General features: G+C 39.1%; 1 protein-coding gene across 7 annotated transcripts; it reads left to right on the top strand.

Annotated features, from left to right (window-relative positions):
- Nucleotides 1–23,274: 23,274 nt before the first annotated feature.
- Cd47 (CD47 molecule) lies at nt 23,275–71,632 on the top strand. 7 transcript variants are annotated; one of them, XR_012447931.1, is made up of 12 exons: nt 23,275–23,484; nt 34,414–34,761; nt 43,892–43,981; nt 54,098–54,205; nt 55,381–55,473; nt 56,564–56,656; nt 58,091–58,183; nt 60,258–60,304; nt 63,991–64,022; nt 65,316–65,340; nt 65,955–65,987; nt 67,735–71,632. XR_012447931.1 is itself a non-coding variant. In XM_020170958.2 (11 exons), exons 1-11 carry the CDS (start codon nt 23,439–23,441, stop codon nt 67,737–67,739), a joined length of 966 nt encoding a protein of 321 aa, XP_020026547.1. In that variant the 5' UTR covers nt 23,275–23,438; the 3' UTR covers nt 67,740–71,632. The 7 variants fall into 7 exon arrangements, 4 of the variants coding, with proteins under 4 accessions (XP_020026547.1, XP_073929154.1, XP_020026549.1 ...); XR_012447932.1 differs by lacking the exon at nt 65,955–65,987; XM_020170958.2 differs by lacking the exon at nt 60,258–60,304.
- The last annotated feature ends 457 nt before the right edge of the window (nt 71,633–72,089 follow it).

Here is a 72,089-nt window from a genome sequence, read left to right as displayed (position 1 = left end):
TTAGCCAAATAATTTGACCTCAACAAGCTTCAGTTTCCACATTTTTGAATTTTCTTTCTAGAACTGTTGTAAAAATGGGGTGAAATAAAATAGTTCAAAATTATGGACAAAAACATGGCCCCTAACGCTTAATGAAGAATACCTAATTATATTGTTCATGAAGTTTGACACATTTAAATTTGAGAATGAGGACACCAGGCCTGTGAACCTACAGGACCACCTCAAACTCTCTACTATGCAAATGTCTATAAACTGGGGACACAGCAAAGACAGAAGTCTGGTGTGTACATGTTATAATGCAAGTGATTGGGGGAGAAAGATAATAGAGTGAAACTAAGAAGTAGGAAATTCATTCCAGCTGTGTTTTTTACCCACCATCACCCAAATGGTCATATTGCTTAATGCTTTTTCTGTAATAAAATAGTAAGTACTGCCCTTTCTCTTCTTACTCTAACTCCTGAGTTAGACAACCATGGATTTGGGATTATACATGTTCCTCCTCTTGAAAATCCATGAGAATTTCCCAAATGAGCATATTTATATGAATGATTTCTGTGATAGTGAAACACAATATACTCCTAACAAAGGTTCTCACATTAGTTCAACTGAATATCATTCCGATTGTTCATAGATCAGGCATCTTGAATTCATACTTCAGGAAGTCAGTTTCTCTGAACTTTGTCCCCACACTTGATTTCCTCCACCAACAGTATCATTCCACAGCCTGAGCGCAAGCCAGGAATTTATAAGTCATCCTTGATCCTCCACCTCCACACCCCCTCAGTCAATTAATCACCCTCAGGGAATCTAACTAGAAGACCATTCTCTTCCTTTCACTGCTACTGTGGCTTCCTCAGTTCAGGGCCTCATGGTTTCTTGGCAAAATAGTTGTGGAAGCATCCTCACTAGATGCCCTGCACCCAGCAGAGCAATCCCACATGGTGCAGCTAATACTATATAGCTCTGTTCAAAACCTTTCAGGGTATATCACTGTCTACAAAATGAAGGCCAAACACAGCAGACAAATTCCTGCATGCTCTAATTCCACCTTCCTCTTTAGCCTCACCTCCCACCACATAGCCCTCAGCCTTTTGTGCTCTGATGCTACCAAGTTATATCTTGTTTCCCAGAAAAGCTCTTCAAAAGCCTCCACACTTTTAACCCATGTTTCTTTCTGCAAAGCATAGTCCACACACCAGCAGCATCAATGTTACCTGGGGCTTGTTAGAAATGCAGACTCTCAGGCCTCACCCCAGAACCACCAAATCAGCAGCCACATTTGAACAAGATTCCCAGATGATTCTTGTACACATTAGACTTTAGAAGGAATGCCTAGAATGTTCTTTCTCCCTTCTGTGCCCTCTTCACTGTCAGTCTCATAGTCCAGTTCTCCCTTTTCATGTGTCAAAAAAGAAATCTGGTCTTTATTACCTTGAAATAAATGTTATGGATGGCATACACGATCTGAACTTGTGAATTTTTAAAGTTCCATCTAATACTTTAACCATAGTATAAAAAGGCAAGTAAGATGAAACAAAATATGTATTTCTGTATATAAATGCTTAGGCACAGCTATACTCAAAGACCTAACAAAGTAATGCAATGTTTTCCTCGAACCTTTGGGGATTAAGAAGTAAAAATGAGGACCTGTACAGGTGTATTATGTTGGTGACACAAGTACCATGTGAGCAATATGACAGTCAATGATGTGACTTTTTAAGATGGTGAATGACTCTTGGCCAAGTTCCAAAGACAGCAAAACACAATACTCCTTTTTCACAAGGGAGTCATGTTTATGGAAAGTGCAGTTTTTATTAAAAATGTGCAATGCATGCTTTGTATTCATATGTCACATGAGGTTGCTATTAGGCTCAGATAATAACCAGATTTTCACCTGTGTGAATGTGTGGTAGGAAATTCACATGTTATGCTGGATGTAGAGCAAACCTTTGTTACATAGGACTAAACCAGGCAGAACAAGACATCAAGCATCTCTGGCCTTCGCCCACCAGATGTTGAGCTGCTTTCCAGCCAGTGACCACAGTAATATTCCCTAAAATTTCCAAACTCTGCAAGGGGCAATAACTTTACTGCTGGAAACCATCGCTCTGCCTGATATTCTCTGCATGTCCCTTCAAGCCTCAGTTTACACAGTCACCTTCGGTGCCCCAGTGCTTCCCTGGCCCTTTCCCTCTGTGGTGCTATATACACCCCTGAGTGTAGTTCTGGCCCAGCCCTATGGAAAGCACAGGCTAACTATAGAGCAGGAATGTCTCTTACCATTTTTGTCACCCAATGAATCACACAATCTGAAACTAAGTAAGTGTTCAACAATGTTGTCAAACATGGCTTATGAAAACAGAAAATAAAAAAATGAACAAACCTGAGAGCTTGTAGATTGAAGGTATTGTCATCCATTAAAATGGAATTTTTTCTCATATATCTACTTTGCTTTGAAGATAATGTGATAAAATGGACATTCGGTAATCTTTTTTCTTTCCTCTTTCCTCTTTATAACATCATATATTTCTGCACAGTCTTTAGTCTTTTATTAGATGTATTCAGTAACAATTGTGTGCCAGGCACTAAACTATATTTTTCTTTGACAAATTCACAATGCATCATGAGAAACAGCTAAGTACAAAACTTGGTATATTTAAATGTGACATTATGCCTCCCTGGTGGTACCAAAGGAAGAAGTGATTAATTCTGACTAGGGTATTTAGAAGAACTTTTCAGAGGACGGGATCTATACCTTCCATATATAATGATGCAAAGGTTCCTATTTTGAGGCTCTCAGAAAAGGGCAATATGAAGAAATATGTGATTTATTCACTGCACTTTTCAAAGTCTCTCAAAAAACAATGGAAGACAAGTCTTTCTTCAGAGTTTTATATGTATAATTCACAAGCCTTTTTTTGAGTGACTTGCAGCTCTCCTTCAGACCTGAAGTCAACTGTTGAAATTGACCTTGCTAAATGGGATGGCACAATACTAGTTCTCTTTTTGAACAGGTGATTGAAATTATTATCATTGTTTATTCTTCCCCACTAATGTACTGAATTTGATGCTTGTGCCCCCAAAAAAATTTACTGCTAAAACATAGTTTCTTACTTCAAATAGTCAATATATATGAACATATTTGTACTTTTAGGGTAGGCTGTGGGGATGGTGGCAAAAAAACAAAACTGAAATACTTTTGACATGTCAAATATTTGAGAACTACCTGCCTCATTCAGAGTATTCCACAGCTTCTGACATGCCTGAGGTGTGTAACAACATTTGTTGAATGAATGAATACATACATACATACATAAAATAGTTCGTATTTCCATTTGTTTTGAGCATCAGAATTTTTATTAAATTTACTAGACTTTAAGGCAGTAAAAATACTAAGGAAAGCAACCAGGAAGGTTTGTTCCTCTCATCCTAGAGTGAATGCTGTCTTTCAGGCACCAAGGACTCAAGGTCAGGGAATCTGACCTCCCGAACCTAGCACAAAGGTGGCCTTTTTTCCCCTTCCTTCTCTTCATTGGTTTTATGAGTTCGTGCCAATGGAATCTAGATGGTATTCGCTTTACACTTGAATGAAATATTCCCTGCCCTCAGTTCTGGGAGCTCCACTCTGCTGCCTCCATCTGCTCTTTCTGATAAATTCTCATATTTTAAATATATTATGATCAGAGTACTCCCAATGTGGTTTGCTGCCCCTATCCAGAAAACAACCCCACTGTCACAGAGCCACTGCTTAGGTGCCAAAACTTTGGGCAGAGAGAAGATTTAGCTCCCAGGGAAGAAAGATGAGAGAAAGAAGAGGGAGGAAATTACTTGGAGAAGCACTAGCAAAGACCATAGCTGTGTCCTACAGGTAGAAAGAGGCTATTCAGATTCACACACAGCTCAAGGAATTTCTGAAGAGGGTGAGCATGTTTCAAGTGTGCCTGTCCTGAGCATAGAGCAGAAGTGAAGTTCAAGTTGTTTTGCTTTTCTCTGAAAATGAATGGCACATTCTTAACCTGGTGGGCTGACAGCTTTTGGTTAAGAATAACCTCCAGGAAACTAAGATATGCAGGAATTTGCCTCCAGCCCTCAAAGCCTCCTCAGGATACCATTTATACTACTCTTCCAGGTGCCCCTGTTAGTTACAGCTGGCAGTAGCCTCCCTTTCAGTGTTTCTTCCTTCCAGCAACTGATCTCTAGCCAGCATAATCACCAATTGCATTTGGGAAAAGCAGAGTAATGCGGTGTGGAAAGTCTCCCTAAAGAACACCATCATAGCAGAAGCTGCTGGGGTGGGTGTTATTGACTCGCAGTTGTGAGATCAGAGAATGGTAGAGCTGGAAGGAGAGTTAGGGAACATTTGATCCAATTCTTTTATCCTAAAGGCATCTTAAATTCTCATTTCCCAAACTGATTTCTGAAATTATTTCCCCTACTCACCTCCCTTCTTGGTTTTCCTCATTTCAATAGAGGTAACCCCATTTCTCCAATTACTAAGTACCAAACACCATGCAGTTGAACTTAACTTCTTCGTTTCTGTCATACATATCCCACATCTGGTCTGACAGCAAATTCTTCCTGCTCTACTTTCAGCCAGTGTCTGACCCCTTCTTACCATCTCCACTGGCTAAGCCACCTTTATCTCTCCTCTGGATTATTGCAATGGCCCAAGGGTCAGCCCAGACCAAATGACCAAACACTTGTTTTATAAGTGAATTTTCATGAGAACACAGCCACTCATTAGTTGACTTTGTCTATGGCTGCTTTTGTACTACAACAGATGATTAGTACATTGTAACAGAAATCTCCTAGCCAAAAAATATTTGCCATCTTTGATGCCTTGCAGAAAGTTTTCCAGTATATGCAATAGCCTATTATATTATTATGTTGGATAACATCCCTGCCCAGCTCAAAGCCTCTCATTCAGTGTAAAAGTTAATGCCTACAAAGACACTGTGTGAACTGGAGCCCCCACATCCTCTCTGACTTCATGACATACTCTTCTTTCCTGTGCTCACTTTAACCTGGCCACACTGACCACTTTCCCACCCCTCTATCTTCCTCAAACAAGCCAGGCCTATTCCAGGGGCAGGGCCTTGTATTTTCTGTCACCTGTGCCTGAAAGGACCTCTGTAGTGACATCTGCCTGGCTTGCTCACTTTACACTACTTGCTCAAAAGACACCTTCTAGAGAGTTTTCTCTGACCACCTGATTTAAAATGGCAGCCCCTCATTATTTTTCTCCATAGTTTCTATCACCACTAAACATAATGTTTTCCCTCTTATTTTTCTGTCTTTTGTGTCTCCCACCTCTCCTGAAATGCAAGCTCCACAGAGCATGTTTTGCCTGTTTTGTTTTCCCGGTATGCCCATAGCACATAGACATGTCCCAGGTGTTTCATAGATGAGCAAGTTCTGGGAAGCAGTAGTGCTACAGGATAGGTGGAATCTAACTATGTACCAGCAGGGGTTTCTCCAAACAGTCCTGCTCAGAGAGTTGATAGGAACTCTAGGCAGAAATTACCTATGTACTTGCAAAGGCATTTTATTGAACACCTTCCCTCTTCCTTTCTTCATCTTACTTCTTACCCTATAATGAGTGTCTCATCCTCTGCCTTGAGTCTATGGCTATACTTTCTATAATAGTTCAGAACTTATTCTTTCCTCTTCTACCTGTCATTATTAAAGCATATCTCCCTGGCTTCTATTACCCAAAGACCCTAGCACATTCTCTTCTAAGCTGACAAACTCATTAGACCCCAAATATTAATGAATAATAATGTCTCTACCTCCTGGAAAATAATTTGCATTTAAACAACTTTTATTGCCTGAATGCAAAGAGGTAAGTGATGTGGGAATAACCAGCTGGCTGTAGACCTGGGCCAGTTGAGGTGGCATATAGAGGTCTCTAATGTAAAAACAAATCACAGCCCATGAGTAGCTGTCCACTCTGCCTCTGAAGGGTAAATCCAGCCATATATATATATATATATATATATATATATATATATATATATACACACATACATATATATGGCTCATCCCTCAGAGCATGCCCACACACAACTAGGCAGGGTGCCAATTAGAGGCACTGAGAGCATCCTAACTTGCATAGAAATAAGACTGTCATCTGTGATATATGTATGCACTTACATATATTACCATTGATTCCTTCCCTTAGTGCTTTGATAGCTTTTCATCTAGCTTACAGTCCTACTGGCACAAAGCAATTCTTGTGAGAGAAAACAGAAACTGGATAGGCATAGGGCTCAGGCTTCAAAAAGGAAAGCCTGGGTGGGTTGGGCAGGCAGTTTATTGGAGCACAAATTACAGTACATTTTTCTCTAGGGAAACAATGAGGACTCTGAAGGTGAAGAGGAGGAAAAAATTGAGAAGTGCAACTTTTTCACTAAAAAAGTGGGTGTCTGTGTTTTGTCTGATTCATGGACTTTCTGCTCTGCAAGGATACCAGTAGACTTGCTAAACAGCAATCTAGGACTGTTAGACAAAATTAAGAGAATCGCCAGGACAACTGAAGAAGAGGGATTTATCCATTAGCACGTCCAACAGACTTGGCCATAGCAGCCCTATTCCATCTCCAGAGGACCAGTGCTCATGCATGACCTGTACAGGATGCTGCTGACTTTCCAGGACAGAGCAGCTGGGCTAAGGTCTTTTCCTCATTTATCAGAACAAGCTCCAGGTGGTTGGGCCCCTACTGCTATTGAAAACGAACACATTTTCTTTCCAATTATGGTAGAATATGACTTCTTTCTTTTCTAGCCTACCAATTGCCATGTAAGCACCCCTGAATTTACCACCTAGTAGAATGGGTATTGATCTGTCATTCCTCCAGGGGATCCCTGTCTTTTTTTTTTTTTACTTCATTCTCTAAACAAAGACATGCCATTGTGTAATCATATGGAAGCTTTTCACATTTTATCAAAATGACATCTTATAAATGGAAACTCACAAGAGATTAGCACAGATTTTGGATACCAAATATCTTAATCAACACACAAAAACTCATTTTGTAAATGGCAGTGAAACCTGTTTCTCAAACTGTTTCTAAACTCAGTAAATATAAAGCTAAAGAGTCCTCAAGCCATGTGGAAGTGTGCATTGGTTTCTGTGAGAACACAGGTGAAATATGTGCTCCTTTTAGCATAAGGTATTGGAGACCCTGCTGTCCACACCATAGGCTTCACTTGTGCCTGACATGCTTCATCTCCTCTAGCACTTGTGACCTGCAGCTAATAAAAAATGCCCAGCATGCTGGGAGACAGGGGTTTGAGGTATTCTGCACTGTACTCCAGGAGGGTCTCTAACATCAGTGCAAAAGGGACAGGGGAACCAAGGACATTTGATCATGATGGATCCCCTCCAAGGCAAGTCACAGGACTCCCAAGGTCAAATTCCCAAGCCAGAAGCTTTTAAACATTGGTGTGCACTAGAATACCCTGGAAGACTCACTAAAGCAGATACTGTTGAGCCCTAGACCAGGGTCTGGTTTAGGAGGTTGGGAGCAGGGCCCAAGGATATACATTTCTAGAAATTTCCCAGATTTTGTGATTGCTTCTACTGATACAGGTATCACTCTTACAGAACCAGCTCATGGTCTGTCTAACTTGTTCCTTTCCTCCTACTGTTGTGTTTCAGAGGCCTGTGGTTAGGAGAGAGGGTGGAAATTGTGGTTTTCACAGCAGTGGTTAGCATGTGGGGACATCAAGTCCAGGTTGCCATTTAAGACAGGTAACTGAGGGTAAAGGGACATGGAACCAGACAACCTGTCTCTTGATTCCAAATGTGTAGGTATCTCTCATCTGGTGGTATATGCTAGTTTGTTCACTTACTTTCACAGCTGGCCTGAGGAGAGTCTGCATGCACTAGCTCATACCCATAGCAACTGGTCAGAGTTAGAGACAAGGAGATTGGCAGATATACCTAGAAAACTCATGGAGCATCAATAAACCATCCTCATGAAGCAACTTTGTACAGTTGTTTAGCACAAGTGAACACAGCAGGGCAGGGAAGGGCACATCTAGAGTGCCATGGTGTTGACAGAGAACAAAGACTTCTTAGACATTGCTGGCTGGTGCTGCTGGGGAACTCATCTGAAACCAAAGATGAGACTGTCAATATGAAAAGCAGACAGCCAGTCTGCAGTTAATGTCAAAGAACACCCAGGATCTTTTATGTTTCTAGAAAACTTACCCCTCTTGGGATACAAAAGATCTGATTCTTTCTGTAACTTGACTCCAAAGAGGAACTATAGTGTGGTAAAATGTTGCCAATGGGTTGGGACCAAGAGGAACAGTGAGCCTGCAGAGTGGTTTTGTTCCATTCAAGAATGTTTGTGTGTGTGAGGGAGGAAGTGGGGAGTTGCTAAGGCTGATGGGAATATCTCTAAAGAGCTCTACTGTGGTTAAACACTGTACATGGTATCCGTCAGGATAGATGACACGTTTATTTCTATACTTGTTATTTCCTTTGAAGGTCAGCTGGAGCTTTCTTCTGCTTTATCCTCACTCCAGATCCCAGACTGAGGGAAAAGCTATTGTCTGGGCCTTGTTGATTATCAAGGCAGAAGGAAATAAAAAGTGGCAAATTGCATGCTAAGTCTTGAAGCTTTTGCCCAGATGTAACACATATCACTAGCTATCGTGAGTATTCCCCCAAATTCATGTCTACCCAGAAACTTAGAATGTGATTTTATTTGGAAATAGTCTTTGTAGGTGTATTGAGTAAGGACCTTGAGATGACAGCATATCAGATTTGGGGTAGACCTTAAACCCAGTGACTAATCTCCTTATTTGCTAGGACACAGAAACAGAGAAATCCATGCATAGAAAGAGACAGAGACTGGAGTAATGCAGTTCAAGTCGGGGAAGGCTAAGGTTGTCACGACCCAGCTGAAGCTAAGGAGAAACAAGGAAGGATTCTTCTTAAGCCTTCAGACAGAGCATGGCCGTGTTAACACCTTGACCTGTGACTCCCAGCCCCAAGAACTATGAGAGAATAACCTGCTTTTGATTTAAGCTCCTCATTTACTATAATTTGTTTTGGCAGAAATAGGGAACTAAAACAGTGTCCAAAACAAGTTACACTGACTACCCCCTCACCCCCCCCACCCCCGCCCAGCTCCCCTCTCCTACCTCGAAGCTCTAGGGCATAGGAAACAGTACTGCAGGGTTGGCTATTCTCCCTTCCTCAGATCCACTCTCCAACCTTCCATCTTATGCTTGGCCTGCAAAGCTAAACTTCATGAACTCCACTAAAAGACCCCTTTTCCTTCTGGCTTCTGGTTGAGATTTACCAATAATGGGAGTTAGGAGTATGGAGTGAAGAGTGAAGTCAGAGTCCTACCTGGCTACCTTCTTCCCACCAGGCTGGTAGTGTCTGTGTTCTACTCAGAAGGTCACAACTCCTGCCAGGATGGTCCTCCTACAGTTTTTCCTTTCTCTTGGCTGCCGGTGACTATTTCTTCCCTGTGTTCCTCCAGTGCAACAGGTGGTGCCAGCTAAGGTGCTTTTTACCTCTTTGTTGGTTTCCCATAACCATACCCATAGTCTGACAACAGTACCTTTATTAGTCCCTCCTCAATAACATCATTGGAATGTGCCATCTGTTTTCTGCTGGGATCCAGAGAACATACCTATCACATACCTAGCAGGAGGGTTGGGGCGCTGGTGGACATTAACAACCTCACTAAATTAAGAAGCAGCACTAGTGAAATAGTGGGAAATGCAATGGGATGGCGGATCCCAGGATGCTTGGCTTCCACTTTTCCCTCTGTCTGGCAGGGGCAGGAGCATGAACTATGGTGCAAGACTCAAACCCCAGCTGTACCACTCACTGGCTATGTCAGAAACCTTCCAGGACCTCAGTTTCTTCTCATGCACAAAGGGTATAACAATGCTTCCATTTGGGGGCATTTGTGAAGACTAAGAGTGACAAACATGAAAAGTACAAAACTGTGATGGGCAAAATAATGTCCCTCAAATCTCCAGGAACATGTGAATATATTATTTTATATGGCAAAGAGACTGTGTGGATATAAATATGGTTATAGATCTTCCATTAGGAGGATGATCCTGGATTACCAAGCAGGCCCCATGCAATCACTTGAGCACTTAAAAGGAGAAGAGGAAGGTAGAAGAGCTGACCCTAGGTGTTAGAGATATGGCAGAAGAGGGGAGGCAGAAGGGATATGACATCCTAAGGACTTAATGTGCCACTGCAAGTTTTGAGATGTTCAGAGATTACAACAACCCAAAAGAGGTCATTAAATGCTAAGGAGAACCCCAGATGGCAGTCAAAAGATAATAGAGATCTCAATCTTACAGACACTGAGTCCTGTCAACCACTTGGATGAGTCTAGACATGGATTCTCCTGTAGAACCTCCAAAGGAAGAGCAGCCCAGCCAATCCTTGAATTCAGCCTGGTGAGTCTCAAGCAGTGAAACCAGCTGAGCCCTCTAGATTTCTGATGGACTGAACTCAGAGCTAATAAATGAATGTTGTTTTCAGCCCTGAATTTAATTAATTTATTACAGTGACAATGGAAAACAATGTGCTATCACAGTGCAGTCTTGGTACACAGTATGCACTGGCTACATTTATGTTACTTGCCCTCAAAGAAGAGAGCTAGGCAACATACAAAGGGGCTTTCCCAGGACCCAATAATGACCAGCTTTCAAAGAAATGTGCCTAATGTGATTTCACAGCCTATTCTGTAAGGTGGCTATCTCCAGTGTTTCCAAGCTGCCATTGAACATGGGCTCCCCACATAAGCAACCCCAGCAGCAATAGCAGGGCGAGGATCAGAAAACACAGCATCTCCCTGGCCAAGGCAAAAGCATTCAGTTACTCAAACTCATGCACAGAGGGAAATGTACAGAGGATAAGATTTCTGCCTCTGTGGCAGGAGTTCTCTCACCTAAAGCCTCAGTCCTATTACCCTCCCCCTTCAAGAATTTTCTGCTTCTAATATTTTCCCTTAATTGAAGCATGGGCAGGGAAAATCATTCCCCATTGCTGGGAGCCTTTCTTCTGTTCCCCTAGGCCAATCCTTCTATCCAACCCTGAGTCAGTATCTTCCAGCTGCCAACCATTCACACCCAGTCCTTACCCAGATGACACAGGCTCTCATTGTTCCATTGCATTATGTGATGGTTGGGGCACCAATGTTTTTACAGTTGGGTCAAGTTGAAATATTACCCAGGATGCTGGGCCCTGAGCCAGATGCCAGAGATGGGGATCCCTCAGTATTCAATAACCAATAAAGCTTGCAAAAGAGCAAGCAAATTAAGGCATATCACTAGGCACAGATGTGTGTCCAGCTTGAATCAAAATAGTTGACACTTCCCCAACTCAAAGCTCCTGTCCAACAATTCTTTTGATAACAAATTTTGCTGCTGTTCTAGGAAATCCATCTTGCTAAATAAGATGATTATAATAAAAAGGGCTAGTATTTATTGTTTACTACATATCGATAACAGTGAAAGTATGAGTTCATTAAATTTTCAAGGCAATTTGAAGAGTTAATTTCTATTATTTTTATCATCCTTGCCTTACAAAAGAGAAAATGAGGGCTCAACAAGTTACTTGTCAAAGATTAACAGGTGGTAAGTGGCGTGAACTATAACTCAACCTAGGCTAAAGTTACTCTGTATTCTACTTTCTATGTTGTGATTTCTCTTGGTTGATTCAATACACTTAGATCTCCACCAGGCACTGTGTTAACCTTGGAAATCATGACAGCTAATCTGACTGGATTAATTGTGACTGGACTAAAGGATACCCACATAACTAGTAAAGCATTATTCAGGGTGTGTCTGAAAGGGCATTTCTAGAGTAGATTGGCAGATAAGCCAGTGGAAAGAGCATCATCCTTTTAGCTGGGGGGCCCAAATAGAATGAAAAAGAAAAGGTGAAATCAGGATCTCTCTCCTAGAACTGGGACAGCCTTCGTCTTCTGCCTGCCTCCCCCGCCTTCAACATCAAAACTTCATGCTCTCTGGAACTAGTACCAGAGGCCCCCTGTGTTCAAAGGTCTTCAGCCTCAAACTGAGTGCTACACTACTGGCTTCCTTGGTTATGAGGTCTTCAGACTTGGTTGGCCATGCCACCAGCTTCTCTGGCTCTCCAGCAAGCAGAGAGCCAACTCACCTAATAAATCCCCTTTAATTATCTATCTGTCTGTCTATCTACAGTCAGCTTCATGCATCCATAGATTCTGCATTCATAGATTCAACCAACCTTGGATGGAAAGTACTCTGAAAAAAAGAAATTGTGTCTGTACTAAACATATACAGACTTTTTCTCATCATTAGTTTCGAAGAAATAAAGTATAACAACTATTTACAGGTTATTTCCATTGTATTAGCTATTATAACTAATCTAGAGATGATCTAAAGTATATGAGAGAATGTGCCTTAGTTATATGAGAATACATTTTATATAAAGGACTTGAGGATACACAGAGTTTGGTACTCATGGGAGTCTTGGACCTAATCTTTCACAAATACAGACATTTGTAATACAAATATTACATGTGATATATGCAAATTATACATCATATACATACACATTGTATGTATGTATGTGTGTATATAGCATATATATAGATATATTCAATTCTCAGTATTTGTGCACATAACATGTATATTTATGATATATATTATATAGATATCTCATATCTGTCTCTCTGGACACACCCAATTAATTCAGAAATACAGATATAACCAGTTTATATGAAATAAGAAGACAGTCACATAAACAGATCATTTCCATAGAGGAACTGATATACACCCAACAAGATGAAAACCCAGACAAGGGGCATCTAACTTTTACTGGCATTTTCTTGGGCTTTGGTCTAGAGTGAGATCCTCTAATGTTGATCCACTTAAATATAAAGATGTTTTTGGCCCGCAGAGAACACAGGCCATTCCTAGTTAGGTACCTTGAGTTCTAAGCCAACTCTCAGAAGGACCATGATGTCTCTCGTGTTACTGCCAAAATGGTGAGCCATGTTGTTGAATGAAAAATTACAATAAGGATACAATTGTAACTATGTAAAATTTCAGACAACATACCACTATACCTACTATGTGGTTGGATGTAGACGCAGTTTGGGGAGGAAGATGAAAGATAATGTGGGGGAGGGGAACTGGTTATGAATTAAGAAGGGAGATTTTGAATGTCTCACTGGCTCTGTCAGGTAGATTTGGGTTCAATCATAGTCCCCTCTCTGAACTTCTGACTCTGCCTCACTTTACTCATCTGTAACAATGATATAGTAATTATTTTGCAGTTGTAGGTTATTAATCACGAAAGGGGAAACAACTTTGATATTATAGAGAAGAGAGCAATATCATATATCACTGTGGGCAAAGTATTCATTATGCCTCTTTTCCTTTGTTTCCTTATTTCTAAAATGGAGATCATAGCACCCTTCCCAAAACTATTAAGATTAACTTAGATATTATAATGTGTACTACCTGTTAAAAAATTCTGATATGCATTATCCCCTCCCCTTCCACTAAAGAAACTTCTTACATAAAATAAGCCAAACTCAAAGTCCAAATGAAAATACTTAGATAAATTGAAATAAAATTTTGGGTTAAGAACCAGAGACAGGAGTTTAAGGTTCTTTCAGGGAGAAGATGTCAAACCTGGGCAAGTTGCTATGGATTTTTTTCTTCTGGTATCCTAGGATACCATTTCCCCTGCCCCAACACACACATATCTCAGCTAGATCACCTAGGTGGCCTCTCATTCACCTGACTTAAGCCTATACCATTTTCTGCACAAAAAAGCATCACTTGATCTCTCACCTTTGAAGATTGGGGACAGTCCTCTGTAGTTACTCTTCAGCTTTGGGGGAAGGGGGCTGGTTGCTTTCAGGGACAGCTGACAGCCTTTTTTAGCCAACCAGCTGCTCTGTGATACACAATGTCCCTAATACTCCAAGTCTGATGCATTATTCTTTTGTATCCACATAAGCAGAAGTTGGAGGAGAATCGATCAGTTCCTCTGATAGCCTCAGGGTGTCAAAGCTGCCATTCAAATCATTATCACCATAATTATTAACCATTGTTTTAGTGAGATGTCTGCTAGACAATTGTTTTTCTTTCTTTTTCAATCATTAAAAACACAATCAAATTTCACTAGAGCAATGCTTCCCTCAAGTCACATCAAGACATTTTTTAAATACCTTCTGTTTGCCTAGTTCAATGGAAAGTCTCAGAGAAAGGAATGCTTTAAATGCCCTTTCTGACTTTAAAGAATTGATAATGCTCTGTCTCCATATAGGGTCACACATACAAAAAAACAAGTACAGGAAAAAGTGATAAAGGACAAAATACACTGGTAGAGATATAGTGGCAATTTTATTTCTGAAATTTTATTACTATGGTGATGGGTCCTTGTGAGACCAGAAACTAGGGAGCAGGGACTATCTAGGCAAGTTAGATTAGTGAAAGGGGACTAGATGGAATTGTATCCTTGACCCAAAGGCAAGACAAATGGCATGGAGAATCTTGAAACTATGGCCCAGAGGCAAAACAGGGCATGCAGAATTCTGAAACCACTCCAAGCATCTTAGAATCTGCAGCCCTCAGACTACACATAATTGAACTGCAGGACTAATCAGAAACAGACAAAAAAGTTAACATGGTAGACCATTTGAACAAGGCAATGGTATTGGTACACAGTGCACTTCCCTTCATTTGGGGAAGGAGAATCTTTATAAAACCCTCAACCAAAGGAACCACAAATGGTTCAGTCTTTCTGAGCTCTACCCCTACAGGTGTTCTATCTTTCTTTACTTTAATAAACTTCTTTTCTGCCTGCCACTCACTTGTTGTCCAGGCTTGTCATTCCTTGACTGACCCTGGGCAACAATCCAATGAACTCAAAACTGGTAAAATCTTGGTGCATGGGACAGGAAACCAAAGACATGAGGGTGAGTGGAAAAACACAATGATTTCTTGCTTTTCTTTGGCTTTTGGAACCCCTGTTCAAAGCTTAATGAAATCTATCAAAAATACCAGGTACCATTAAATATGGAGATGAACTACATGGAGATGGGACTTACTGGAACCCCTGGCCTCATGAAAGGGAAAAGGGAATGGCACCATATTCTCAACTGAGGAAGGAGAAGAGAGGTTGGCAGAGCCTGACTCCTCGGAAACCCATCTAGTATACCCCACTAAGAGCCAGGCAGTTCCCAGTACAGAACCAAACTAGAATCCCAAATTTGAAGAGGGAAAATGGAGAAATAGACACCTTCTCCAAAGCATTGTTGAGGGTTTAAGGCATCCTCGAAACAAATCCCTCAACTACTCTTTTTTTTTTTTTTTTTTTAAATCAAATTTTTTTTTCATTTTTCTTTTATTATTCATATGTGCATACAAGGCTTGGTTCATTTCTCCCCCCTGCCCCCACCCCCTCCCTTACCACCCACTCCACCCCCTCCCGCTCCCCCCCTCAATACCCAGCAGAAACTATTTTGCCCTTATCTCTAATTTTCCTCAACTACTCTTAACTCTCAGCTCTGACAGGGAGACAATGAAACCCCAGGAGACTTTTTACAACCCCTACAGGAGGCTGTAATCAAACATACCTGATAACTATGGTGAGCAATTGGTCCTTAAGGACAAATTCATGACCCAGTCAGCTCCAGAAATCAGGAGAAAATTACAAAAATCCTCTTGAGGACCAGAGGACAATTCAGACAATCTCCTTAAGATTGCTACTAAAATCTACAACAAGGAGAAAGAAGAGGTTAAAGTGAGAAAGGAGAAAGTCCAAGAAAAGGCTACCACATTAGTGGCAGCCTTATAGGAGGCTGGACCCAATTGATTTCCCTGTGGAAGTGAGGGAAGGGCCAATCCCGTATGTTTCCAATGTAAGAAGGAGGGACATTTTAAAAGGGAGTGCCCCCAAAGATGAAGAACCCCCTAAGCCTTGTCCCATATGCCACAGAGACCACTGGAAATAAGACTGCCCCTAGGGACAAAGGGCCATGGGGTCAGACACCTCCTTAATAGTCCAACAATGGGACGAAAGGAGCCCAAGGCTTCCATGTAAGGCTCCTCCTTCATCAGATCAACATCACTGATGGAGAGCATTGAGTCACACTTGAAATAGAGGGGACAATGGTCAATTTCCTCTTGGTACTGGGGCCAGTTACTCTGTCCTTCTTTTGAACCCTGGATTCCTCTCCAATAACCAAGTAACCATAAGGAGTCTCTGCCAGCCTCTCAGTAGATACTTCTCATAACCTCTTAGCCGTGAATGAAATGGCATTTTATTTCCTCATGCCTTCCTGATTACGCCCAAGAGTCCTAACCCCCTGCTGGGAAGAGATATTTGGCTCAAATGCAGACTGTGGTCCTTGTGGGGCTAGAACAACCTTTCAGTTTACCTTTAATGGAAATGGAGTTCAGTCCCAAGGTGTTGGTAAAGCTATAAATGAAATCCCAGCATGCTTACACCCAAAAGATGCCTCCACCTATCTTCACCAAAGGCAATACCCCCTAAGACCTGAAGCAAGGAAAGGACTTAAAGAAATTATTAAAAACCTCAAGCAGCAAGGACTCCTTGTGTCCTGCCAGAGCCATGTAACACTCCTATTCTCAGAATGCAAAAGCCAAATGGGGAACTGAGGTAAGTCCAGGGTCTTAGGCTAGTCAGTGAGGCTGTAATTCCTATTTACCCATTTGTCCCTAACCCCTACAACTTGCAGTCCCAAATTCCTGAAGAATCAGAATGGTTTACACTATTAGATCTAAAAGATGCCTTTTTCTGCATCCCCTTGCAACCCGATTCTTAATTTTTATTCACTTTTGAAGATCCCTTCAGCCAGGCTTTCCATATTACCTGCCCCAGGGATTTAGGGATAACCTTAATCTATTTGGCCAGGCCCTAGTTCAGGATCTGGCAGCATTCAGGGAACCTAACATCTCAGTTATACAATATGCGGATTACATACTTCTCCATGCACAGACCAAGGAGGACTCTCAAACCAGGAGTCAAGCCCTACTCAATTTTCTGGCTGATAGAGGATATGAGTCTCCAGAAAGAAGGCACAGCTTTACCAAAAAAGCCATTAAATACAGAGGCCTTATTATCAGCAAGGGAACTCAAAAACTGGGAAAAGACAGGCTAAGCCTATCCTCTAATTTCTAGTCCCTCTGCAGCCTCAAACAACTCAGAGGAGTTTGGGGGATCGCAGGATCGCTGTGGATTCCTGGATATGGGGGATTAACTCATCCCTTATATCAGACAATAAAAGAAACCTAAAAGCCAGGGACTTATTTGGTAGATTGGGAACCTGAACAGCAGTCAGCCTTTGACTAGCTTATGAAACCCTTGCCATAAGATAGATGTTCAACCTGTGTGTTCATGAAAGAAGTGGGATGGCCCTAGGGGTGGTCACTCAATCCAGGGGCCCTGTCCAGCAACCTGTAGGATATTTCAGTAAGGAATTGGACATAGTAGCCAGGGGGTGGCCAGCATGAGAGCTGAGCGCTCAGGTGGCAACCACCCTCTTAATTTCTGAAGCTACTAAATTAACTTTAGGAAAAGACCTGACAGTGTATACCCCACACAATGTAATGGGTTTACTGGAATGCAAAAGAAGCCTATGGCTTTCTAATAGCAGGTTCCTCCAATACAAGGCCTTACTCTTAGTGGGCCCAGCTATTCAGATTAGAACTTTCTCTTCCCTAAATCCTGCCACCTTCTTGCCAGAAATAGAGGAAGATATTGGGCATGACTGTGAACCAGTTGTCCTGCATAACTATGCATCTAGGGAGGAACCTATCTCAGACCCTGAGATAACCACGATTATGGACAGTAGGTCATACGTGAAGAATGGAATCCAAAGGGCAGGATATGCTACAGTAACTTTATAAGAGACCCTTGAGAGCTCACCCGTTCCTCCAGGCACCAGTGCCCAACTGGCTGAATTGACTGCCCTGACTCAAGCCTTAAAGTTTATTGAGAATAAGAAGGCCAATATTTACACACTGACTCCAAGTATGTCTTTCTGGTCCTCCATGCACATGCTGCTATCTGGAAAGAAAGACAGTTTTTAACAGTTACAGGCTCCCCCATCAAATACCACCAAGAGAAAGATAGGCTCTTATCTGCCATTCTCTGCCCCAAGGAGGTTACTGTTACATTGTTACTGCAATGAATTCATTCACTGCAATGAATTCACTGGGCCACCAGAAGGGAACTGATGAGGTAATCGAGGGAAACCACCTGGCAGACCTCATTGCAAAGGAGGCTGCCAGGACTCCCTGGGGACCAAAAGTTACTGAGGCCCTACTAACATGGGACAATTTCTTACAGGGAACTAAGTCTCAATATATTCAAGAAGAGACCAAACAGGCATTGGACCATGGCTATGTTCTCCATCAGTCAGGATGTTTCAATCAGAGGAAGGGAAGCTACTTATCCCTGCCGCTAATCAGTGGAAAAATCCTAAAAACCCTCCACTAGGCCTTCCATTTAGGAATAGATAAGACTTACTAGATGGCACAGAGGCTTTTCTTTGTGCAGGAGATCCTAAAAACAGTCAGGCAGGTGATCCAATCCTGTGAAAACTGTCACAAATAACCCTCCCAATCACAGAGTAGCTCCTCCAGGAATCCAATATATGGGCCATTATTCCAGACAGGACTGGCAAATAGACTTTCCCATATGCCTAAATCTGGGGGAGTACAATACCTCCTGGTTTGGACAGACCCTTTATCATCTGTGTAGACGCTTTTCTCTGCCATTCTGAATGGGTAATAGCAGTAAAAACCCTAATATATAACACTGTTTCTTGTCTTGTGCTCTCAAGGAGCCTACAGAGTGATAATGATCTCTTCTTCCAGGTAGTTGTTACACAGGGAACACCCAAGGCCCCGGGGATACAATATTACCTGTACTGTGCTTAGAGACCTCAGGAAAAGTAAAGAAGGCCAATGGCATGCTCAAAAGATACCTCCAAAAGTTATCTCAGGAAACTCACTTACCTTATCCTATTTTGTTGTCTATGTCACTAACCGAATCCATAACACTCCCCAAAATTTAGGTCTTAGCCCCTATGAACTATTGTATGGTTGTCCCTTCTTAACCAATGATCTCTGACAAAGTTTCTTTGACAAAGAAACTTCAATCTCATGAAGCATGTTTCTCTCTCTCTCTGGGTTTCAGTAGACCTTATAGTAGGTATCAGGGGCCCTCCAAAGAAAATAAGTCCCTGATTACAACCATGGATACTTAGTACTGGTTATATCACTACCTTCTCTGGCTCCTCCCCAAGATCCTGTGTGGAATGGACTTTATATAGTGCTCCTTGGCCATAAAAATAAATGGAATAGACTCTTGGCTTTTCATCACTTTTGAGTCAAACCATGACATCAGAAGGATACCAAACCCGAACTGGCTCCTGACTCCTACTCTTGGAAACCTCTGGAGGAGCTCAAACTACTCTTCAAGAGGACCTCAACCCTTCCAGATAAGTGATGCCTGGGCTCCTCTGGACTCTGTCATTGGAATAGCTGTAATAGATGTTTCTGGGATAGGCCTATATTGTAGCACCTCCCAAATGGACAATCACAAACAGACTCCTTTGCTTTTCCTTTTACTCTATTGCCATTATACTAGACTCTCCTTTACATCTAAATTCTTTATAAGCTCCCTTTGGACTAAGATTAACTACTTCATACTCCATTTAATAATCTTCCTAATAACTCAGGATAGTATATCCTCTTGCCATCCCCATCCTTGGGCACCTACTCTATAAAAACTTTCCCAATTGATAAATAAAATAGATTGCTGGGTGTGCTCCAGAATAGAAAGGGAAATAGAGGATTACCCCTTTAGTGGTGCTGCCTGCCTCTATTGAAACCCATCTAATCATTCAGGCTAAATACATGGGTTTAACATCTTACCCTATACTACTCCCCAAACCAAAGCCAATAATATTAAAACAGAAGTAAAGAATCTTCTTGGTAAGTTATGCCCATTGGACAAGTGTCCAGGCTAGAGGGCCCACCCTCTTTATGCTTTTACAATTTGTGGGGATTAGGACCTGAGTGTCCTCAACATATCTTTTTGCAACCTACCTTGATTTTTAATCAATCAACTTTGGCATCAAAATGGATCCTCATAAATACAGCCTCCCCCCAAAAAAATCCATTACTCCATGGTAGATCTTTCTTGGGGAGGGTAGACACAAAACGCCTCTAACACCTACCACAATGAGGCCTTCTTCCATATTAATAGTTCCTATACAGAAAGGAAATTTGTTGGAATTGGTCAATCCACTGGCTTGCTCCTCAACCTCACACACCACAACCAGCCTCTCCAGATACCTAAAAACATTATTCAACTCATTTTGCTATGCCAAAGCCCTCAGTGTACTCACAACCCTAAAGAAAAAGCTTTTTCTTCCTTGTTATAAATGAACAAAGGGGGAGACTCAGAGTCTGAACAACCCACTGGTAAGGAACCAGATAGTCAAGGAAGAAGTGGACTGAGTACATGTAAAAGATACTAAGGAACTGTTTATCAACACAGGTTATACAGGGGCCTGGATTTTAGGAGTTACCACTGAGGTAGACCTGAGGGGAACCAGATTTAGTTTCCTGTGCAGGGATCACATGTACTTTGTTCTCCCTAGACTCTGGAGGGGTAACTGTGTGATAGCAGCCACTCTCTCACACGTTGTCTATCACAAAGCTTACAAGATAACATACTCAGGATTAATTCCTAACATGGGCTCCTTTTTAGAATAATCACTTACTTTGACCAGGCTTAAGTCCTGAAAACACAGAGGTCTTCTCCTTATTACCAACCTCAGCAACTGGGTCTGGGATGGCCATGACCATCATAACCCCGTATTAGAAAGGCCTGAGAAAGGAGATACCATTCTTAGGGAACTCTTCTGGTTTGCTGGAATTCCCCCATTAGAAAAATCTGCATTAAATCTGACTATAATAGTCCATGAATCCTGGAAGGCTAAAATGCACTTGAGGCCCAACAGAAGAGTCTAAACTCTTTGGCTGAAGTACAATTACTAAATCAGAGAGGTCTAGATATTCTTACTGCAGCCACAGGGGGTCTATGTGCCATGTTAAATGAAACATGTTGCATGTATACAAATACATCTGGAATAGTTGAAGAAAACCTGAAAAAGATCAAAGCCAACATACACCTAACAGACAAACTTAAAGGAAAAAGCTGGATTCCAGGGTGGCTGGCTCCACAATCTATTCTACTCCATAGGCAACAGTCTCTTTACCTGGATACTCCCTTTTTTTGGCCCCCTCATCATTATACTACTCCTCATTTTTGGTCCTTGTTTGTTAAATCTAATCATAAGTCTTGTCTCCTCTTGCCTAGAATCAATGAAGATACAAATGGTGATGAAAATGCAGCCTCTGATGAGGGCCTCTAGGGACATCTATGAAGGACCTAGACAGGCCCTGCTCTTAAGTGTTCCCCTGAATGCCACATCTGATGCCCCCCACCAGCAAGAGGCAGACTGATCGGTAGTCTCCCCTGTTCCCCTAATAGCAATTAGGGTTACCTTTTCAGAGCCAGGATTGAGACTGGAAATTAGGGGGCAGGGACTTTCTAGGCAGGTTAGATTAGGGATAGGGGAGTCCATGGAATTGTGTCCATGACCCAGAGGCAAGATAAACTGCATGGGGAATTTGAAACTATGGCCCAAGGAAGAAATGGGGCGTGAAGAATCCTGAAACCACTCTAGGCATCTTAGAATCTGCAGCCTGCAGACCACACATGACTGAACTGCAGGACCAATCAGAAACAGGCCAAAAAAAGCATACATGGTGGGCCATTTCAACAAGCCAATGGTATTGGGACACAGTGGGCTTCCCTTCATCGGGGGAAGGAGAATCTATATATAACTCCCAACCAAAGGATCCACAAGCAGCTCAGTCTTAATGAGTCCCACTTGCGGGGGTGTTCGGTCTTTCTTTAATAAACTTTTCTGCCTGCCACTCACTTGTCATCCAGGCTTGTCATTCCTCCACTGACCCTGAGCACGAATCATTTGGCCCTCCTCACGAATCATTTGGGAGGAGACTCTTTGGTAAAGAATTTGGAGAAGTGGGAAATTTCGGTGGGGAATTGCTTTCTTTTCCAGCAGGTAAGAGAAAAACAACCAAGAGAGTGGACAGGATTTGCACCCCATTAGCCCAGCCACCAGAGCCTGCCTTTTTGACAAGAGAGTTCGTCATTCAGGATAAATGTGAAAGGCAGCTTTAAAAAAGGGCTTTTGCGTCAGGATGTGTGATGTGGCCTGGGTGATTCAGCCATACATTCAAAGGCTTTGTCCACACTGTGGCTCGGAGTCTCATTTTGAGCCCATTTTTCAAGCACGTTAAACCAAAACACAGCATAGAGGTCTGCACATGGTGTGGGCACAAACCAGGCTCCACAACACTGTTGGTAGGGGGTCTTGAATCCGTCTACTCTGTAAGTCCTGTTTGTGACAATGCCTGATAGTCCCTGGATCTCCGTGTTCGCCACGTGTAACAATGTTCACCATCACTAACGGAGTTTGATTAAACTCTGTTAAGTGGATGAAAACACCAAAGCAAAGTAACAAAGATGAAAAAGAACCGCGACGGAGCAGGGCACAGAGTCCACCAGGGACCAGTGGGGTGGAAGCTCCCTGCGGGCAGGGACCCAGCCACTGCCCTGCCCTGGGCTTGGCGCCCTGGGACTCAGTGACCTCGCAGGAAGCGTGGAGATGGGGGCGCGCCCTGGGGCACAGTGAGCTTAGCTGAAGAGGGGTGCAGGTGAGAAGACAGAAGCATGCAGATCTAGACGCTAGGAGAAGAGGGAGGACAGGGGCTGGTGCGGGGCGGGGCTCCGAGAGCACCGTGAAGCGCGGGAGGTTGCCGTGAAAGCAGGTGAGGAAATGAGAGGCCAGGGGCCCCGGGGCTGTGCGAGAGGCGGGAAGGGAACCGCGGGTAGGTCCCCGAAGGGGGCTGGGGGGACGCACGCTCAGTCTCCTGTGGCACCCGAGAACACGGACCCTGAGGCGGTGGGACGTGACGAGGAAGCCTGGCACGAAATCCAGCCCTGTAGCAGGCTGGGGGGGCCTCCACGTAGCGCGCGGGAGCCGCACTGGAGCGGGCGAGTGGGGAAGGCGCCGCGTCAACAGCCGAGGCGGCGAGGCGCAGTCGAGTGCGCGTGCGCGGCTCGTGAGGGCGGGGGGGGACGGGCGTGGGCGCGGGAACGAGCGTGCGCGCGGCCGGGAAGCCTGGGCGGCAGCTCCTGCCTGGAACTGCAGCGGCGGCGGCGGCGGCAGCCCGTCCTTGCTGTAAAGGCTGTGGAGGCGGCAGCTGCTCTAGACACCTGCGGCGGCGGCGGCGGCGACCCCCGGCGGCGCGGAGATGTGGCCTTTGGTGGCGGCGCTGTTGCTGGGCTCGGCGTGCTGCGGTGAGTGGTTCTGGGCTCCCAGCCCTGAGGCGGGTGCTCCGCGCTCCCCGCGGGCGGCCCCGCAGCGTGTGGGCTGCGCCCCCGCCGGCCAGGCGGCGCCCCAGAGAGGGTGGCCGGGGCTCGGGGTGCGCGGGCCCTGCGCGCCCGGAGTGGAGACGTGGGAGGGCCCTGCGGGTAATCGGGCGCCCCCTTCCTTCCCTCCTTTCTCTCTTCTTCCTCTTCCCCCTTGGGAGAGCCGGGTTCATCTCCTTCACCCCATCTGAACCTCAGAAAGCACACATAGATGAAGCCTGGAAACCGCGCAACTCCTGGAAACCTAAACTGTAAAGAAATCGAGGGCGAGACCGGAGGCGAGGGGGTGGCAGCTGCCACGCACCCCCTTGTTTCGCACCCCTCTCCTTTTTCAGTGCTTGCACGCATTTGGGGATGAAGCTGGGAGAATGGTAGGGCCCGGGCCTCTTGTGATGAAAGTGCGCATTTTGGTGAAGGGTTTTTGCTCTACTGCTTGAGCATCGGATGGGAAGGACACAACTTTCATTCTGACCCACCTTTTATCAGAAGAATCTTCTGGCCATGTATTTTTGTTTTTATGGTTAATTGTAAAAATAAGCTTTCTGGAAACTCTTGTGACCCCCTCCCCATACTTTATCAGCACTTCAGTATATTACAAATTGTAGGTTGAAGTTTTCCCACTTTATTTGGGGGGAACGTTTTACAAGTTCTCAGGATTTCGTCTGAAATATGAGGACTTATACTCAAGACAGAATACATGTGCAACAGTGGGTTTTGGTGTCTTTTCATGGCAAAGATGTCCCCTACTCACAGCTTTTGGAATACATTTTGCTTTTTAAAAACGCGTTCTTCCTCCGTACAAACTGAGGAGGGAATAGGAATTGTCATGGCTCTATAGTGCCTGTCACACTTTTTTATCTATAGAGCCCTTTGTGAACTTTTACTAAGATTCCCAATTGAGTTTGAGCAGAAGTAACAGCATTGGTTACGTTTATCCCAGAATGCTAAACTAATTTGATGTTAAGGTAATTGTTAGCCTCAGCATGCCGTGCATAAAGGTTTATATATCTTGGAGCTATTTACAAGATGCTCATAAGCCCTGCTTACTCCTGTCCTCTCTCCAGGCATCCTGGATCTTGAGCTGTTAATAATCAAGATTCTGTTATCTAAATGATGTTTGGTGTTTCTGTCTACATCTTTAGTATGCTTGTTGCCATTACTACCATTATAGCTAAAATAATGCTGCTTTTACATATCTGTTGTGTAATCAGACAGTGTTCATGTGAGCCAGATGTAAATGTGAAATAAAATATCACTACTTCGGATATCAAAGCTTGTTGGGACAGTATAAAGTGTAAACCATGTACTATTTTTAAAATAGGGGCCCTGTTTTCATGTAATTTTTTTTTTTTAAGATGTTGGGATGGTACATAGGAAGTCTGTTAGGCCTTCTTTAGTTACAGTTAAGGTCACGTTTAATTAACACTCCTTTTTGTATAATATTAATGCATTTGAATCCCTAAAGAATTCAGAATTTGTAATATATTATTGTAGCTATTAACCTAAAAAACAGACATTATGCATTTGAGTTGTGTTGGGTGTTGAATATAAAACAGAAAGTGATAATTGTCATAAGATAAAATGGAATTTTGTATATGTTTAGTAGCTTCAAAAGAACATGTATGGAAACATGTTAACAGTCTCAGAACATATGTACTTATAATCCAAGAGATTTGGGAGATGGAATTGAAAATCTCGAGTGAGTAAGAAAGTCTTGATTTGTACATTCATTTGTACTGCAGTTTGGTTTTGCTTTCAGTTTCGTTTATAATGAAACTAGTGGTCAGTGGTCATTACTTGGTAACCTTTACAGTTTCATGACTTTTGTGGAAAGGAAGGTATCTCAAATACCCTTTACAGCCAATGAAAGGCAGACTGCAGCCTCCTGTAATGGTTTACAAGATACAAAATGAATAGCCATGTCCAATTATACTTGGTTTAAAAACACATCAACAATTTTAGTGGTAGTCACTAACTAGTAAATAGAACCTTACATAAATAATGTCAGTGATATATATGAGCCGTATTTAATGGTTGGATAATTTTTCTTTATTCACAGTAACTTCTTAAAATCAGGCATAGTAAAATGATTGATTTTTACAAAAAAATTTTATTGTCTAAATATTGTAGTAATTTGACTTGTTTAAATGAAAGTGTTTTCTTTCTCCTAAGGAATATATTATTTTTAAACCCAAGTTGCCATTTTAAGGGAGTAAATGCCTATTTAAATGTCCTTGTTTATGAGGCCATCCCAGCAGTCTGGAGGCAGTGTGTTTAGAGCCTTGCATTAAATGCCTGCTATTAGGACACTAGCTCATGCTGCCATTGCTGTCATCCCTGTTTCAGGGATGTCTTATCTTTGCCTTGGAGGTGTAAAGGGAGAGTTGAAAGGCCAGGTTCTAAAGATGAAAAACAGGTGTCCCTCCCCCACTCTTTGATAAATATTTTAAGTACAAAATAATCACTTATTTTATCAAAACAGTCTGTATTCTTTAAAGTGAATTCACCTATAGTTGGTGAAGTCATTGTTTTTAATAAAATAATGTTCTTTGATGTAATTTTCAGACAACCACTTTACCTATCTTTGTCTTTTATGTTTTTGTTGTCATAGCTTTTTATATAAGATACATTTGTACATTTTATATCTTATGTCTCAACCTAATATAGTACACCTTTGGGTTATCATAAAGTTACTTTCAGTTTATGTATTACAGCAGGTATTTATTCTACGATAAATAACAAGAATAATATAGTATAGGATCAGTTTTGCTAAACTCCTTGTAGTACTAACATAGAAAATATATAGTATCCAGGAAATCTTATTCTGATATCAGATTAAACAACAATGCCTGGATTTTCCCTTTTTGTGGTTACATGAAATTGAAACAGGAACTAGAAGCTCCACCTTCTTCTGAATACTTCATTCCAGACCCATAGAGCAGTTCCATAAGATTAAGAATCTGCTCAAGCCCAGGATTTGATGTTTAGATTGGGAGAATTAATGTACTTGACTGTCACACTGATAGGTTAAAAGGCAAGGCAAGGGGTTTGGCAAGTTCAAGATCTGTCCGTGTTGCTTTATTTTAAGCAAATGTGAGCCGGTGTTACATTGCGAGCTCTTTGCAAGGTTCTCTTGGGCATGTAAACAAATTTCAGATTGTATGCCTTTTAGTAATTTATGGTGGAGTTTGCAGAAGAAGAGTTGTTGTTTTTATGGCTCAGTGGTACTTAATGTACTCGAGGTTCTTCATAAGGACATAATCCTGGTTGTCAAAGACTTTAAACTGCTCTACCCGCTGAGTTCTAGGCTGACCACTTCCATTCTTATAAGGAAACCTTTAAATGCTATGGGAAGGTTACTTTGAGTCAACAGTGAGTAATTTGGGGACAGCCCATTGTACGCTAAACTTTTATTTCAGCCTCCACTGAATAGAGATCTGACAAGATCTTCCTTTTGGTACCTAACTTGAATCAGTCCAAGAATCCAATTCTTCATGCCAGGGGCTACTTCCGAGGGAGAAACTGGTAGGATTCATTTCTGGCAGGTGTCTTTCCTCAGGAGCTTTGCTTCATTTATCTTAGCAGCTTCTGGGGTTTTGCACCCCATTCCTGAACATTCATTCTGAGCAGGTAGTTAACTTCGTACTCTGCTGCAAAAAATAGTGGTGAGTGTTTTGGACTCTCAGCTGCCCTCCCACCATTACTAAGCTAATCTAACTATCTTAGACAACTTCTTCTCTTTCTCCTCCCTCTTCTAGTTTCAGAAGAATTCCTGTTCACCTTCCCAATGGCATGACATATGCACCATTTTGAAGACCTGCTCAATCAGCTTATTCTTCAGACTTGAATCTTAGCTCTTGCCTTCTTCATTAACTCCTTTCGCTCAGCTTGCAGCCATGATCAAGCTTTACCCCATACTAAAAACAAAACCCCAAGAAAAACCAGTTGTTGCATTTTCTCTTTGCATTTTTGATTAGTTAATTATGGTACTGGGATTTGAACTCAGGCCTCGCACTTGCTAGGCAGGCACTGTACCACTTGTGCCTCATCCCCAGCCTTCTCTCTGTGTTCTTAATATGTCAGATTGATTACTGAAAGAGAATTACTGTCACTTCTTTCTCCTCATACTCACTTTCCATGGGCAATTTCCAAGTTACCCTGCATGTCCATTGGCATTACTACAGATAGCTAATTTTCAATCCAGATGCTGTTTTTTACTCATACTATTTCAACATCTATTTTGTCCATGTTAAGTTCCTTCCTTGGAGTCTGCAATGGTAGTCTTTTTGCCTCTACTACTTCGCTCACGTCTTCTTCTTACTTCCTTGACATGTTCCCATTTGACTACTTGCTCCGTAAATATCGGTGTTCCCCAATATTCTATGTCACCTGCTCTATTTGCTTTACAAGGACTCTCTGGCCAATCTTCTTTATGCTCACAATTTCAATTTCCAGCTATATTCTTAGTGATTCCCTAATCTTCATAGCTCTGACCCTTCTTCTTAGATCCAGATCCATATATCCTGGGACCTATTGGATGTCTCCACTTCATTTGTACCACTGGCACTTTCATTCTCAGATTATTAAATGGTGAAAGAATGTTCTTCCCAATTCTTCAAACCTCTTTTCTCTGTAATTAATCTACGATCCAATTAGTTCTGCATACTGTTTTCATTTTTCCCCTTTTGTCTCCCTCACATCCCACATCTGACTTCTGTTGAGCTTGCTGTTTTGATATTCTTACTGCCATTTTTAGGCCTTCTCTCCAGTTGTCATTTACGTGGACTGTTGCAGTTGGTTCTTAATGGATTTCCCTTCCTGCCCTCAGTCCCCCTCTCATACTGCTCCCAGTGTTACTTTTTAACATAAAAATAAATTAGTGATTTACTTTGTATTCACACACAAGGAAGACTTAGTTTTTTACCCATCTTTCCAGCCTCATTTCCTAGCATTCATCTGATAATTTTCTGCTTTCAGTTACTCACTTCATTCCTCTCATGCATGTTACTTATTCTATCTAGAAAGCCCTTTGATTTCCACAAAAATCCTACTTATCTTTCAAGGTCCAGTTTTAATACTGTCATCTAAGAAGATTATTCTTAGACATACTCATGTGATTTTTGGAGGAAATTATCTATCCAAGCATGCAACTGACTTGAAATTCTCCATTAAAATATATAGATTCAGGAGTCCATAATCAGGTTGATGGAAGTGAGAAGCAGTGGAAGATTGTCTTGAAATAATAAAAGAAGAGTGAATTTTCTCCCATATGACTTTTAGATTTCCTATCTTGAAATTCATACTTTAAGCTTCTCACTTTTTTTGTTTGTTTTTTGGTAGTACTAGGGTTTGAACTCAGGTCCTTGCACAAGCATTCTACTACTTAAGCCACACTCCTACCCCTTTTTTGCTGTAGTTAATTTTCAAATAAGGTTTCATGCTTTTTTGCATGGGGCCAACCACAATCCTCCCAATCTGTACCTCCCAAGTAGCTGAGATTATAGGCTTGAGCCGCTGCACCCTGCCTGAACTTTTTTTATTGATGAGAAATGTATTAAATCCAATATTCTGGACTCTTGGTAATATTGTTAGGATTCCAAATTGAAGACATAGTATTATAATACTTGGCAGTAGGTGCAGTGGCAGCATTTGAGCAGGGGCAATGGGAGCTGTAAGAAAGGGACAGCAGTTAAGTGGTGGCGATCTCCTTGGCTCTGTGGCAAGAAGGGTGAAAGGAGGCACTGTAGTTCCTTTTAGCACTGCCTTCGTTTGTGAAAGGTGCCACCATGACCGTTTCATTGGCTCAGTAACCGTAACAAAATCTCCATGAGGTAGATCCTCTCACTATTCCGGTTTTGTAGCTGAGGACACTGCCTTAAGCAACTTACCTAAGGTTGTACATGCTGGAGCTGTGTTGATCAGGGTCTGGCTCCAAAGTATATGCCCTTAGCCACTACACGTGCCATTCACCCAGGGAAGGATGTGGGCCTCTGAAGGCTGGGGAACAGCATGTGCTTGGGCATGGAGATGAGAGTACATTGGCTTATTCCTGGTATTACAGGAAGGACATTGAGATTGGAGGTTAGTTTAGCAATGATGAAGTATAGGTGAGGTTGTACAGGAGCTTGAAGGACCTCATTTGTAATCCATGCTAATGCATTTAGAAGGGGGAGAGGTGTCAGTAGACCAAAAGGTACATATTTGCATTGAGAACAGTTATTTTGGGGACTGTGGAAAATACATCGGGTTTGGGATGGAGAACTGTTGAGGATGAAGGCAGGAAGCCAGTCAGGCAGGAGCCAGTGATTCAAAGGAGAAAGGGTCAGTGTCTAATTTCATTCGTTCAACAAACATTGGGTTTAGGAACCATTAAACAGATTGAGCCTACCATGAATATTCCATGACTAAACAGAAGGAGCAATCTAACCTCATTTTTAGATCTGTGTCTGGTTGATTGGCAGATAATAAAAAATACTTTAGGGAGGTGAGGATTTGAGAGGACTGAAGAGGGAAGAAGTAGGTTTTGGACATGTTAACTTTTAAGTAATTGCGGTACATCCAACAGGAATACTCAACAGTGCAATTGATTATTCACGTTCTGCAGTTTTTGGAGAAAGGCAAAGCCTGCTTCAGTAAAAGAAAAAGTTTTAGGCAGTTAAAAACATGGGAGCAAGGGAGAATATTTGGCCAGGGGTGCCCTTTTTGAAGGTATTAGGAGTACTAACATTTACTGGGAGCCAAAAAATAGATTTCAAGAAAGCAAGCTAGGATGAGGTGGACAAAGCAGGTGGGAATTCCTAAATCAAAAATACCGTAGCGGTCAAAGGACAAGAGCAAGACAAGGCAACGAACTTCCCACTGTCTCAAGAACTCTAGAGAAGTCAAGACAGAAAGTGAACCATGCAAGAGCTGGAGTGGTGAAGTAATGGAGGGCACAGAGGTAAAGCCCTAGTGTTGGGGATTTAAGGAGTGCATTGGAGGTGAACAAATGCATATAGATTATTATCTTAGGATGCTGGAAAGAGAAAAGTAGTGGGACTTTTTAAAAGTTGATGAATATTTGAGCATTTAAAAAAATAGTTGGAAACACACTCTGTAAATTGCTGAAGGGGATGCAAAGGCTGACAATCAACTCATGAAAGTCCTCGAGATATGGGTTGGAGGCAGAAGTGGAAACTAGCTCTCAGATGACAAGATTCATTCTGTTAAGGAGGACGTGGGAGGAAGAAAGGTGTGGACAGTTGGGGTTTCAAGTAAGGTAGGAAGTGTTAGAAACTTCTGGCTACTTCACTGAAGGACTCAGTTTGAATTAAGAAGTAGGAAGCAAGGGCTCCTTGGAAAGTACAGGAGAAGAGGCATAAGGAGAGTGGTTTAAGAGTTGTTAAAAAGGAAACAAAATTTACGTGGAACTTCTATCAAGGTATAAGAGTAAGGGCCCAGATATTATGTAAACTACTTATCATACTTCATATGAGAATTGCAAGTACATAAAAGATAATTCCTACATTTTTCATCATTATTAAATTTCCTTTTTAAATTTTTTAATATATTGTTGTACTGGGGGCACATTGTGACATTAATAAAAGTTCTTACAATATATCATAAGTTGAATTCAACTCCTCCAACATTCTCCTTTATTCCTCCTCCCCCCCCCCCCTTTCCTGGAATATTAGGCAATTCTCAACGAATGTTGGTTGCATTTAGATTTCTGAACTAGATTTATGTTCTGTGACACCATGAATCAGACCCCTCTGCAACTACACAGCTGTTTACAAAACAGGTCTGGGATGTTTAGTATTGGTTTTCTGTGTTCATGGAAGTCATGGGGTCCAATACTTTTGGCATTTGATATGAAATAATCTCCCCGTGTTATTTTCTGATATATCTGTAACTCTAGCATCATTCTTGGTTAAGATTTTCTGTCTGATTTAGACTGGTCTAGGCATATCTCGTTTGTTTGGAATTTTCTTATTCATGTTAATTCTCTGTGGTCCTCTGTTTACTTCCTGTATTCTTGATCTTTGATTCACTTTGCTGTTTCATAGGAAGCAACAGGCAGAAGAGAAAAACCCCAGAATCGATCATTTACTACTTAGTAGGGTTTTTTTAACATAACATGTTTACAGAGGACAAGTTGTAGTTAACACATAGAATGATATTTTTGGAATACTTTTACTTATTATTAGCACAGAGGTTATTTAAATCACTGTTTATTCAGGTCATTTTTATTTTAAATTTTACTGCCAGCATTTATTCTACTTAAATTGCTTCATCTATGAAATGTTTTTATCACAAAAATAATGCAATGCAATTAATTCTTTCCACGTTTTTAGAACTTTTTTTTTTTATTGGTGGTACTAGGGCTTGAACTCGGGGCCTCACACTTGCTAGATCGGCACTCTACTGCTTGAGCCACTCCACCAGCCCTGTTCTTTTGTGTTGGATATTTTCAAGATAGGATCTTGCCAGTTAGTTGCCCAGGTTAGCTTGGAACTGCAGTCCTCCTGATCACTTCCTCCTGAGTGGGAACACTTATTTTCTAAACAGAAGTGGTGAAATTTTGAAGTGTTTGCCAACCAATTCTTACTAACCTAGAACCTTCTCAATGTTTGACAGGATAACTGAGCTCTTCACAATATCTTTATGAAAGAATAATTCTTAAAATTACTCATAAATGTAATTTTTAATTTTTTGAAATGATGACTAATACAAATAAAAATGGACATAACAAAAGTTTTGTTTCACTCCTTAATTAAAAACAAATCAAGAAGACAAAACCCTTATAAAGAAAATTTGGAGGAGCAGACACATTTGTAGGCAAGCTATAATGCTGAAATGAATTTCCTAATAGATACAAAATTGCTCAATACCCTCAGGACAGTAAAATGAAAAATTTTGAAATCCTGACTTCCACCAGGTGGAAATCATTTGCAAATCGAAATTTATTTGTATCTCTGGACAGACATTATTTGCATCGCCATCAATTTTCTACAATTCACAATTTCTACAAAATTGTGAATAGCCTAAAGTCAATAGCCCAGGCTCCTATGATAGAATCCAATAATTCCAAAGCATCTGCTAGGCAGTGCTCATCACCCTACTGAAAGGACACTCAGTATAATATCCGTTTATTTTAAAATCTATCACCATATTTTCTGACACTTGCTTTCCTTTTTAGTTCCCACAACATCTCCCCTTTAATCTCTTCTTGCACACTGTAGTTTCTCCCTCTGAGTGCTTCTCTCTCAGGGGAAATAATTCACAACACCAAGGTTTTGAAGAGTACAGTTGAAAGTCTAGGCTTTGCCTGGGGCTTCCTAATATTTGGATGACTAGAAATGTATAGAACTGAAAAGAGGTGAGCTGTAGATGCCCATAAGGCTGATTCAGAGTTAAAATTCCCCCAAAGATAACAGTTTGGAGCAGTCAGAGAAGGTCTAGATCATTACATTAAGTGCTACATTCTCTAGTTTTATTGTATCACCCCATAAGTTTATAGCATAGTATTACTGATATGTTTTCTCCTTTGATGCTCACCACATTCCATCAAGTAACCCAGTGCTTGCTTTTGATCCTTTTACTTATAGAGTAAACCAAAGCATAGAAAGATGAATCAGTTAATGTTGCATATCAGAAAATGTCAGACATAGAATTTGTACTGGGGGTTTGGAGTATTTTCTAGGGTCATATTGTACTGTGCGTCCATACATACCCTTAATTTGATTCCAATTTATATAGAAGGAAGAAATCTTAAGGATGAACTATTAAAGTTAATGTTTTTATATTTATTAGTACTTTGATTTTTGAGGAAAAAGTCAACTACTTTGATGGAAGAGTTGATAAATGGCTTAATAGTATGGAAGACAACTAGAGTTTCTCCCCATTCTTGTTTGTTTTATTGAATGGCCAGTGCTTGCCGTTCTGCCGCTCTTGTGTAAGGCAGCTGTTGGCAGAATGTGCCACTGAGAAGAGCTGATGGAATATACCCTCTGCCTTAGCAGAATCTTCTCTTGATTTCACCTTATCTTTTCACTTTTTGAGTGGCTTAATGGTTTCAGAGAGGAAGAAATACCTGCAACTTACATTAGGAAATTATTTTGTAGATTCAATGAAAAATGGGGGAGGGGAAAATACCATTCAGATGTATATAATCCTTTGTAAGACTTGTATACAAAATGTCTGTTGCTGTCTGTATTTTGCAGTGGGAACATAGCCACAGAGAATGTTGGTTTTTTTCTTGTTGTAGCCTAAGACTTTCTATCCTCGTGGAAAGATATGATTTGATTCATCCGACTTATTTTGTATATTAAAGTATAGAGCCATTTTTTTTTTTGGAAATGCAGCATGAAGGTAGAGATAAATTCCCTATCAGTTTAGCCAGTTCTATTTAGAAGTTTATAGAAGCTGAGAGTGAAAATAACATTGGGTTTGGTTTTCCATTCAAATTTTTCCCATAGTAAGGACAGTATTTTCCTATATATATATCAGTAGGCAGAAATGATTACCTCAAAGCTTTTAAGATACTATACATGTTCCAACACAATTGCTGAATTTATTCTGAAGATGCATGGTAATGTATACTTTGCATGACTGAGAATGAATAAGAAAAGTTATAATGTTGTCTACCAGCTGTGCAAGTTAATATTGAAAGCATTTGTTTTTGTTTTTCACCTTGTTGGCCTTCTCTGTGACTGTACTACTTGCTTAAATGAATGATTATTCTTCATCTTAAGGATTTGTCACGTACCTAAGATTTATAATATAAACCACTATACTATGTATCTCTATAGTATCAGTATAAACACTATATTTATAATATAAATCTTTATAACTAATGTTTTTCTTTTTCTTTTCCAGGTTCAGCTCAGCTCCTGCTTAATAACACCAAATCTGTAGAATACACCGCTTGCAATGAAACTGTCGTCATTCCATGCTTTGTTATTAACGTAGGGGCACAAAACACTAAGGAAATGTATGTAAAGTGGAAATTTAACAGAACATACATTTTCATCTATGATGGAAATAAAAACAACTCTACTGCAGACAAGAACTTTTCCAGTGCCAAAATCTCTGTCTCCGAATTACTGAAAGGAGATGCGTCTTTGAAGATGGATAAGGATGATGCTGTTGTGGGAAACTACACATGTGAAGTAACAGAATTAATCAGAGAAGGCGAAACAGTCGTAGAACTAAAATACCGTGTTGGTAAGTGACATGCTTTGGATATGGTTTGTCTCCTTTGAAACTCATGTGGGAACTTGATTGCCATGTGGCAGCGCTGGGAAGCGGTGCCTTTAGAGGTGATTAGGTCATTGAGAGTGGTTAAAGCCTTTCTTCAAGGAGATTAGTTAGTTCTCCAGAGAATGGCTTGTTATAAGCCAAGTCCATCCTTTGTGCATTTTCTCTCTCCCAGGTGCTAGCTTCCTGTTCCTCCCTTCCACCATGTTATTGGGCAGCACAAGGCTCTTCCTAGGAGCCGAACAGATGTTGATGTCATGCTCTGGAACGTGTCAGCTGTAGAACCATGAACCAAAATAAAACTGCTCTTCATAAATCACCCACTCTCCGGTATTGTTGTTGCAACAGAAAACAGACTAAGACAGCATCCTTTTGATTTGTCCTGCTCAAACTAATCCTATTAGAAAGAGCAAAATGGGACGAGGAATTCCTTTGTGCCAAAAATGTAGACTACTACTAATAGATGTTGATGTAATGTTTAGCAGCTTTATCACAAGTTCTACCGTATTTACTCTTCTACTTTTTGCAGTAAAAGTCATTTGATGTTTGTTCATTTGTATGTTGTGTGGTTCTCAAACTTTTGGTCTGAGGACTCTTCCATTTGGGTGATGGGTCCTGGGGTCTTCTACTCTGCATTTCTGTTTGTTACCATCAAAATTACTTTCTTTCATGTGATTATTTGTTGAACTTCTTTCTAATTGTTAGTTTTTGTTTTATTTTGATTTGTTTTATAATTGTCCACTTGACTAAAGGTTACCAAAACTCAGTTCCCTTTGCAGGGGAGGGAGAGGAAAATCAGGAGATTGAAGACCAGGTTATCATGGATGATTCCTGGAAACTTCTGTGCTAAGCTCTCCTTTCATGTTCTTTTTCTTAGCCAAGATGTGGGAGAACTAGGAATACAACTTAATCAAATTTGAGGTGAATATAGTGCCCTGATTCTGCTCTCGTCACACACTCGTGTTGGTAGATTGGGTAAAGCAGTGACATTAGCTGAAGTAAAAGTCTTTCTTTTTTTCTTTCTGTACTAGCTTTAACCACATAGAAGGACATTCTGACTGTTTTTAAAACTATTTAGAATCACCAGGCATATTGCTGATTTGGGGGACTGACCATTCTATGAGAACCTTTGCTCTGGATGGGATCAGAACATTTCAATAGAATCAAGTAGTTTCCTTCTATTCTTCTAGCTTTTGTTGAATAAATGTCTATTACCAGATTGAGACTAGGGTGTTTAGTTTGATGAAATATTTTGTCATAGTTTAGGATTGGGAGTCAGGAGATCTCAGTTACATACCCTATTCAGCAACTTACTATTCACCTATGTGATCATGAGAAGTTACTCTACTGAGTCCAAGTTGCTTCATCACTAAAATGGGAATGAAAATAGACATTTTTGCTTTTATGTGTCTATAGAATCTGATGAGCATCAAATGAGATCCCACATTTAGAAGTTCTCTGAAAACTGATGTGTGTTGCAAATGTTACTCGTTTTCCTGCAATGTTTATTTTATAAGGTGTCAAATTGCTGAAACTGGCCTGGAGTGTTGTGAGAGGGATTTGTGTACAGGGAGGAATGGGCAGGGGATGTCTCCATAGGCAAGGAGAATTTGGAAGGCTTTTCTGCTCAGAAACTTCACTTATGTTGTAACTTTACCATTGATACTCATTTGGACTAAGGAACTCTTTCTTTAAATGTGTACCTTTCCAGGGGAGAGGTCTAATCATTCAGGCATATGCACTGTGATGACCAGAAGGAGATAATCTAATACCTAGTTAGAAGTTTTCTGAGAGAATGTACAGTTTCATGTGAATGAAGAACAAGACGTGGGACACAGTAACTTGGAGGTTACTGAGAGGGAAATTATAAATGTAGGATCTGAACTTAAAGACCAGAAGAGAGAATGAGGTGAATGGGAGGGGAATGGTAGTATCCGAGATAAAGACAGGGTTTATAATCTTGTGTATGATTATTTTATCTTTCTTTGTTTTCTAAATACCCTACAAAAATAAGAGATAGGATTACTTTTAGGGTGATTAAATGAGAAAACATTATTTCATCATAGAGAATGTAGAAAATTCTACCATAGGTTTGAGACATTTGGCATTATATCCATTTTTACTTTTTTTTTTAACAGTCCTGGGGTTTGAACTTGGCCTCATGCTTGCTAGGCAGGCACTCTACCACTTGAGCCACTCCACCAGACCCTCACATTTTTACTTTTTGAAATAATTATTGATTCACAGGAAGATTCAAAGATGGAGAGGTGCTGTGTACCTTTCAGTTTCCCCCAGTGGTGTATCTCCTGTAACTATAGTACAGTATCAAGCCTAGGAAGTTCACAGTGGTACAATATATATGAATGATTCTCTGACATTTCATCTTGTGTAACTACCACTGCAGTTGGAATATAGAGCTATTCCATCAGAACAAACATCTCCTCATGTTAACACTTCATAGTCAGGCACACACACACACCCACATGCACACACACCCACCCACACACACACACACACACACACACACATACACACACACACACATACATACATACATACACACACACATACATACTTTTAGCTATCCCTAACCTGGCAAGCAGTAATTTGTCCTACAGATCTGTAATTTTGTTATTTTCACGATGTTATGTCAGTCAAATCATACAATAGATGACCTTTCAAGATGACCTTTGGCTTTTTCACTCAGCACGATGCTCTTGAGATCTGAGTTGCATGTGTCAATAGTTTTTGTTTTTATTTATTTTTTTCTACTGAACAATATTCCATGGTATAAGTGTGTCATAGCTTATTTAACCATTCACCTGTTGCAGGACATTTTGATCATTTCCAGTTGGGGGTGACAACAAATGCAGTTGCTATGAGCAGTTGTGTACAGGTTCTTACTGAGATATGCATTTCACTTCCCTGGGATCGGTGCCTATGAGTATGATGACTGGGTGATACAGTAAGTGCATGCTTAGTTTTTAAAAGACTGAAAACAGTTTTTCAGAATGACTGTTTGGTTTTACATTTTTATTAGCAGTATAAGAGTGATCTAGTTTCCCCACATCTTTACCATCACTATTTATAACCACTTTTGATTGGAAAAAAATAACCCTCAGCATAAAAAGATTAAATGAGGCAGGACTCTTTCAGAGGAATACATATTTGTTATAATAATGATACTTAGCTATCCTGTGGACTTTGGCGATTTAGGCATTAGAGATCATTTTTACTATGCTGTGGTTTTTTTTTGCAAACATAGACATAAATAAGGAATAGAGAATTCCTTAGAGAATTGAATTCTCCATAGAGAATTGAATACCATTCAATGGATTGCAAGTACTGGTGACCATTTGTTGTTTGTAGAGCATTAAGAGTGATTAAGTAGAAACACTGTATATCAGACATAATTTTATATGCCTCTGATGTCAGCATATAGTACAATACTATAGAAAAAGTATAGGACTTGAAAGTTGTTCATTTATCCTCCCTTCCTCCCTTCTTCCTTCCTTCCTTCGTTTCTCTTCCTTTCCTTTCTCTTTTTTGAGACAGGGTCTTGCTGTGTAGCCCAGGCTGGCTTTGAACTCTCTGTGTAGTCCAGGCTGGCGGGGAATGCACTATCCTTCTGCCTCAGCCTTCAAGTGCTGGAATTACAGGTGTGCCCCACCATGCCAAGCTTAGAAAGCTGTTTTTCTGTACTTCATCATTTCCTAGTTTAAGAAAACTTGGAAAAGAAATTAAACCTTTCTGACCCTCAGTTTTTTATCAGCAAAATTATGCCATCTCTATCACAGAGATGTTTGAATTTTAAATGAGATAACAGCTACCTTCCTTAACAAAGGTTTATTGAGTGCCTACTATGTGTCAGGTGCTGTGCTATGCACTGTGGATTCCTTGATGACAAAGATGTTATCCATGAATTCAGGAAGTGATTATAGTACAACTAACAAGAGTAAAATAACCTAACATTTATTTGAGGATATGCAAGATGCTTTATGTATGTCATGTCTTGTTCTTCTCAAGAACTCTAGCATATAAGTGCACTCTTACCATTTAATTAGGGAACGTAAAAGAGATTCACAGTATGTGTTAAAGGCCAGAGTCTTAGCCAGAATTTTCTCACCTAGACCTCTCTGGCTTCAAAGCCATCATGGTATATATTTCCTGTGAAAACGCATTATAAATGAGCAAATACTAACTGTAAATAATGGTATTTATAAAATTAATTATTAATATTTTTATTACTTTTGATACAAAATCTTGGAAACCTTACCTTTCTTTTATTCTAAGTATGTAGGGCCTTAGGATTTTATTGAAAGGTTGGTTCAAGTTCAGCAGAGTTGCCAATTCCATCTTTGTCAAGATGCACACTCTATTTATTGTGATGACATGAATGCATTGCAAGGTCCTTGTGTTGGTTTTTTAGTGCTGTACAACAAGTACCTACAAACACAGCAACTTAAAAGAATACACTTTGATTAGGTCACAGTTTTGTGGGTCACAGTTCTGATCATGGTGTGCACTGATCCTCCATGCCGAGTTCTACAAGGCTAAAGTCGGAATATTGACCAGAATATATACTTGTCTGGAATTTAGGGTCCTATTCTAAGCTCACATAATAGCAGCAAAGTTCAATTCCTTGTCACCACAGGACTGAGGTCCCTGCTTCTTTGCTGGATGTCTGCCTGGGACTTCTCTCAGCTCCGAGAGACTGATTCCATTCCTTGCCACACAGCCCTTGATATTTAAAGTGAGGACAGGACAGTCTTGATCTTGTTGAATTCCTCCCATGTGTTGAATATATTTTTCCAGGAAGAACCCAAGTCCATTTAAGGAATCATTTGATTAAGTCCAAGCCAACCTTCTCTCCCTCAAGGATAACCTCCCTTTCTAAATTAGCTGATGGAAGCCTTAACTGCATTAGCAAACTCCCTTTTCTAGGTGACTTAACATAACCATAGGAAAGAATTCTCACATGTTCATAGTGCCACTCATACACAGAAGAGAGAATTACACAAGACACTTATGGGGGACCACTTTAGAATTCTGGCTTTGACCAAATCATAGATGATTGGCCTAACCATGTTAACACATCAGAAAGGCCATCACAGTTCTGAAACATCAAGTAAGAATTTGGTTTGAATTTTAATGTTATAAATTATGTGCCCTTTCATGGAAAGTAGTGTTTGCTGTGTTTGTGGAGGTTTGCATGTATATGTTTGAAAGAGAGACACAGTTAACTGCAGTGGTCCTTTCTTTTCAAGTTGTACCATTTTTGTACAGAGATACAGAAGTGAGGTCCTGGGTCCTAACATCAGAGAAATGAAAGCTTGGGTAGTAGGGGGACAGAGTTGTCAGTCATAGCTTGGGTGGAATAAGAGTGTGAATGCCTTTAAGTTACCTTTCCTAATCCCACAATTAGATTCTGTTCTTAGTCCATTTTATGCTTAAGTTTCTTAGTACGATAGAAATTCAGACCTGAAAGGGACCTTCGCTAAGTGTCTTGTCTCATGCTCACTTCCTTTAGAGAGTAAGAGTTAATGTCATCTGACAGTACTTCTATAACAAATTAATAGATTAGTGGACGTATAAGTGGTTTCATATAAAGCATTGGGATTTTTTCCCACCTCCCTTCCCCGCACCCAGCATCTCAAGTGGTTCTTTTTTGCTGTTGTTTTGGTTTTGGTTTGCTTGGTTTTGAGACAGTTCTCACTGAGTAGCCCAAAAGCTGTCCTCAAACTCAAAATCCTCCTGAGTTTGGGATTATAGGTAGGAACCAGCACACCCAGCTCAATTGATTCTTAAATATCCAATTCAGTGATTCTCAAATTTCTCTCACCATAACAAATTAGAGAGGTGATGTATTCATAGCAGTGATTTTAAACAAAGAATCCTGACCATCCCCTATCCATCATTACCGTGAGGGAATGTGAAAATCTTGATGTGGTAGTGAGAAGGGAGAGTGTATGAAGCTTGAATAAACCCTCAGGTGATTCTGATAAGCTCTGGCTAAGAATCACTTCATAATGGTTTTGTCACATAATCTCACTCTCTGTCATTAAAATGTCCTCTTACATTCTCATTATTTGTGCATAGACTGTCAGTGTCATCAAGTAGACATCTAGTCTGTCTTACCACCTAATTCACAAATTATTTCTTTTACACCCCAGGCAGTTGGCCATTCCAACTTGTTACCAAAAGGGTTGACACAAGGAGACACTGTTACTTCCCAGAGGTCTTAGTCTGTTATCAGTTATTTCCAGTTCTTCCTTGTGCCCAACTAGAACTTGCTACCCTGTCATTTCTCACTCACTGGAGGGCTGTTGTATTTCTTCCAAATTTATTCTTATCTAGGATAAAAGTCCCTAGTTCTATCAGTCATTGCTGAGGATTTCAGGATCCCCATTCTAGTTATCTTCCTTTGGGGAAATTCTCTGTTAACAACTTTAAATGTGACAAGCAAGACTGAATTCAGGATGGCATTTGTTGGTCACATTCTCCTACCTCTCAAGGTGATTGCTGCCATTACTTTTTGAGAAATCTTGCTTCTTTTTAACCCATTCTCCACATGACTACAAAAGATTTTAAATCTTTAAAATCTTTGAAAATCTTTTAAAATGTCAGGTCATTTTCGTTCCTTCTTTGAAGCCTTCCATTCACTTGTAAATGGTCTTTGAATAAAATCCAAACTCTTTTAAGCTGTTAAGACCCATCATGATCTTCTCCCAGCAAACCCGCCCGTCTGATCTCATATCACTAATTTCTAGCCATAGTGACCATCATCTGGCTCCTTGAACTTGCTGTTCCTTTGACATCTCCTCTTCCCTGTCTTCACATAGCAGGCTCTGTCCCACCCAAGGTGCAGTTCCAGTTCCTCTCCCCCAAAGGCCTTTCTCTGCTGCCCCCAAGATTCTGTTCTTCTAGCCCTGCCTGTCCTGGAGCTCAGGACCTCTGAACTGCTCACTGTTCACTCTAGTGCCTAGAGGAGAACCCATACATGGTGGCTTTCAGTGAACTCTAGTGGGATAAAGGAAAAATTGCTGACCAGCATTGAAAGCATCTCTTAGTTTTATTAATAAGTTTCTATTCATATACACTAAGATTGTTTTACTGTATAGGGGGAGAGGTTAGTGAATTCATTGTCAGCTCATCTTGAACATGACAGACTATATCTGAACAGGCTGGCTATATCTGAAGGTAGAGCTAGCAGAATTTGCTGCTCAGCTAGAGTAGGATGCTACCTCTGAAGCATCCAGTGAACTCTGAGATTTTTCATCCTGAGCAACTGAAGAAATGCAGTCACCACTGCTGAAATGAGGAAATCTAAAAGGAGAGGTTTGGAGGTGAGATAGGGTTAGGGGGATAACAGGAGTGAGTCTGGGACATGAAAAGGTAAGATGCTGCAGTTGTTAATTCACGTGCCTCAGTTTCCACAGCTATGAGGGACTCTTAATTTCTCATGAGGATTTGAATATAGTTAGTACATACAACTTAAAGCAAAATACTAGAGGAAGTGGATAGAAAAAAGTGAATTAGGCACAGTTATTAGGTCACAAAGCTTTTGCAAATCTTTTGGGCATTGGATATAAAAACTGAGGCATCATGTACAATATTTTTTCCTGATAGGATTTTATTTTGTGTTGAAGTGCATTATCAGTCATACAGCTGGAAATTATGGTATTGATTCAGAGTACCCAAGAACATCTCTCTCTTGGTATAGAATTGCAACCAAGGAGCATAAAAAAGTTATATTCCATTCATTCACTAACCCGTTTTATGATTATTATAATTTTCAACAGCATACATACTGAGTCTCTACTGTGGACAAGGCAAAACATTGACTTCTGCAAAGCTAACATCACCAAGATAGAATTTATTATATTCTGGAGATTAATGTAATCATTTTATCAGGATTTAACATTATACACTTAATACAAGAGATGCACAGCTATCATTGTGAAGTGAAAACCCATGAAGCTACTCACAGACTGATACCAAGGGTTAGAGCAGCAGAAGAGTTCAATGCAGAATGCTGATTTCAGAGAAGTGCCAATATCCAAAAGGGTTCTTCAGCTAGGACATTCCCCCTGTACAGGCAACCTTTGAAAAGCTTTCAGTACATATACTTGGCTTTATTGTTAGAGAAGAAATCTCATAGCTAAAATTATAGTCTTAAGGCTTTACAAGAGGCAATTAAGTTTAATTTTTTAAAAGTTCTCAGTAAATCTTACTCTGAGTCTTAATATCTCAATTTCCTTCATATAGATGTGTGGGTTTATTTTCGCCCTATGAGTAACATGTGACCCACTTAATAACAGCTTTCTTAATAACCTAGTCTTTCATGTTTACAAGGAAGTATCCTGTCAAAGTCTAATTATTAATGAATAGGTCTTCTGTTCCAGAGTCAGTGTGAGAAAAAGCGGGGCCCTTGAATCTTGGTATCTTGGTCCTAGTCACACAAAGGGAAGGGGACCTAGTATACTGAGAGCTCCCTTACCTGGTCCCCCGAGTCAGTCTTTATAGGAACACTTGAAGGTAATTTGGACACTTTACACACATGAGTACTCAGCATACAACACATAATATTATAATTAACCGTTGCTGAACACTTATGCCATCCTTTGTTTTAAGGCCTTGGCATATGTTAACTCTGCTAATAATCACAACAGTCCCTCAGTGGGTAGGTCCTGTGTTATTCCTGTATGACAGTTGAGGACTCGAAAGATCAGAGGTGTTCAGACATCATCTGTGGTTAACATGGATTGTGAGCCACAGTTAGGTTTCAGACCTGGGCAGTGTGGCCACAAAGCCCTGTCCTCAGCTGCTATGTTGTGCTGCCCCTTCCATAAAACAGGAGAAATGTGGGGAGAAACACTGAAGTAACTGGAGCTTTTGGTTTCCTAAATAAAATTTGCTATATAACTAAATTATAGGTATAATTTATTTATGTGTGTGTTTGTAAACTAAGGCCACACCTGTAGTTAATCATTTTAATCTTCCATCTATATAATAAAAGATACATTTGACATTTTTAGCAGTATTTAAAATGATTGTACTAAATACTAATTGTGATTTTTGTTTTCTTTTTCCTCAGTTTCATGGTTTTCTCCAAATGAAAATATTCTGATTGTTATTTTCCCAATTTTGGCTATACTTCTGTTCTGGGGACAGTTTGGTATTTTAAGTAAGTATTTCTGTTTTTCATTTGTGTTTTAGCAATGAAAATGTTATTTCTAGATGGCAGTACTAGTGAAATGTTCTGTGTAACTAAGTTGTATTAGGAAGAGTGTTACTGAAATAAGAATTGCAGTTTGAATACTAATCATCTCCTTAAAGTATATATTGTCCCCCATGTTTTGCTATGGTTCTCCACTTTCAATTCCTAAGATGGTGTATCTTATATCTTGTTGTCTTTTTTAATCTCTTCAGAATGAATAGTAGGAATACCATAAACAGCAATACCTTAAACTCATGGTGCATTTCCATGTTTGCGTAGATCATTTTATTTGATAAACACATGGTCATAGGCTACTTTAGTGAGAAGACAGAGTCAGATACTCTGGAACATTAGGACTCCCCTGCCTCATTTTCCCAGTGAGAACTTGTCTATAGACTCTTGCCCCCATGGAAAACACTGTTTGTGCCGTGCTTTGTCACCCTCAGTGTGCAGTTCTGCAGCCCCTCAGGAGACAGCCAGGGACAGCTGTGCTCGTTGATCTTCCTTTGCCATGACAGCCAGATAACTATACCTCTGAGGGCAAATATCAATGCTGTACCAGATTTGGCATCAGCAGTCTAGAACTGTCATAATGAGGTAAATAGGTTATATGTATTCTGGTTAATGTTTATACTCAACAATGTTTCCATACCAGTTTGGTAAAGTAAAGGTATACATAAACTGTTTAAGTTTCTCTAAGATTTCAAGAGTCTAGAAGTTATCTGAGGAAATTTGGTTTACATAGTATACTCGGCTATGGTATATATATATTTTAACCATTGAAAGTGGATTGGGAAGTTGTTGGTCAAAAGACATAAATTATTGTAAGTTCCGAGGTGACAATTCAAAGTTTCAAACTTTTAAAGTGTATGGTTTGCTCCCGTTCTTCCTAGAGCAGCCTAAAGTAGTCTTTGAAGACTGGGAAACACCTATACAAGCAGGGAGTAAACATTGCTGGTTTAATTTATTCTGCAACCTTTAGAAAAATGAAAGCTAGGATATATTGTAGTGGATGTCCTATGGTACCTTACATGAATCCTCAGAAGGTGAAGCAGTATGTATCCTCCATGATACATAAAAAATGGAAGAGAGATGACTGATTATATATTTTGGGAGCTTTTCCTAGTGTATAACACACTAGGCAAATGCTTAGCTATTTTAGAGATGTTTTCAGCTTGTGCCTAAAAGAAAAGGGGGAAAAGAGGGCTGGCAGTGGCAAGTGCTAATACATTTCACAGTCTTTACCTTCATGACAGGGTCTAGACTTCTCTTGGAAGTTATCTTAGAATTTCCATAAGTCTTTTATTCCAAGAAAAGGAGTGGTGAGCCATCAGGACCTGGTCATTATCAATATTGTTAGGAAAGGATTTCAGCCATACTGGGGGACTCAGGTAAGGGCCAAGTCACAAGGTTTGGGCAGGCAACTGCCTTTTTTTTTTTTTTAAGGTCATGAAATTATGTTAAGTTTGGATTGATAGAAGTTTGCTAATGATATGAAATTAGTGATCTGCACCAGTAGTAAATAGGTTCACATTAATCATATTTTTTTAGAAACCTTCACCATTATTTTCCTGAGTTAAAAAAGTAATACAGTTGTTTTTCAGTATCCATGGGTAATTGGTTTCTGGACCACTCCCCTCTTGTATTCCAAAATCCATGGATGCTGGAGTCCCTTATATAAAATGGCACGGTTTTGCATGTAACCTATCCACATCCTCTTGTATGCTTTAAGTCATCTCTAGGTGGCTCATAGTACCTCATACAATGTAAATGCTATGTAAAAAGTTGTTAAACCATATTGTTTAGAGAATCATGACAAGAAAACATTGATATGTGCTCAGTGCAGGTATAATTTTTTAATATTTTTTATTATAAGTGGGTTGAATCCATAGATGTGGAACTCACAAATACAGAGAGCTGGCTACATGTATCACTTTAGAACAGCTTGTACAAGGTAGGAAGTTATGGAGAAAAAAGTTATCTGCATTCTCAAACTTAGAAATAAATTATTGGTATAATCTAGTCAATTTCCTACTTCCCTTTCTCCCTCTCACTTATTTTTGTTACCTTTTTTTTTGTGGAAGTAAAATTTGAACTTGGGACCTTGTACTTGGTAGGCAGGCTCTCTAACACTTGAGCCCCACCCCCAGCCCTTTTTATTGCTTTCATCATTAACAAGGGTCAGCCTCAGACTGTGATCCTCCTTCCTACAGTCTCCTTTGTAGTTGAGATTTTCATAAGCATGTCACCACACCCAGCTTGTTTGTTGAGATGGAGTCTCACTAGCTTTTTGCTTGGACTGGTTTGAAAACACGATCTTTCTGATCTTTACCTCTTGAATAGCTGGGATTACAGGTGTAAATCACCATGTCTAATCAGTTATCTTTCTTTAAAAAGAAAAAAACCATAAGTTGAATCATCCATCTTAGAGACTTGCATGTCCAGATTTTCCCCAGTGTCTTCAGAAATCTTGTTATGACTGCCTGTGTTCTGTTTTTGTGGATGTAGTATAATTTACTTAACTCTCATCTTGATGGATATTAAGGATATCCCAATCTTTTTGATATTGTGAAAGTAACTCTGCTAAAGATAGTGTGAGTCTAGAGACAGCAGAAATATTTTAAGCTTCTAGATATACACAGTCATAACGTGTTCCAGAATCTTTGTATCAATTCCAACTACTGCAGGTGAGAATGTCTGTCTTTTACCTCACAGGCCTGGCATTATAATTCTAAAACCTTTGGGTGAAAATTATCTTGATTTAATTTTTATTCTTTTTAGTGATGTTGGATGTTCTTTTTCGTATTTTTTCACCAAGTCATATTTTAAGGAAATTAATCTAAGGAAGTATTTTAGTGGAATGTTTTTGTTTTGGCTCATCCTAGACAGGTAAATGTGGTGTATGTGTGTGAAAGAGGAGCCTCTCTACTTGAGTCTCCCAGCCTGGCCTTATATTTTAAGGTGTTGACAATGATGGTGGCTTAATATTCATGAATCTCTTGCTCTGAAGGAGACTCACTGTGCCAAATATTTTATACCTAACATCACATTTATTTCTCCTGGGGACACTGTGAGTATAGATACTACTGTTATTCCCATTTGCCACACTCTTCAGATGTTTCCTGGTAGTCCTGGGAGTGGAGGCACTGTTTACTACTGCACACCATTGTCTCCCTGTCTTGAATTTCTTTGCATGAAGGATGAACCTGCATCTAGGTACACACCCTGAGTGGGTGCAACTGTCAGTGGTAGAGCAGAATGTTGACCTGATTTGTTGATTTATTTTATGAATATGCATTGACGGGATTCTGGCAGACTGCTGGCACTAGGTTAAATGCTTGAGGTGTGGAAGTGAGCACACATTGCCCCTGGCTTTGCAGCCCCCAAGTGTCAGTCATCATGGTCAAGGAGACTGTATGTCTGCCTGTCCTGTGCCTAATCTGAATCTAACTTTTCTTTTGGTGTCCTTTGTAAGAGGCCTCCTGGTTTTGGCCTGGGCATTTCACCAAAGAGAAGAACACGTCTGTTTTCCACCTGCGTGGTACGTGTTTCTTATGATCCAATATGTGACAGCCCTTTGATATTAACAGTAACTCAGATCCATGACTTTTACTTTCTACTTCTGAACTTTTCCTGACCAGCTTTTATGGTTTATACTTGGTTATAGGACATTTCTCTCAGTAGTGTTTCTAGCTTTGCATGTGAGTCTTTGTGGTCCAAGATGAAATGTAGACCTTTGCTAGGCTAAAATTTCAGTAAAGACAGCAGGTTCTATCCTCATTTGGGGAGAAAGAGTTTCTTCACTCCAGGGCTGTGTCTTATACTACATCTCAGGATGTATCAGCCCTGCTAAGGAAGAAGCCTAGGAGGACTTCTCAGCTCCCGGGGCCACACCAGGTTTGGTGAGCCCTGAACCGTGTTTTGAAGACAAAGGTCTCTTACAGGAAATGATACACCTTTGCCTTTGCCTTTGACTCACAAGCTTTTAAGAAGAATCACTGCTTAGCAAAGAGGTCAAAGATTACTTGAATCAAACACTGAAACTTAACCAATAGTATTGCTTTCTGACACTGCTTTTGTTCCAAAAATCAACACACAGTTTGTCACTCCACTAATAGTGAAGTCCCAGTGGATTTTCATGGTTCTTTACTCTCTCATATTCTTTCCATTGTTTGGATGGTTGATTTGCCCACCTTGTCCTCTAGTTCCAGAGAGATTAGGTCCAAGTATATAAAAACAACTGGATAACATTGTGAAGTTCTTTGTCATAGGCCTATCTGTTACTTCTTTACCCTCCCTTGACTTTTTGTTGTACACAGAGTCTTTGCTTTGCACAGAACTGTGAGACCACAAACATGTCCACATAAACTAAAACTCTGCAGTCATCATAATGAATAGAAAAATTGCTGTTGTACAATGGCCTTTAAAATCTTTTGTCAAAACATAAAAACTCTCTTTCTATCAGTAATACCGACGTTGGAAAATAGAAAAATAGTAAAACTAATATTTAGTACATGGAAAATCAATGTGAGAATTAAAGTATTTTTTTAAGCATAGTTTGAACAATGCTTGCATTCTTTTATAACCTTGGATACAGAGCATCATTTCTGTGTCTCAGTGAACAGACAGACTACTTCCTAAGTTTGGTTCAGCTTCCAGCATTTTATCCTTTACTCATTCAGCTTCATGAAATAGCTCTCGGAATTCCCTTAATGTGACATATTTTGGGCTTTTTTTTTTTTTTTTTTTTTTTTTTTTGCCAGAGTCAATTCCTCTGAGATAACTTCATTCTTTCTGTCACATGCTGCTCACTTCCTCATCCGTGCCTGGGGTTCACCTTCACTGAGTTGCTCTGGCTCCATCTACAAAGGCTCTCATAAGGCAGTAACATCAACTGTCCCCTAGTAGCTGTTTCTTTGGTGACTTCACTATGGTCTATTTGAATTTCATATCCGGCATTCTCACTTTTCATTTCTTTTTTCTTGCCCATTTTCCTCTTTTTATAATGTTTTGTAAAATGTTATGTGGGTTTATCATTGGGAGACAAGTAGATAATACAGCTGTGCACATGGCTGTCTGAACTTGAACTGAATAATAGAGATGCATTGACTGGCCATCTGCCATCTTTAAAAAAAGTGACATGATTGATCACTGATTATCGTGACATCTGCTCTTCTGCTGTTTATGTGGTGATTTGTGGACTGCTACCTCTGGTAGCAGTGAAGTTTGTGCTTTATGTAGTTACTTAGTTATTGTATTTTGGTAACTAAAATTTGAACTATATTTTGGAGGGACTTGTGTTATTTAACTAAGCCATGGTAACTGGGATTCATGCATATCAGAACCGTGCAAAATGAAGACTGCTATAGTTTACTTCAAATTGCTTATTCTAGGTATCTTTCATTTCCTTTCTTAATGTTCTCATTCCTACTCAACATTATTGTACAAGGATTTGGGTAGATGCTTCTATGGAAATCATTGTTAGGAAACTCAAAGAAAAAATTCCTTCATCACAATAGCCTTGAAATTCTTAAGTTCAGACTTGAGGCCTAGCTGACTAGTGAAAGTAATTAGGCCTTTAAAGTATACATTTTAAAAAGTAATGCAGGCTGGAGACGTGGTTGAAGTGGTAAAGTATGTGCCTGCCAGGCCCTGAGTTCAAATCCCAGTACCACCAAAAAAAAAAAAAAGTAACTGAGAATTTCTTCATTGAGTAGAAAAGATCTTTCCAAAGAAGTAAGGACATACACTCAGTTGCACTGGAAATTTTTGTCCAAGAGGCAGAATATCATTCCACTAAATATTAAAAAAAATCATTCAGTGACCTAAGTTGAAGGCCCCTAGCAATAGGATTTTGTTACTACATTTAATGGGAATTCTATTTGATAATTTTGAACTCTCAATGCTTTCCCTTGGTCCTGTCCACATAATAACCACATTCTGTTATTATATCATGTAGTTATGCACAGTTACTGTAGGAAGAACTGAACCAAACTAAAGCTCAGCACTTTCCTCTTTTATAGAAATGTAGTTGCTACTTCTTGACCTTTTCCAAATTCAGACATCCTGACTCCTGCATATAGTTTGAAATTCTGAAATCTTCTACAAAACCAGGGTGATTTGGAATGAGGAAAAATCATTGGTTGCACATCCTCTTTGTTTATATTCAAATTCCTGCCACCCAAAGCCTGGCTTCTTTTGTTTGTAGGTCCTATGGACAGGGGATGCAAGGTTTAGTTAGTATTCATTTTGACAAAATGGTTTCATCAGAGAAGTAGATAGTGTATGGACTTTATTATAAATTTATTTTCCTTGCCTTCTGATAAGTAAAAAGTTTATAACTGGCAATTCATTTTTCTCTAGCAGTTCATTTTCACAAAGCCTTCATATGTGTGTTTTCAATGAATGTATTAAATATTTTAAAAATGTAATTTAAATAACTTTTAAAAATTGGAATTATAATTTTATTTTAAAAGTTATGAGATGTATTGTACTTCATCCACATTGAAAATGATACTGGTTTACAGCTCAACAGGTACCAAAATGATTCTAAATTACTTTCCTTGAGTCATCAGAAAACAGTACTATAATAATTTAATCAACTCCTTGTCTCACTTTGTGATTTATCCTTAATCTGATATGCATTTTATCTCACTGGTAAGCCTTTCTGTGTCTGCTTACTCACTGATCACTGGGCCAAGGACTGTCTTAAGTTTCATGTCCCTGAGCAAGTGTCGAATAATTAGATTTGGAGATTTTACTAGGAAGACTTCAGTCTATGTGGGCCTATATGGGTATGTGAAATCTAATCTTTATAGAGTATCATAAAAATTTAACATGATAGGTTTGATTGACTTAATAATTTTACTAGATTTTTTCAGCCACAGCCTGTATGCTATCCCGTATGTTCTCTGTATCAGTCACAGAGAGAACAGAAAAATCTTGTGTGTTCATAGACAAAATGAAAAAACATCTTGTCCATTCATAATACCAGCACCTTCTTCGAGTGGCTAGAGAGACATGTCTGTGCTTTGTTCCTGTGAGTTGAGTGGGGAGGAGATCTGGGCTAAGACCTCCCTTGACCTACATCCCTGCATCCCTGCCCTCAAATATACACTTACCCCTCGCAGTGTAAAGACCTTGAAACCAGCCTTGTGTTTGCTTTTTTTGTGCACTGTCAGCACTGTGAGTAATGATTGCAGATGGGCTGATGGTGTTCAATCAGTTACTGTTAAAGTAATCTACTTCTTCCTTGATTTGGACTCGTAAAAGGACCTGGTACAGTGTAGATACACAGAAAATATTCGGAAAATAAAGTGAATGAACCAACCTAACACATTTTTCTGAAAAGTAGCCTGCTACATTTATTTATTTTATATTGATTATACTCTGAAATTATATTAAAATTAAGCAGCATATATTTTGAAAGGGATGAGGGAAAATTTTAGAATTCCTAATGTGTTGATAAAAAATGTCATACTGAGTCAGGTGTGGTGGTACACTCCTGTAATCCCTGCACTCGGGAGGCAGAAACAAGAGGATCTTGTGTTCAAGGCCAGCTTGGGCTACATAGTGATGCCCTGCCTCCAAACAAAAGTCATCATGTTTCCTTGATATTTGGTATTCTTATATTGGGCAGCACTAAGGTTTTGTTAAAAATGTAAATACCATTGTTTCTCATATTTTGTGTGTTGATTTTGATGGTTTTAGCTGAGAGGAATTTTTAAAAGCATGCAGACTGTTAAAATTACATAGATTGTCTTGCTAAGCAACCAGAAAATCATACCAAGAAGTTTGATAAAAGCCTGCTGTTAAGAATGCATTAAATTATTTTTATGTTAACGCTAAGTGCTTGGGGAATTACCTGAATTTATTTTCTTTGTCATATTTAATGTTTTGATAAATTTGATAAATAAGGATAAATCCACTTATTAAAGAACTGGAAAAGATCACCGACAAAAGGCCCACAAGATTATTGTATTCTATGGCATCTCAGTATAGCTGAGAAAATTGACATCTGTGCTCACTGTGGGATCTGGTGAAATGTTAGTGACCATTGTGACCAAAGCATACAAGCCAAAAGAAACTCCTTAGAAGGTTCACTAAAGAAAACATAGAAATACTCCTCCCTTGCCTGTGGTTACCTAAGTAGAGCCCACTAATATATTTGCTGCAAATGCTGCATACTTTAGGGAGAAGTTTAAGGTAGCTCTGAATGTAGCTAGTAATTAAACCAATCAAGAGGAACTGAAGCTCCCTCCAGAAGACAGTGTGCTTATTCTCGAAGGGAGGAGGGCATTTTTGCCATTTTATTGGCAAAACATTGACAATAATAGTATTTTGTGGTATTGATTTTGTGGCTATTGTTGGCGTTATTTTTCTCCTACAGTAGCTCTTCTAAGCCTGAAGAATTCGAATTTTAGGTGAGGTTAAACTCATTTTTGTTAAGAATGAGATAAGTCAGCATTTTGCATGAAATTAGACTGCATTCAAAAGTAAACTTTTGTTGTTTGATCTTAGTGGCTGTTTTACGAGTTAAGCCTGGAAGAGTCATTAATGACTATTTGATTGATTGTGAGGTGCATTTGAAGCAGCTTCTATTTTACAACCTTTTGCACAACTTTCAAGCTCTATTAGATAACAATATACATGGGTTTAAAATGGAAAGCATGACATATGTCTAGAAAAGTTTATTTTTCTAGAGGAATTGTTGCTTAGGCTTCTGTCTCCCTTTAACTAGACTGAAGTTGAGGCTATAATCAATCCACAGTATGGGTAGGTAGAGAGTCAAAACAAATCTTCAGGTGCCTGCAGTTTACCTTAAACATAGATTTTTATGGTGGTCATTTAGGGGTTACTTTGTTGATTTTACCATATTTAATCTGCTCATCATTTTAGGAGAAGAAAAGTAGATGCAAAATATAATGTTTGAACTAGTTCCCCTCACCACAGTCACCCATCGATTACTGGCATGGAATATCCAGGTGTAGGTGGATAGTCACACAACAGAATTTCAATTACACTTCTTGTCGCCCTCTGCTTCTCAGTCTGATTAGAGGTGACTTTTAACAACTTCTTGTTGAAAAATTAATTCCAATATTAATCAAAGCAAAAAGGACAATAGATATAAAAGAAAATATTTTTAGGCCTATTCATTACACCATTCTTTCAGGGAACATACCAGGTGCTTGACAATAAACCTAGCATCACAGTCACATGTCTAATGGATCTTGTTGACTCTGGTTTATTTCTTTTTAAATATTTTAAGCATTTTTCTTCACTAGAATTTCACCAGGTTATTATTTATTCAGTGATTATTCTATCTTAATTTTTTTTAAATCCAGATTTCCAGATGCTTTATTATTTTATTTTATTTTTTTGGTGGTGGCAGTGGGGTTTGAACTCAGGGTTTCACCCTTGCTAGGCAGGCACTGTACCACTTGAGTCACCCTGCCATCTCTTTTTTGTGTTGGGTATTTTCGAGATAGAGTCTCATAGACTCTTTGCCCAGGCTGGCTTCCAATCGCAATCCTCCTGTCTCTGCCTCCAGACTAGCTAGGATTATGTTTTGTTAATTTTGTATAAGGTAGAACTTTGTTCTCTTTTTCTTAGTATTGCTAATTAACCAGTTGTTTCCCGTCAGTATTATCTGTATCAGTTTTCTGTTGTTGATCTGGGGTTTTGTTCCTCAGGACATTGACAACGTCAAAGTGCGTTTTGATTGACCATGACTGGCATCTGTAGGGCCCAGGGATTCTGCTCAATATTCTATAATGCACAGCAACCCCCACAGAAAAGCTTATCTAGTCCAAAAGTTTAATAATGCCTCAGCTAAGGAAGGCTGAGGTAAACAGCTTCATTCTTTAAAGCTCAGCATCCACATTTATAATGCCATGTCCTTCCTGTCCACTGGCATATGAAAAAGATGTGGGGTGACCTGATGATGTGAAGGAGTTATTCCCCAGAGACTATTCAATTACAGTGAAATTACAGTGAGTTGTCAGTTTGTTTCTGCACCTTATATGTTTCAGAAATAGCTTCCCTTGTGATTGAGTTTATATAACTCTTTCTTTTTCTTTTAAGCACTTAAATATAAATCCAACCGTACAAATAAGAAGATCATTTTTTTACTCATTGCTGGACTATTTCTCACCACAGTTGTTATTGTTGGAGCCATTGTTTTCATCCCAGGTAAGCTGCACAGGTAGTATAAGGGATGCAGGGCTAATGTTAAGAGGGCCTTCCAAGGAGGACTGTATTCATTTCCTAGAGCTATTATAGGAAATGGGATATAAGTTATAGAAAATGGGGTAGTTTCAAATAACAGAAATTCTGACACTGCTCTGCAGGCATCAGTCTGAAATCGGGGTGTCATTAGGGCCGCACTCCCTCTGGAGATGCTAGGGGAGAATCCATCCCATACCCCTTCTTGCACCTGGTATTTGTAGGCAATCCTTGGCATTCTGTAGGCATGGAAGCATGGCTCCAGTCTCTGCCTCTGTGGTCGCACTACCTCCTTGTCCTCTCCACTGTCATTGTGTGTCTGTGTCAAATCTTTCTGTGCCTTTCCCTCACAAAACTCTTGTCATTGGAATCAGGGCTTACCCGCTTAATTCAGGATATGTTCCTCCTTCAAGATCCTTAACTTAATCATATTTTTGTCACATACGGTAACTTACTTTTTGCCATACAAGGTAATATTTGTAGGTTCTAGGGAATTAGAGAAGGTAATATCCTTAGGACCACCATTCAACCCACCATGGAGGCAAACTCCACTGGAAGAGGAAATGAACATGAGAACCATGTCTGCCTGAAGTGGCAGTTACATCTGGGGGATGGAAGTGTGAGTGGGAGATAAGGACAGGGAGCACATGGACTGAAAAGCAAAAAGACAGGCTAGGACTTAGGGTGGTAGACTAGAACACCACTGAGGTTCCCTAAGGAGATTGCAGTGTAGATGAGATGTTTAGAAACATAGATTTGGTGGCTCTGGTTGCATCTGGAGTTGGTAAGGGTCTAGAGACAAAATGAAATCAGAAGACAGCGTGAAAGAGCAATGATTTGACTTTAACATAGACTGAATAGAGCAAAGGAAGGGAATGGTAAGAGATGACTAAAGCTTCTCATGGAAAGGTAGGAAGAAGATAGAGGTCAAGGATTCAACATACTGAGATGTAAATTCCTTAGTTTGGTCTTAAATCATCAAAAAGTGGTCACTCATTTTGCCTAAATTTGGGAGGGGGGAATACTTTTAAACCTTTCATATCTTAGAAGTACAATATTGGGAATAACATATTTAATAAATTAAAGTAGTTTCACTTCACACAGAATAAAAATATTTTTTAAGTATTTTTGCTTATTAACAGGAGAATATTCAATAGAGAATGCTGCTGGACTTGGTCTCATTGTAATTTCTACAGGAATATTGATATTACTTCAGTACAATGTGTTTATGACAGGTGCGTGTTTGTTCTTACAGCATGATTTTGCCTATCTTTAATTTATAAAACAGCTCTTTGAGTAAAAATATTTTTGTGTGGCTTTTTAACAGCTCAGTGAAAGTTGGTTTAAAAGATTGTCCATTATATTCTCAGTGACATTTCTCTGTACAGATTGATTTTAAGGCTATGTTAGATCTTCAAGACAGTTAATTACTTTGTGAAAAAATAATTTTTCTGTGTATTTGATGCCAGTTAGCATAATGTTAAAGTAATATAACTTTTAATGATTGTCGACATACTCTGATTTCATTTTTGTAGTTACAAGTAGATGTTAAAAGTACTCTATTGGGGGTAAATTTGATCAAAGCACATATGCATGGAAATATCAGTGAAACTCCTTTGTACAGTTAATATGTGCTAATTTTTAAAAAGTACTCTTTTTCTTCTTTTGCTAATCCTCTGAAAAAGACTAGTTTTACATGATGGAGTTATAAATAAAAAATGTGGAAACCTACACTTTTTTTTAGTTATTTGTGAACCTTGACACTATTTTAAAAGATAATATGGATATCCTGTGATCAGTATTGTTTTTTTCTGCATCTAAGAGTAAATCACTAGCATATTTTTGTTATTATTAAAAAGTCACATTTAACATTCAGTTTTAGAGCCTCTCTCTGGATTGCTGTATACATTGAAAAGGGACCCATTCATGATAAAATGATAGATCTTCCATATGCACGAGACAGAAGTCTTGATGTTTACAATGACATTTGCGTAACAGTTCTCTCCATCAGACCAATTTTGTGTTCATGTGTAGAAGCCATGCATAATAACACACAAAGTATGAAGTAAAATGCACAAATATGTTCAAAGCAGCATTGTTCTAAGATTTGGGGTAAAAATTGCCTGTCCCACTCAGATGACTGTGACAATAAAAGGCTGCTAAATGTGTGAATCTGGAGATGATACTTAAATGGAAGGGCTAGATCACTGGAAAAGCTTCTGCCATCTGACAAGGAATTGTCTTGAGTTCACCAAATGCAATGAGAAGTGATTGCTTCGTCAGTATTCTCAACATGCCTCTCTTGTGTCCTTTTCCTTCTCCCAGCTTTTGGGATGAGCTCCTTCACCATTGCCATATTGATCACTCAGGTGCTGGGCTATGTGCTTGCTGTGGTTGGACTGTGTCTCTGTATAATGGGTAAGAGTTACATCCTCTGTAGTCCCAAACCTGTGCTTGGATTTCTCTTGAACAGGACTCTCCTTCCTGCCTCCCTCCCTCCCTCCCTTTTTCTTCTTCTTCTTTTCTTCTTTTTTTTTTAAAGAGAGACTTTTTAAAAGAGCAGTTTTAGGTTCACAGAAAAACTGAGTAGGAGGCACAGCGTTTCCACATACTCCCACCCCTTTCATAGGCCCCACATAGCCACGGCTTCCCTCAGCCTCCCACACTAGACTGAACCAACATGGAGACATTGTCACTTGAAGTTAATAGCTTAGATTACGGTGTGGTACACTGGTTATGACAAATGTATATGGCATACATTTTAGTATCATGCAGAGTAGATTTACTGCCCTAAAAACCCTGTGTTCCACTTGTTCAGCTCTCTCTTTCCAGACCTCTGGTGACACTGACCTATTTACTGTCTCCATAGTTCTACATTTCCCAGAATGTTCTAGCCTTTTCATATGGGCTTCTTTCACTCAGAAATGTAAATCTAAGTTTCCATGTCTTCTCATAGCTTGATTGCATGCTATTTTTAGTGCTGAATAATATTTTACTTTGGGAATATGACATTAATTTGTTTATGCATTTACCTATTAAGGCATCTCCTGGTTGCTTTCAGTTTTTTGTGAACATAGATACAGCCTCTATAAACACCCATGTACATGTTTTTGTGCAAACATGAATTTTCAACTCCATTTGTGTAAATACCAAAGAGTGCCATTGCTGGATTGTATGTTAAGGTACAGTTAGTTTTGTAGTAAACTACCAAACTCCGTTTGACAGTGAATCACTACCACTGTGAATGAGATTTTCTGTTTCTCCACAAACTTTTCAGCAGTTGTTGTTGTGGCCTTTTCTTTTTTAACTCATATCCCTTCTCTCCCTGCCCCCACCCAGTGAAAATAATCCTTTCCTCACTGCTTCAAGAATGTTAACTATATATACCTTGTAGGCTGGTTGTTCTAGCAGCCAAACTATTATTTTAGTATTTGTGGAAGAACTTTAAAATAACCAGGCTCTAACTGGTTGGAGCCTTAGACTTTGCACACTATTTTTCACTAGCCTTCATATGATACGGGTGTGTTGTACAAAGGAGGGTTTATAATGTGGAGTGATTTCACTGAGTTAATAATGAAGATAATTTTTTTTTATTATCTATAAATGTAGATAATTTTTACTAATTGTTCATTACAACAAGAATTGCAGTCCTTAAAATTTGATATTATATGCTTGGGTGTGTAGCTCACTTGCCTAGCATATGAAAGAGACTGGGTTCCATCCGCAATACCACACACACACACACCCACACACACACACAAAGCTTTGATATTACTAGTTATTGTTGATTCCTTTGAAAAATTCAGTTATTTTGTAGGCATTTCTAACATAAAGTTTTATTTGTTTCTACAGCATGTGTACCAGTGCATGGTCCGCTTTTGATTTCAGGTTTGGGTATCATAGCTCTAGCAGAATTACTTGGACTAGTTTATATGAAATTTGTGGGTAAGTCAATCTTATTTTTATATACCAAGAATTTTAAATATAAAACTTAGAAAAGGCTTTTAATTGGGTCTTCCAAAGCCTAGGAAATATACTAATAGCTCTGAAAAATGAGAGCATACAATTGGAGAAAAGATAATTAAAGAGGCCAAAAGGCATATGAATTAATGAAAAGTCTGCATTACTAACTACTTTAAAGAAATTAGAGGTCATGACTGGTAGTTCACATCTGTAACTGGGGAGGCAGAGACTGGGAGGATTGTGGTTCCAGGCCCACCCAGGCAAAAAAGTTGACAAGACCCCCATCTCAACAGATATGCTGAGTGTGGTGATGTGTGCCTGTCACCCAGCTACACAGGAGCTACATAGGAGAATTATAGTTTGAGGCTGACCCGAGGCAAAAGCACAAGACCTTATCCAAAAAACAACTAAAGCGAAAAAGAGAGCTTGGGGCATGGTTCAAATGGTAGAGCACCCACATAGCACGTGTGAGGCCCTAAGTGCAAACCACCAGTACTTCCAAAATGAAAGAAGAAAAGAAATTGACTTAATGTATTGGAATATATAGTTTTTTATACTAAGTAAAGGAAGAGATCGTTAAAGGCTCAATTTTAATTGATAGAAAAGGATTTTTAATTATTTTATTTCTGTGATAGAGCTCTTCTGCAGAGATCTATTTGCTGCTTTCTCTTCTCATTCACCATGTTGCACACTTGGACACGCCTAAGGAAACAGGAATTGAAAATCAGAATCTGTCACTTTTGCTAATTTAAAGAGCAGTGACATCCAATGCTTGTCTTTTAAAACATTTTTAGTTAAAACCAATATAATAATAAATAATTTTGAAATTGAGGATTTTACTACTTTTAAAATCAATTCTTAGTAATGTGGAGTTAACGTCATTGTTCCACACCTGGGTATTTAATCTGCCAATTTTCAAATAACAGATTTCTGTATAAATTCTTACATTAAACATTCATAGAGAGAAATGGATGCTTTTAATAGTGCTTGAAACTAGTGTGTTGCCTTATCTAAGCTAACAATGTTCTTTACAATGTGATTTATAGTAATATTCCTTCAAAAAACTCTTTATTGATGATGTGAAGTCATCTATCAAAATAATGAAAAGTTACAAATTCATGGATTTAAAAAAATCAATGTTTCTGCTCTGCTTTAGGTGAATATTTCTAAAACTTAATACAGAACTTGAATTATTGTGGTCAAGAAATTTTCCATATGATTTGTATAAGACTTTTGAAAAAATTTTACCCTTTCTTCTAAGCTTCAGCTTTCCATGACTGATAATTAACTTTGGTTCTTTTGTTTATTTTTCCCCCTTTTAATTAATGTTATCATATAAACAATTAAAATACTCAACCAAAATCTCCCTATATTTAGTTTATGTATTCAGAAGTCTTGGTTGTTTCTCAGGGAAAGTTCCTAATTTCATGCCACTTAAGTCCTTAAAACAGTTAAGACATCTGAAGCCAAGAGGTGTTCATGTGGCAGCCGTGGTGAGCATCTTGAATGCTGATACATATTCTATTTTTGTTGAGTCTTCCAATCAATGTCTTGAAGGATGACATTGCTGATTTTGTCACTCCCCGTGAATACCTAAGAACAGAATGTGACCTGCAGTATTCACATAACTCTGATGAAGTAGAATTAGATGTCTGACTGATGGTCAGCTCTCCATTCTTAATTTTTCCTCACTATCTGGAATGCCTCCCTTTTATTCCTGTGCCTCCCCATGCCTTCCATATCTGACAAAAAATGATGTTTAGTAGAGCTTCCATAAGGCTGGTGATTCCTGCACAGAGGAGTGGGCATTGTCTTGCTGCTGCCCCCTCAACCTTACTCTCCTACCTTCTCCATCTCTGAGAAGCCTGTGAAACCACTTTAACTGTAAATGTCACTGTTTTAAAATGAAATGAAAGTGAAATCCCTACAAATTATTTTTCTTTATCATGGCTTAATGTCTAAATATCCTATATGTAAGTTAAAAATTTAGTCCAGTTTTATTGACATTTTGAGAATATCCTAAATTAACTTCTCACATCAACTTGTCTGATGCCAGAGTGCAGAGAGATACCTTCTGAAAATTGAAAGGCGAGAAGAGAAAAGGTACAGGAAAATTGCTCTTCCAATAACGTGGTAGACTAGGAAAATTAATGTGTTTGCTTTTATCTTTTGACTGTGTAAATATGAATATATGTAACATTAAGGTTGCAAATTTGAGCATTTGTATCAGGAAGTAACAGTTGTAAATGTTTCCAAAATAATTTCTACTCATTGCAGATGTAGTTTTAGAAATGAATGGTCATGATTTAAATGCAATAAAATCCTCATCTCTCTCTTTAAAGGGAGAGTTTAGGATCTAGCACATCCTGTGGGAATTTTAACTTTTCCATTTTTCATTATTTCCAAGTTTAAATTTGTAGCCTTAATTGTAATTTTAGTAAGATTTGGCTTTCCCTTTCTGTGGCCTTTTTAAAAACTGCATTGAATTTTGTTTTCTTTCTTACTAAAAGTATTTTAAATTTTATCAAGTGAGATCAGGGTCTGTGTGAGCATATAAAAGATTAAAAGGAACTATCTTTCCAAATTAATTGAAGGTTGGGCTCGTTTGTTTAGGATGCTTATCTGTTAGGATGCTTATATCTGTTATTTGTAAGAGTCAATACTTGCTCATTTTTAAAGCCATTACCAGTTAGTTCAGTATAAGGCATAAAATAGTATTTTGATACAAAAACACGTAGTAGCAGTTAGAACCATATTTACCACAACATCTAAAATATTTTAGAATGATACAGAAGCAGAGAGTACATACACACACACACACACACACATTGTGTATATATGTATTCATACATATTTTGTTGTTCGTTGTTGAGGAGAGGTAAGTATGATATCACTAGAGAAAATGTTTCCAAAGAATTGAAAAGCTGGAAATAGGGCTGAGTGCAGTGGCTCACGCCTGTAATCCTAACTGCTTGGAAAGCAGAAATTTGAGGACTGTGGTTCAAGGCCAGTATGAGCAGAAAGTTAGTGAGACCCCATCTCAGCCTATAAGCTTGGCGACTTATAATCCCAGCTGCTTGGGAGGCACAGATAGGAGGAGTGTTGTACTATTGAAAAGATCTGAACTAACTGGTGTGCCTTCAAGTCACTGTTCCTCACATAACTCTTTTCACAATGTGCTTGCTAAGCGTGACATTCCTTGGACCTGAGCGTCGGAACTTAGAAACTCTACATTATTAGGGAAGAAAGGGAGTTACTTCAGTTCTTCATATTAATTATTATAAACACATCTATAAGTTCAGAAACACAATTCTAAAATATTTATCTCTGACCCTTTATATTACCAGGAGAAATTTAGACACCTGGATGGTTTAGATAGTTCTCTTTTCTTTTATTGCACCTAGGTGTGAGGCCTGGTTAGCTGAAGTAGGCTGCTGTACTCACATAACTGTCTCGATGTTCCCTAACAAAGCTCTCACCCTGCTGGTTTATTTGGGAGGCTGCTAAATCTCCTTCATGCACCTCAGCCCATATACCACTTTGAAAAAGGTTGCCTTTATGTTTAGGTACAAGGAATAAAGCACTCCCCTGGTGCCTCCTCAGTGAGGGACATTAATTTAAAGTCAACCATGGCACTCACAGAGGCTGAGATATGAGGGCGGGTACAGAACGGGGCCTCTGTGGAGCAGAACTGGCTTAGCATTGGAAGGACCCAGCACATCAATCCATCAGGACTGAGTCGTCACGTTGCCCTCAGCAACAGGAGTTGGTTGATGCTCTTCTGTTAGCTGTGGTTTCTGAGTTCCTCTGCCTTTGATTCTTTGCCTGTTAGTCAGCTAACTCAGCCTCTGTTAAGTCCCTGTTTTTTGTCCTATTCATACTGATAGCTTTTCTTACCTATATCTCTAAGCTCTGAGCTCCTCCTTGCTTACTTTCTGTTTCTTCTTCACTTTCCCTTCTCATCTCCAGTTTTCTACTCTTTATGTCTCCTCTTCAAATTCCAGTGGAAGTAGAAACTTAGCAGTCAGTCAGATGCCATTTTCCTGTTTGAGAGAGCCTTATTGGGCTCGCCCATACATTGGCTGACCTTGGGTCAGAATCCACTCCACTTGCCCATCAGCTCTAGAAGCTCGATAAGTAGGGCTGGAGGACTGGTAGTAAATGAATCACATGGAACAGGAAAGCTGTCCTGGGGCCTGCTGTAGTCTGCTAATAAACCAAGTCTATTTTTTAAGCCAGATTACAATGGAATTCTGTAAACCTAGCAGATTTTCTTTCTGTTACCAACTTCAGTTTGCATGACTTGAAAATGATTCTGTTTTTCTCCCATCTCTTGTTTAACTGTATTATGTGTTCTGTTGATGCTATTTGCATGTTTGCACTTTAATATTTTTAATAGGATTTCTTGAACTGAAAGAAGTGAGTAGTATAGGAAATTCTGCATGGAAAAAAGAATATTAAACTAGTCATGGTGGCTCATGCCTGTAATCCCAGCTACTAGGGAGATAGAAACAGAAAGGATCAAGGCCAACCTGTCTCTTGCTTAACTGTATTATGTGTTCTGTTGATGCTATTTGCATGTTTGCACTTTAATATTTTTAATAGGATTTCTTGAACTGAAAGAAGTGAGTAGTATAGGAAATTCTGCATGGAAAAAAGAATATTAAACCAGTCATGGTAGCTCATGCCTGTAATCCCAGCTACTAGGGAGATAGAAATAGAAAGGATCAAGGCCAGCCTAAGCAAAAAGTTAATGAAACCCCATGTCAACAAATACGCTTGGCATGGTGGTATGTAACTGTAATCCTAGTTGTGCACAAGGCATAAATAGGAGAATCATGGTCTGAGACTGTCCTGGGCAAAAAGTGAGAGACCCTTATCTGAAAAATTATTAAAGTAAAAAAGGCTGTAGGCACAGCTCAAGTGTTAGAGGGGCAAGGCCCTGAGTTCAAACCCTGATATCCCACACACACAAAAAAAAATAGTAAGAGAACAACATCCTGTACTGAATGATTCAAAGAAAGTTGTTCATGTTTCCTTAACTGTGGGACTCTGATCTGTGCATTATAGCAACTGTAATGCTTCTTCATTTGGTTTTATAAGCCAGGTAGCTCTTTTTCCCTATCCAAGTAGAGTACTTTGTCATTTAGTCTGTGCCTTGTATTTCTTCATCTTCATTAACAAATCCATCCATTCAGGAGCAGTGAAAAGAGAAACTCAACAGCTAAGGAGGAATATGCAGACGAGGGCTCGACTGTGGTAGGAACTAGCTGCTTAGGACAGCTGTTTAAACTCAGAGGGATCTAAATGTTGTTAGCTATCTGGAGCTCTGAAAACTAGAAAGGTGAAAGTAAAGAAAAAGGCTGGGCTACAAGGAACAAGAGCAGCGAGCTGAGGGAGATGAAGAAGAGGGAAGGTTAGTCTTTGCCACTTTCTGTCCACATCTGGCTGAGTGAAATAGGGAGAGATGCAGAGCTCCTGGTGGGCATGACTAATGACCACATTTTTCCACCAAGGAAAGTGTCCCAGTGACTGCTTTGGGAGAGAGATGGCATGTGCAGATGAGAGAAAATGTGTGTTTGTTATCTGACCTAGTCAGCTTATTTGCTTTATTTTCTTCTATCGATGCTTATAGTCAAGAAAATTTTGTACTTTTGAATACAGTATCAAAGCACGAACTCCACTGGAGTCTCTGGCACCCTCTAGTTTAGCCCTGAACATTTTATCTTGAAATTAAATATCACATGTATTTCATTTATTAAATTTATATTATTTTTTATTTATATTAGCTTCCAATCAGAGGACTATACAACCTCCTAGGGTAAGTTAAAGTTTATTAAATGAATTGAGAATGGTTGCTTGATGGATTAGACTGAGGGTTGGTAATTGGAATATTGAACTGTTTTGCTCCTGGCTTAGTGTAACATCAAATTAAGATAATGTTGAAGTCATTTCATGACCTTTGCATGAATGGGCCCAATTGTCTTTTAAAACTTAAGTTTGGTCATTTAGGTATCAATGAAATGGAATAAATGATTCCTTAGGATTGTACTGACTTCTCATACCTGGGCGTGAAAAGTTTATGAGTAGGAGTAATGGTTATTACCTCTTCCATCAGAAGGAGGCCGATGCCATTTTCTTGCCTCACCTGTTGGATTCACTTGATGTGAATACACAGAATGACAGTTTCCAGCTTAATGATGAAGAAAGGAGATTTATATTAAATTGATTTCAATAGAAATTACAGTCTATAAAGTAATTTAAATATTGCTTTATTCAGAACAGAAAAGTCTGTTCTGAATTATGTTTCATCTCCCCACCCCATTTTATAAACATTGTTCTCCCTGAAAATTTTACTTCAGATTTTACTGTATTTTGGATACCTTAATAGCTCTCTGAGGAAATTCTAAGAAAAGGAGCAACTTTAGGAGGAGATAAATGAGAAGGAAAAAATAATTATAAATATAGCTCATCATGGTGACAGGTCCAAGAGCTCTTTTATGGAAATAAGATCTGGAGAGGACTTTATTATATTCAGCTTCCTATAAGTAGATCTTTCTATGGCAAGAAGGTTTTCTTAGGTAATAAACCTCAAAGACCACACCCAAAGGGCAGGTTGGCAGGCTGTGTGTTTCACCTCAGCATTTAGCAGAGGAGGTCAGTGCTATAGCTACATTAGTATAAGCAGCCAGCAGACACCATAGTGCCTCTTAGAGATAACCCAATCGTTGAGTTAGACCGTTAGATCTTAACAGTTTTCTTTCCCTATTACTGAGTTCATTTGCATGACTTGGAGATTATTCTACTTTGCTTCCATCTCTTGTTTTACTGTATTATGTATTGTACTGTTGCTGTTTGCATGTTTGCACTTAATATTTTTGTGAGAAATGAGAAATTTTGTATAGAAAAAGAATATGAAGAGAGTAACACAGTTATTATTAAACTATTAACTATACTTGCAAGCTTTGCTTCAGCCTTTACTACCTTATTTGTTTTTAGACAGTAGGATTTATTACTTACTATATAGTTTAAATGTTAGTATACACAATTTTTAGTATAAAAAGACATGGCATAAATTATGTTTTTACATAAATATATTTTAAATATTTTCCAGAAAGCTGTAGAGGAACCCCTTAATGGTATGTGGTTATAAACTTGTATATTCTTCTTAGTCCATTATCAGATCATAATACAAACTAGCCCTCCAAGAAGTTAGAATACCCATCTATGCCTTGGAAGAATCTAGTTGCCTTTCTCTTCCCTTGACCTCTCTTGTCTTGATAATTCATCAAGAATTAGGAGTATTGCTTTTGTAATATCCTCACCTTTGGGGGAAATGCACTGTTCTGTGTCCTTCAAGTAGATGTTTACCCTACCCAAGTGATATTTCAGCAAGGGGACCATTGCCCCTTTATATTGGCCAAGATGACATATAGCACCCTAAATAGAGAAGAATCTCAGTTCCAATTTCTGATTTGTGAACTTCAGAAAGATACAGGCGATCATCATGGAATGAAACCAGAATTTTTCAGTTTCTATTTAAATCTAGATCTGTATATTGTCAACTAAATCTGTTTCCTTTGTGGATACTGTGGGGTATGATCTATAGAAATGCTTTGTAATAAAACGATAGTCACTGAATGAATTTAGCTATAGAGTTGTGGAATAGTTAGCAGCATATTTGTTTATTTTGAAATGATTTCTAATCATGGAACCTTACTAATTGCCTTCTTGGCTTATTACTAATCCTTAGCATTTAAAGAATCAAAAGGAATGATGAATGATGGTAAGTATAAAATGTACCTATAATTATTGATTGGTTGAACTATAAGCATTGAAAAGAAAGCAAAAAGCTTCGTCTTTTAAATAAAAGGGATACTGTCAAATCATAAAGGTCTACATTTACTGATGTATAAAAGTTAATCTAGCTTGCTAAAAATGGCAAAATTGTGACTACAAAAATTGTAAATATCAAATTGCCACCTTGGGTAAAACATTTTTCAGATTCAGCACCTGTTGATTATAATTTTAAAATGTCTTTTATAAGGCAATTCATAGTTTGGCAATTTGTCATTTTGACAAGTTTCTTTTACCATGAGATTTAATGTCCACTTTTCCAAGCAGGAACTTGGTTCTGCCCTGTAGGGGAGAGGATTAAAGAAAAAGAGAGAGAGATCCATTGAGTCACTCCAGCTTTGACTGCTGTTTTATTTACTTATTTATTTTTTGTACTCTAGACTAATAATTCCTAATTTTTGCTGAATATTTCAGTGACATTTTTTAATTTTTAAGTAAGTCTGAGATACTGAGTGCTAGCACTTACTTCGATTTTACCTTAATATGCTGAGATTCTTCAGTTCCATTAACTTTGTGATTTTTATCTTATTTTCAAGTTTCTTCATACCTTCAGTATTTGCAGTCATTCCTTTTTCATGTAAATGTTTTACTTTATATTTCACTGTTTTAGAGTCTGTGACCTACCTGCTCACCTCTATAACAAAGTAGAACATTATAACGCGATGCTTTGTTCTCCTGAGTGCAATTAGTTTTCACATAAGATTAAAAACACTTGGATCATGTGTTGGTGAACTAAATTTAAAGCAGTGTTTAGGCTGTGTTCAACCAGGAGTCACAGAATGATCCCATGCTTGTAGGCTTGTGTCACAGCCTTTAAATGTGTGTTTTCTTATACAGGCCACTGCCTTCTAAAAAATATTGTACTTAGTAAGAATAAATTTAAAGAAAATTTTAAAACTGGTACCTGCAGTCATGGTGTGTTTGTGTCTGAGGTCTTTTTGTTTTTCAATTTCTTTGTTCTTTTTCCTACTGTGGTGCCATTTTTCTGTAGTTGAGTGAAGAAACTAAACTTTTCTCTATTTTCAAAAGAACACTGTAAGAACTTTGAATGTCTCCTCTTTTGTTATTTTCCCTTAACATGATTTTTTTTTTTAACCACTGTGTCAGGAGGTAAGGTAAAGCAGTTTTGCTTGAATTGTTGTTTGTTCATAGCAGATGAAATCTATGATGATCTTTGAAGTGACCTTAATTTTGCTAATATTTAGCCAATCAAAATCATCTGCTTGGTGTTCATAGCGTATCTGCCTTGTCAATCAGTGAGGTTCCAGGTACCTTTCTAGGGACTTCCTCATTTACCTGTGTCTTATCATAAGTCTGTTTCACTTATATTAAGTGAATGATATAGGTCTAAAATGAGTGTGATAAAAGATTTAATTTTAAGACCAATATCTTTTGCTTTGGAAAATTAACATCTCTTGGCTTTTCCTCCCAGCAAACCAAGATTATCAGACTATTGATTTTTATATTCATTTGATGTTGGCATTTTACTTACCAAAACTGAAAAGGCTAATGATTTGCCTGGTTTCTGCCTTTGATCTTTGCAATGATATTTTGTATATTTTTAAATCTGAAAATATTTTAAATCTGAAATAATTCCAAATTTTAATAATGCATCAACTTCTTAATGTATAAAAATAGACTCAAATAGTGATGATGTATATTTTTCATTTTTCCAGAATAACTGAAGTGAAGTGATGGACTCTGATTTGGAGAGTCATAGATATGAAGGAATACAATTGTGTTTAAGCACCATGGCTTTGATGATTCACTGCTGGGAAGAAGAAAAAAAACAGTAACTGGTTTTCATCTATGAGAGAACACAAGTCATTGACCCATAAATGGTTATTACAATTAACTTTATATTCAAAGCAACTGTAATTTAGTTAATAAAAGAATTATGATCTGTGTTGTGTACCCAATTGCTATCCATTTTTCTTTTGTAATTTTTATTCAATTAGGGGCAAAAGTAGAAGAGGCAACTTCCAAGAATGATGCCTTTCAGATCCTAAGACCTCTTGACTTTAGGTTTAAATTGGTTCTGGGTAAGAATTACTTAGCACTAACCTGGTGATTACTCAGAAATACTTATGAAAACAGTGGCTCCCATCAAGCCTTAGTAAACTCAGGTTCCCAGCAGCTTTGGCAGTTACAGCCACTAGCTGAATAATATGTCTGCCACTTCTGAGTCAGGAAAATAGTGACTTAAGTAGAGACAAGAATTGCTGGAGAACATCTTGTATGCCACCTACATGTGCTGTAGTACTGATGGAGATAGTGGTCTTTGTTCTTGGGGGTTGCCATTCATACATTCCCCCTTGGACATAGTGTTATAGATCCCAGATTTAGGGAACTTTTGTTGATGGATGTGGTTTTCTTTTATTCACACAACCCTTTGAACCCTGTCTTGTCCTCCTGTTACTTGCTTCTGCTATACAAGAAAGATGTGGCACCTTTTCTCCTCTTTGAACATGGTCCAGTGTCATGGTGGCATCAGTGATCATCAGCAGACTTGTTCTCAGAGCACTGTGTTCACACTTTTCAGCAAAAATAGCTATGGTTGTAACATATGTATTCCCTTCCTCTGATTTGAAAGCAAAAATCTACAGTGTTTCTTCACTTCTTTTCTGATTGGAGGCATGAAAAAGCAAGACTGAAATCTGAACTATGCGTCTCCTGCATGGCAACATATTGTGTGTCTCCACCAGGCCCTAGGCAAGCCCCGGAAGGGCAGCTTCACTCTTGTTGTGTCTCTGTTGCATGATGAACATTCATCACCTTCCTCCTGTATCCTGCCTTCTGCTCCCCTTCCCAAGATTGAAAAGTAAAACAAAACCACACATTTCCTGCCCCAGTTAGAAGAAAATCAATGTTCCGACAGTTGTGATTGCCTGAGTACTTTAGATTATTAGCACTCGTTTTTTACCTCGTTTGTGGGTGTGTGTTTGTATGTGCACATGTATAAGGTAGGCACATGCATCTTCTGTATGGACAAAAGTGAGGTACCTACAGGAGAGCAAATGCTAACTTCGTGTTTTTAGTAAATAATTTAAAATCAAAGGTCCTTATTGGGTGGAATTATATTTGATGCAAATATTTGATTATTTCAAACTTTAAAAACTTCTAGATGATTTGCCAAGTCTTTTTGACTGCTCACTAATACCCTCTAAAAATACTAGTGATTCTTCCTGTTTGTGTAAGAAGACATATTTGTAGTTGTAACTACTGACAGTTATTTCTTAGTGTATGAATGTTTCCATGTGCCTCTTGTATGCCAAATTTATTGTCATATTTCATGTTGGGACCAAGTGGTTTGCCCATGACAAACCTTAAACTTATGATCTGCTGAGGCCTCTCAGAAAACTGAACACATTATCAAGACAACTTTTCTTGGAGAAAAATATATATCTTCCCTGACTATGTAGCTCTCAAAAATATTAGTATATGGAGAGGGAGCTGCATTGCTTTATACAAATCTGATGGTTCTTGCTGCTCTTTTTTCTTCTGAAAATATTTACACTTTGCTAACATTGTTTGTCACTATAGAAGTCAGTTTTGATGAGGGAAAAAAGCAGATGGACTTGAAAAGCTCCAAATTCTTGTTCTCTATTAAGAAAGGTATGAAACTGTGTAAAATCAAATTTTTTACGATCTAAAGTTGTACCTTTTAATATGCAGTAAACTCACGTTTATTTGGGGTTCAGTCTTGGGTCTGCCCATCTGTTGTGATCTCTGTGATGCTGTCTGCCTTTCAAGACATTCACTGCCCTAAAAATTGCCACCAGAGGTAGCAGGAGAAATGTCACATGAAATCAACTCTTTCTCTTGCTTGTCAGCTTCTCTGGATAAGGGTCGGTGGCAGCAGGAGTCCTCTTGCCTGGGCATCATTGGGCCAGTTCATTCTCTGTAAATCAGACTTATATGGCTCCTGATTCCTGTCATATCAAATTTGAATTGCTAACAATGTTTTGAGCATCAGATACCTGTTTTGCCCCATAAGATGTGTTTTAGTCCCCAATCCCAATTCCTGTCATCTCCTCCACTCACTTTTATTCATTATACATTCTCCATTTGTACAATAGTACAGTGATAACATTTGTCATTTTCTGCAACAACCTTTCCAGCATTTTTGCTGGAAACCACATTTTTATTCTCCTTCAAAACATTCTGCTCCAGCAGCCCTTCCTCCCCCACTGGCTGTCTTTGGCAGTCTGTCCCTATCTGTCTAGCGGCCTCTTTCATCTCTCACCCTTCCCTGGTACTTCTTTCCTTAGCCCTTTTGGTTTTTTTGTCTTGCTCTTCTCACTGGGTTTTAAATTCCTTCCACAGGAAGCACTTTTCTTTTTTCTCTCTTCCTGCAGTGTTTTGCATACATTAGACACTCAGTACATAACTGAGAGTTGACTGTGTTTAAATTTCTCACTATTCTTAATAGGGTGAGTAGAGAGTTTTCTTTTTTGACAAATTTCACCAGCTCTGAAAACATTAAAAGGTAATTTTTATCTGGGAATTTGAGGTCCATTCTGCTTAAATTTTTGAGAATTATAATAATGGGGCTATCCCATAATAAGGGAATATTGCTTTTTTTTCAGGGCATGGTAATCAATTTAGTAAGTGACCAACCAAATTGTGATTTAAGTTAATAAAGCTCAAAAAGTGATAAGTTTATTCCTCCATCTCATGCATAAGAATTAAACTGTATATCACCTAGATTTCTCTTGTCTTACAATGAGTATTTAAAAATGGCGAACAGTGGTACATATACGGAAATATAACCTTTATTTGCCTGTTGTTGGAAACTGGAGAAATAATTGTCTGGCAACCCTTTTTCCTTTTACTGTATTTTATTTGATTGAGAGTTTATTTAGAAACATGAGTTTTACAAGTGTGTCGTATATTCAGAGTTGCTAACTGCCATCACCCACTGGGGATCCCTTTAAGTCACTTTCTGTGGCTAATTGGAGTAGTCCAATTTAATGCTGAAGAGTTGGGCAGTAATCAGGAAGTTTCCCTGCCTTTAACTTTGACAGTTCTTAATTATGACCATTTAAGACCAGGTTTTCCACAAATCTGGTCTTCTGAAAAAAAAGAAGGAAAAAAGAAAGCATTTGTAATAAGCTTCTCTGAAAGACCACATCAGTGGAATCTTAAAAGTGTTGTTATGATTGGTGAGCCAAGAAAACATGTTTTGTTTTTATTAAACAAAACATTGTTTACAAAAGCCATTGTTGAGAATTCAATCCCACATCATATAAATATCCATTAACCATTCTAAATAATAAAGAGAACTCCAGTGTTGCTATGTTCAAGGTGCTCTCTCGGGGGCCTTTCTGCATAGCAATTAAAGGTGTGCTATTTGTCAGTAGCCATTTCTTTGCAGTGATTTAAAGACCAAAGTTGTTTTACAGCTGTGTTACCGTTAAAGGTTTTTTTATATGTATTAAATCAATTTATCACTGTTTGAAGCTTTGAATATCTGCAATCTTTGCCAAGGTACTTTTTTATTTAAAAAAAAAACATAACTTTGTAAATATTGCCCTGTAATATTATATATACTTAATAAAACACTTTAAGCTATTTTGTTGAACTATTTCTATTGCAACAGCATATGAGAGCACATTTCTGAGATTTATTTTATTAATGTCTTTTTTCAAGTTGTCCATATCCCATGTAACAATGCAAAGGATGACTGAAAATAATAAGTACAAATTCCTTTTTAAAGTATAATGCCCAATACATGAACTTTTAACTAGAACAGAGTTCTAATTAAGAGTTTTCAACAGGCCCACTATGTTTCATAACTACGTTTAATTAATTTTTCCCATGGTGGGATAAGAACATCACATGAGAAACTGGAGAGCTGGGTTCTAGTTCTGGCAGTATTGCTAACTAGCTGAGAACCTGGGCAAGGCACTTAACTGTGCCTCAGTGTCCTTGTCTATAAAATGAGGTAAGCCTCTGCAAAACTGAAATGCCTGGTTCTCCATTTTAATTGGTTGTCTATTTGACCACAAGTTAAAAATCCAAATCTAAG

Source organism: Castor canadensis, chromosome 5 (genome assembly GCF_047511655.1).
Source record: "Castor canadensis chromosome 5, mCasCan1.hap1v2, whole genome shotgun sequence".
Taxonomy (NCBI): domain Eukaryota; kingdom Metazoa; phylum Chordata; class Mammalia; order Rodentia; family Castoridae; genus Castor; species Castor canadensis.
This window is presented reverse-complemented; position numbering and strand designations above follow the sequence as displayed.

Coding starts and splice junctions, on each gene's coding strand:
- Cd47 (XM_020170958.2), top strand. CDS start 23,439: ATGTGGCCTTTGGTGGCGGCGCTGTTGCTGGGCTCGGCGTGCTGCG. Junction 34,762..43,891: donor AGAACTAAAATACCGTGTTG/GTAAGTGACATG, acceptor CTTTTTCCTCAG/TTTCATGGTTTTCTCCAAAT. Junction 54,206..55,380: donor AGCCATTGTTTTCATCCCAG/GTAAGCTGCACA, acceptor GCTTATTAACAG/GAGAATATTCAATAGAGAAT.